Source organism: Lissotriton vulgaris, chromosome 8 (genome assembly GCF_964263255.1).
Source record: "Lissotriton vulgaris chromosome 8, aLisVul1.2, whole genome shotgun sequence".
NCBI classification, from domain to species: Eukaryota; Metazoa; Chordata; class Amphibia; order Caudata; family Salamandridae; genus Lissotriton; species Lissotriton vulgaris.
The window spans coordinates 1251536149-1251608237 of NC_141696.1; the positions used below are offsets into that span (position 1 = coordinate 1251536149).

Here is a 72089-nt window from a genome sequence, read left to right on the forward strand (position 1 = left end):
TCCTTTTATTCTTTCTATCCTTCTCTTCTCTGCTATATTTCGGGTTCACATTGGGCGACAGGCACGCTGCTGAGGGGGGGGCCGTAGCCGGAGGCAGGGGTGCAGGGTGGGGGGTTATATTGTCTTTTCTTTTCTGTTTCTAGGGCCTCTTTTTTCTTCTCTGCTTCTTCTAGCTTTCTCTTTCCTTCTTCTTCGTCTGCCCTTGTTAGGAAACAAGTGATGGGCTACCCTCCGTACGCTCTGGTGATGCGAATTTCAAGGGGGGATGTTTTAAAAAAAAAAAAAAAGTTTGTGCTAAGGCGGGCACCTGCTGTGTTGGGGGGCGGAATGTGTAGCTTATTGTTTATCCTGATACTTGTGCACTGGCGCTTTCGTCCTGCCTGCAGCAGTCCTGCCCGTGAATATCCTGAGTCTTGCTAACCCCTTGCTTTTGTATTATTTGATTGTGCGGCAATGGATCCTGCTTTTCTTTAAAACTATAAAAAAAACCTCATTAATCCTGGTGCCTATTTGGTACGGACATTATCCTGAGTTACACCGGGCCTTTCGGTGGCGGATTGTTGCTATGCTAGCTGCTCAATTGACTTGCTTGACCGTCTTGACTTATTGGCTAACTGTTATGGTATCGTGCCTGTGATTGTAACTGCTTTACTTACAATAAAGGTTTACCAAAAATTTAAAAAAAAAAAAAAATGTGCACAGGGGGGGAGGAGCCAAGATGGCGACTGGTACAGACGTGTAGGCTCCCGGCTCCACCAGCTCCCTTTCCTCCGCGCTAATATCCTGATTTCTACCCTGGCAGTTCGTGGCGGCGGAATGTCCGCTAAGCTGTGCTGACCTGAATCGTCTTTCCCGGGACTCTCAACTCGCCCGGCAGCCGAAGATAGATGGGAAGCGACTCTGAGCACTGACCCCGTGACTGCGCCGCCGTCCGTCCCCGAGTCTGGGAGGCTTAGGGACGGCCGGGATGCCCGCGCGACACCAGGGCTGAGAAGGTGGCATTTTCCTCCCGAGACGGACTCCTGGTAGCACTGCCTGCCGTGGAACGCTGAGACCAGCGCCCTGTGATTTATCGCCCCGTTGAGACGCTCGGCAGCTACGGCGTCTTTGTCTGAGGCGGGTGGCGAGCGAGGAGGAACACACAGCCATGTTTTAAGGATATCGGGTGCCTGCTCCTTTGGCCCGGTGCTACGGCCTGAAGCGCTGAGGTCCTCAGTGTTGAGAGCCTGACCTGCATTGATTTAACGGGCTTTTGGCGCCCTGTATTGCTGGCTGGTCACGCCGAACCCGCCTCGGAGGCTACTCTGTGACCCATTGAACATGGCGGTGTCTGCTGCTTCGGTGAACGGGGGTGAGTGCCCGTCCCTGTCTGTTGATTGTGTCGCCCGGTGGGCGCTGGGGGACAGCTCGCAAATTCCTTCCCGGGAGCATGATGACGCGGGAATACTACTACCGTTTTCTTATGGAACTATCCTGGCCGCCCTGTCTGACTTTCGAGCGGAAATGTGTGCGGATTTTCAAGCTCTGGGTGACCGCCTCGATATCATGGTATCTGTTCTACGGCAGGAGCGCAGTGTCGGAGGCTGGCCAACTTTGAGTCTGTCTCCATCGGAACCTATGGGGGATGCAGTGTTTCCTTTTACTCGTGCAGAAGACGTGATTGCCTCTGCCTCTACTGACGCACACCACCAGCCGTCCAGTGGACTTGCCTGCGATACTTTGTTTCCCCTACCTCCGGGGCTTGCCATATCGTTGCCTGCAACAATGTTTCTGCCTCGAGACCGGGATATGCAGCAGCCGGCCCCTTCGATGGATTTCCTCTTGTGGCCTTCGCCCAATGCGTTGGAGGGCCTATACCTCTCCGATGGCCTATGGGAACTGTTTAGGACGGACAAAGGACTACATGGGGATATTCGATGGCCATTTTGTGTACCTGTTCCACTCTCCTTCTTTAGGCCGCCATATTGTCTCTTTGTCTTGGTGGGGGCGGGCCTTCTTCATGAACCTCATTTGGGGAAGTATCCGAGGTCGGGCCAGGGCTAGGTTCCTCTCTTTAATGTTATCGGTTGCTTGGCTGGTTAGAACGGGATCAGGACTGTCATACATCTGATTTAGTCATGCACGGCGAATTGTCTTTCCCCAACTGTCTCTGCATTGCTATTTATTTTTGAATTGTTGCGAATTGCGTGGGGGTAGTGCTTTTGGCTGGGGGGCTGGGAACACTTGGATTTGCTCCTCCTCCCGCTTCACTTGTATTTTGTGAGAGTTGTAGATTAGGGTGGCCTTTTCTCACTCTCTATATCTAAGAGTTACCTTTTTTATTTTTTCTTATCTTTTCCTTTTCTTCTCTTTCTTCTCTTGTACTGCATTTCGGGTTCTTTAATGGGCGACAGGCACATTGTCGGGGGGGGGGGTAGGCCGTAGCCTCCGCATTGGTGTAGGGTGGGGGGATAGATTTAGTTTTCCTTATTTAGTTTCTATGGGCCTTTTTTCTCAACTTTCTGCGCTTTCTTGTCCTATTTTCTGTTCTGGGTCTGCGACGGGTTGGTAGGGAGTGGGTGGCGCTGGGAGTGGTACGAGAATGATTCCTGTTGTTCCGTCTGTTTTTTACACTGCATTGCCACTCTGACGGGGTGCTCGACGCTACTGCTGCTATTATTTATGCTGCCTACTCATATTGAGGGACTACTGTACGGACTCAGTTCTCCTTGCACCTATTCTTCATTGCTTTATATTTGATCGGAAAAACTTTAAAATTTAACCTTCAATGTTCCTCCTCCTTGGCGACATGATCTCTTCCAGTGTAACTGTTATTAATTGTTGCTATACCACCTGATGCCGCTGGGGGACCGAATTGCTAGCACCTGTGCTCAAAAGTGTCGTGGCCGGCCTGATGGTTGTAGGCCCGTATTTGTTTCCCTGATACATGCACAATAAAGGTTTTCAAAAATTAAAAAAAAAAATGTGCACAGGTTCCATTGCCTTCAATGGCAACGCGTGCACGTTTGACTATTCCCTTGTGGGAGCGAGCAGCTCCTGTAAGGGAATCCCGCAGGCCCCCTTCTGTCTCCCCTCCCCCTGCTGCCGCACGCGCTTGTTTTTCACTGCTCCAAGCTCAGCCCCCTTTGACTGACTCTCGTCTAGGCACGCGACCGCGTGTTGCCGACGTGAGGTGTTTCCAAGATGGCGGACAGAAGTAGAAGACGGAAGCGCGCTTCCCAGGATAGCGAGGAAGAGTCCGGTTCAGACAACACTGGCTTCCGTGCCCGAAAGGGAAGCAGGCAGATCTCGACCGGCTGCTACCAGCATTCCTGCAGTACCGGAGACCATCCCTCGTAGCATCCCACTAGGAGAGGGAGAGTCTGAGTGTGTGAGTAGTAGGGGGATATGATGTTGGGCTAGGGGCAGAGTGATGATGCTGTGGTACTTGACAGTGAATATGGGAAACTAAGGGTGCTTGGGGGGCGTGGTACTTTGCACTAAAGGTTGTCTGAATCACTGATGGTGGCGAGGTGCTTGGGGTTACTAGTTTGTTCAGAACACTATGGTGTATGCAGTGGTAGTTGTGGAGTCATTGCGCTCTGGAGAGTCGTGATGCTGGCAGATGAGTGGTCTAGGTTTTTTAACGAGAGGGTATCCGTGGCCTCTAGGGCACAATCCACGGGGTGGATAAATGAGGCACTTGAGGGTACAAGATCTGCAGTGAAGTGGCCTATGTGATTTGGGACAATTATCTAGAGTGTGGGGTCTCTGGCAAGAGGTGACACTGGAACGTAGTGTTGCTGATGTAAATGTAATGGTTGTATGTCGATACACTGCATTGAACCATCTGGATGGTATGTTGGCTGCTGCTGTGCATTAGTATCGGTTCTTGGTGTGTGGTCACTAGTGTAGTGTTATTTTTTTGAGGTGGCAAGGTTAACTGTGAGTGAATACTGAGGCTATTGATATGATAGTAACCCAGGATGCGCTCATGTGTGCCAGTCACAACAGTGATAACGCACACGTCCGTTATCTCCATGCGTGTACATACTGATGGATGACACACTTCTTCTCTTACCAGCTCCAGGAAAACCACTTCTCTTTTGTTAACATGCCAGGACTTACATTTGTGATGCCCTCCCCCTTCTTAATATTACCCTCAACATGTCAGAGTGTTCAGTGTCTCTAGTTGTCTGTTGCAGGTAATTTAGCTTCTGTAGAGCTTGTCCAGTCTTGGCTCTGTTGACCTGTTGTCTGTTTTAATTTGTGTTAAAATCAATGTGTCCAACTAGTTTGGAATCTCAAATTTGCTTCCTGGGTGGTGGTCTTTGACTAAAACTGTCATCAACTCTTATTTCTAGGTCATTGGCTCCTCTCTTTTTGCTGGCTTTGTCATTGTTCACTCTTCTAGCTGCCCTTGCATTGTATCCACCAGGAAGTATTAGGAATGGTGTCTCGTGAAGCATAGGAAAGTATGATCGCTGCAGTATAACATTAAGTTATGCAGTGAGGTGTATTCTGTATGCATGGAGTGAATGGTTTACTGTGTACTAAATAGTTTAGTTTTGATCCACTCCTGAGATTTGTTTTATTGAGAGTGCTTGTGAACCGTACTACTTCCCCCTTTGGCTTTGGGACATGGTGGAGTTAGAAAGTTTTACGGCTGTCAGAGAAGCTTAAATATGGCAAGAATTTTTTCTGCAGTTTTGGGTTTGACATGTTTAAAGGATGTGGAAGCTGCAATTTTTACCACTGGATATTTTGAGCATGCATTCATAAGGACCAGAAGCAATGTATAGTCTGACAGGATGTATATCCATTTACTCCAGTATTGGAACTTTCATAGATTCACATGCCTGAATCATTCCCCGTCGCCGAGACGGGAGTCTCCGGTATATAAAAAAGCAGTGCTTAGTAGTATAGCAAACTGAAAAGAGGCCTAGGCCCATTTCCCTTTTGCAACCCATAGCCTTTGTTATGTAAAAAAGGCCCAAACTTTTCCCTGAACCAATCAGAGCTCCTCACCCTCTAGAACACTCCTGAGAGAGCCTTCTGCCCCTCAGATTTTTCTACCGCACGTTGTGCTAGGGAGTCTCCTTTGAGCTCTGCTCAAACTCTTTACTTTTACAGTATTTTGACTAGATTTGAGGTTTTTCATCTACCATGTCTGAGAAAGAGACGAAAGGATTATTTAGAGCTTGTTCCACCTGCTCTAAGAAGAGTCTTTATACAGATGACCCTCACAAGGACTGCATCTACTGCCTCTATCCAGACCATAAGGCAGCAGATTGTGAGGTATGTCGTACCTTTTCGAATAAGACCTTGAGAGATCGTGAGGGAAGGCTACTAATCTGGCTTCAGAAGGTTAAGGCCAGGAAGGAGATCCTCTCAAGTGAGAGTGAAGAGGAATCTGTGGCGTCTAAGAGATCTCAGAAGAGAAGTAGATCTCCTCAGACACATTCCTCAGGGGAAAGACCTGACAAGGCCCCAAAAAAGACCACTCCAGGGTCTTCAGGGCGCAGTCCCTCAAAATACCCTTCGGTCTCAGCTAAGGGGAAGAGTGGTTCTGCTGGTGAGGTGAAAATAGTGAAATCCGCCTCAGATCCACCACAATCACCTCAGAAAATCAAGATTACCATCAAACGGTCTTCTTCTACGCCTTCTGAGGAGAAGGGTACTATTTCAGCACCGTCGGCGGGACCGTCGACAAAAAAGGGATCATCAACGATGACAAAAACACCTCCATCGTCAACGAAGAAAGAGAATGTTAAAGCTGGTGAGAAAACAGCGTCGACAGCGATACCGTCGACGGTTTCACCGTCGTAAACGGCGGCGTCGATGACGGCAGCGTCGTCGAGGACTGTGTCGACGACGGCAGTGTCGACGGCAGCGTCGACGAGGACGACGACGTCGACGAAGACGGCGTCGACAGTGACTACAACGTTGACGTTCATGTCGACGAGGGGAAAAACACCAGAAAAAAGGTTGGTGTCTCGGAAGAAACCTATAACACCAGAGGTTACATCTCCAAGCAAGGTCTCCCCATTGTTGCCGTCTCACCTACTGGAAGAGGAAGATTCAGAAGAGGAAGATGACGAGTATGGAATTGCCAGTAGCCCTTCGCAATTGCATGTCAAGTACCAGGAAGAGGATTCTGAGGAGGAATATGGGGGGTTATCAGGAACAACCCCAGGAACAGCACTGATAGCGCCAACAGCAACGCGAACAGATGACAAGTGTGCCATCCTCTTTGTTGAAGGATCTCCAGGGCATGTTGGAGGATTATAGGAAGAGATACCCAGCGACTCCAGTCGCTCAACAGGCCCCAGAGGTTACTCCGCGTCCACGATCAGTACCAGGGACACCGGTTCGTAGGAGAGAGATTTTGCCGGAACCTACTGCTAGGTCTCCACCGCTGACGGCACACCACGATTCCTCGGATGACGATCATGAGGATGGGGAAATTGTGGACACAAGTGCAGAATGGCATGACTATATCACCCCCTCACTGTCTACTCCTCCACAGAAACCAGTAGATTCTCCACCGGAGGACATTGGTAGATTTCATAATTTGATGGAAAGGGCCACTAGGAGATTTGCACTGACCATGACGGAGGAGAAGACGGAATGTTTTTTATACGACTTCAAGGACTCGTATCGGTAATCGGTGCGATCCCTGCCTATAGTGTCCCTTATTTGGAAGGAAGTATTAAAGGTCATGGAGACGCCAGCGACGGTAACGGCGGTTCTGGCCAGACTAGATAAGATGTCTAAGGCGCCTAATGATGCTCCCACAAGCCTTTTGGGTCATCCCAAACCGGATTCTGTTATTACACAGGCGGCACAACAGAAATCCAGGAACCCATCTGCTCCGATTGCAGCACCTCCAGACAAAGAGGCCAGAAGGTTGGATAATGCGGGGAAAAGGTTTTCCATAATGTCGGCTCTGTTAGTGAGAGCTGCTAATGCCCTCGCTATCTTGGGAAGGTATGACAGGCAGATGTGGTGTGACCTGTCTCCATACATTAACCAGGTGCCGGAACCAGAGAAGCAGGAGGCGAAGAAGATTCTCATGGAAGGGGAGAAGACTTCGGCCGAAGTCATGAACTGCGCTATGGATATAGCGACCACAGCGTTTAGATCCTTGGGAGGAGCGGCGGTCATACGCAGGCAGGGATGGCTGCGAGCAACAGCGTTTAGGCCGGAGGTGCAAAACAAAATTTTAGACCTCCCTTTCAATGGGGAAGAGTTATTTGGAAAGCATATTGATGATACTCTGCAGAGTATCAAGAAGGATACGGATACGGCAAAGGCTCTAGGAACACTGCAATACAGGAAAACCCCTTTTCGTGGCTCCAGGGGTAGAGGACAGTCCTCGTATAGAGGAGGATACCAACAGGGGAGATATTCTTCTTATCCGTCCTCATCGCAGCCTTACCGTCAACAGTACAGCCAGCGTCAATCAGGAGGATACACAAAATCAACTCCAAGAGGACGGGGTGGCTGAGGAAAGGACAACACCCGTCGACAATGACAACCTCCATCTTCCGGCTCTGTCAGATGCTCCCCTGGGTGGAAAGATTGTTCACTATCTTCACAATTGGCGGAAAATAACAACGGACCAATGGGTCCTCAAAGTAGTTCAATTCCGTCATACCCTAGAATTTCTTCAAGCGCCCCCTTGTACGCCACCGATGCACCAGAGAGCCAACCATCTGCATCAACTCCGGCAGGAGATTCGGACAATGCTCCGAAAGGGAGCAATAGAACCGGTACCGAAAGCCCAGGAAAACAAGGCGTTTAATCCCGGTTTTTTCTTATCAAGATAAACAAGCCCCAGTGGTGCCCCATTCTGGATCTCAGATCCTTTAACACCTATCTCAAGAAACAATCTTTCAGAATGGTGTCTCTGCAGGACATCCTTCCGTTATTAAACTCAGGAGATCATATGACCACTTTGGACCTACAAGACTCGTATTTCCACGTGCCGATGCATCCTGCACACAGACAGTACCTTCGGTTCTGGGTAGCCGGAAGACACTACCAATTCAAGGTACTGCCATTCGGCTTGAAGTCAGAGCCAAGAGTTTTCACGAAATGCCTGGCTCCAGTGGCGGCTGTGTTGAGAAAGCAAAAACATCAAATATTTCCTTACCTCGACTGGTTAGTCAAGGCACCATCAAAGGTACAGGCCAGAGCGTCAATACAGGCCTGCATAGACTTATTCGCCAATCTAGGATTGACTCTCACCGGCGAACCTCTTATCCTTGGTAGAAAAGCCAGCAATGCCAAGCGGATCGCTCTGAGCTCCAGAAGATTTATGTGTAATTGCTGCTCCTTAGCCTTCCAACAACCGCTGACTTGAAGGTCCTGAAGGAAAGCTCCCCATCCTTCCAACGACGCATCCGTCATTACCACTAGAGGAGCCGCTCTTGCCAGAAAAGAAACGTCAGTCCTTGAGACACATTTGCTTTTTGCGTCCACCACCTTGCTGCCTGTACCATCACTGGTGTCACCCCTATTGTATCGTCAAATCCCTCCGCTTGGCGCCACTGGAGATCGATCTGCTCTTGCCATGGTCTCATCCTTAGTCTGCAGCAAGGTACCAGGGGAATACAAGATGACATCATGCCCAGCAAGGATTTGTACCTGCGGATTGAAAGAGACTTTCTTATACAATGTCTTGGAAGAGGGACACAATCCTTAGTTGCTTTTCCTCGGAGGGAAACGCCTTGTTCCATTTCGTGTCCAATTTTGCCCCCAGAAATGTGATCACTTTTGCTGGGCGGAGGTTAGACTCTCATGCTTTAAAACCATTCCTGATAGAAAACTAATTGGATATGGTTACTGAAAGTAATGGTATGAAATGTTTGGGTAGAACATTGTCGGTAAGTGTAACTTTCCCATATCAGAGAAGAGCAGTGGATGAGCAAAAACCTATTTTTGTATAATGACTGCTAAATCTAAATACATGATAAAGATGTGTTTGTTCATTTTCAATCTCTAATCAGACCTTCTGAGATTCCCTCCGGAAACAGGAGGCTGATTGTGAAAAAGGAGCTAAGGTAAGACTTTCCTCAAAAATCGCATTGATCTTTCTGAAGATAAAATTACTCTCCGTGATCAACAATGGAAGTCCAGATTGTGAGTGTGGGATTAAGACACACATGTCCATGCCAGGTTAATTTTTTGGTTTCAGGCAAGGACTAATATTTTTCCAATCATTTCATGATTGTTTATTAAACACAGATTTCAATGTGATCTTATCTTCCTGTATTAAATGAATTGTGGGATTAATAAAGCGCGCCGCTACTATGAGAAGGCGCTAGGATATCTGCCCTGTAGGGAATGTGAAATCGAATTCTGGAATAGGTACATTTTTATTTGTTAACAGAATAGTTTTTGTCTGCAATACACTTGTTGGGGAGTGGTAACTTGTTTTAGTGTATTGCTGCCAATACTGAGTAGGTAGAGCCACCCCATTTTACTTCTTTGATAACCAGCAGATGTGCTGATTGTGTGCGAAGGGATCTTTGATGGCAATAGTTGACAAATCTCCTTTTGAGACAGAGGGGGGCCTGTTTTGAAGAAAGCAGCGTGTTCTACTGTTAATGCTTAAAAAACACTTCTTTTTTCTAATTGGTAACCAGTTTGCGATACTGAGTCCAGGTGGTATGCTTTGGAAGGTTGAATAACAGTCATATTGCCATACTTTGTATTCTTAACAATCTCTGTGACAAACAACTTGGAATGCCTATGTACAGGACGTCTGAATAGTCCAATCTGGAAAGGATCAGTGGCTGTGCCACAGTCTTCCAAGACTTTGAGAAATATTCTTAGCATTCTCAGGATCCAGCATTGTTTTTTTATTACTGCTGCGATCTGTGGTTTAAAATAAATTTGGCTATCTATCAGTACCCCAAGGTTTTGGCCGTTTCTGTGGGTGGGGCCTCCCAGCTGGAAGGACAGGCCCCTAGCCAGGCAGCCTGGGGGCCCTTACAGAAGAGTAGGTTTTTGTTTTTGTTGAGATTGCATTGCAGCAAGTTGGCAATGAGCCAGACCATGACTGGTGTGAAGCATCCAGAAAATGTAGTTTTGGCATTCTCGTCAGTCTTATTATATGTCAAGGGCAGTTGGGCATCATCTGCATAGAAGACAGTTTGAACATCAAAGGATTCAATCAGATATGCCAAAGGGGTCATATAGCCATTAAATGGAGTGGGGCTAAGGGCAGACCCTTTGGAAACTCCTACTTTGATGATTTTGGCTTCTGATAGGAATGGTGTGACCCACAATGTTTGTTCCCTATTTTCGAGGATGGATTTTAGCCAGGTTGCGCTTGTCCTTTGATACCATCGTGGGCGAGCCTCTGGATTTCATGTGAGATCTATCGAACACGGCTGACAGGTCCAAAAGGATTAGGGAGGCTTTGTGGCCTTTGTCTAAAGCAAATTTTATAATGTTTGTAATTTCCATCACGGCATACTCTGTACCATGAAGTGATCTGAACCCTGACTGAGAGGGGTGCAAAAGGTTGGAAGATTCTAGAAAGGACATCAGTTGTGGGTTGACTGCTTTTTTGATTATTTTTGAGGTACCTGGTAATTGTGATAGCGGTCTGAAATTTGAGAGCGTTTCTGGATCGGCATGTGGATTCTTAAGCAGTGGCAGGATACTCGGCTTTTTCCATTTAGCCCGCACAATACCGGAGTACAGGGAGGAAGTGAAGAGCTTTTGATAGATGGGCGCAATAGCAGGTCCTATTGATCTCAAGATATGAGGTGGCAAGGGATCTTGTGGAGATCCCGATCTAATCTTAGATAAAGCTTTCTCTAGTTCTGGGATGGAAAGAGCTTTAAATAGACTTAGTTTGGTATGTGCCCTGAGGTTGGGAGGGGTAATAGTCTGAGCCAGAGTTGTGTGTTTAGATATTAGAGTGTCCTAAATCTTCTGCATTTTGTTTTCAAAGAAATTACTCAACTGCTTGCATAGAGTTGCGCTAGCCACCAGAGGGGTAGCAGAGTGTTTATGGTCTTTAAAATACGAAACAATACTAAATATCTCCTTTGTGTTATTGTTAGCTTTTTTGATAGAGTTGGTGTAGAAAGTGCGTCTTGCGGCTTTGCGATATTAATATTTTCCTTATACTGATGCATTTATGGCTATCCTTAAAAATTGTAATGGAGTGTAAGTGCACACTGCCCAGCAAGCGGTCAGTACCAGTAGACTTAACTTCAGCCTCACTCATTTTTGCTCCTTTTGAAAATCAGTGAGTTAGTCCTGGTTTCTTGTATTCTAATTTCTCTTTACAATGGCATTTCTTCTTCAGTCCCTTGTTTTATTGTACTGTGATCCATTGGATATTTTGATAGACACTGCCTTTTGAAAAAGTGTCGCTATGACCTGACTTACAAGTGTAATCTCTTGCTTCTCATTGAGTTAATGTGCTCAGATCTGGTCAGCACAGTAACGTCCAGAAGTAAATATTTGGATCTAAAGTGGCTGTAAAGGCCCAGAACATTGTTTTTAGGTCCTTAGAACAGGTGAACATTGTGTCTGTGGTTGTGGGAGGGCTCTTCAAGGTCCATATTACACTAGTTTGAGACTTAGGGTCTGGATGACTCACATATTCTGACCCTGACCTTTGAGAAGATCCTGCAAGTTCCACACAATACTATGTAGTGTTCAGCATCAACCTAAAAAGCTTACAGAAATGACTATGTTGGTAAAGGGGCGGGGTATGGTGGATGGCAAAAGAAGGGTTTCTCTTGTTCAACTTAAATGACCAAGCTGTTTCAGTCTGATGTACAAACTATCAAATCTGATCCAACCCAGTCACTGGAGCTTTTGTTCAGCAGATCCCTTTGAGGAAGATTTAGTGTGCTTAGTATTTGACCTATCTTTGTACACTGGCTTGCTAATACCAGTCAATCTTTGTGCAGTCTCCGACAACAGCCTTTCAAACTCATTTTTTCCATCTTGAGTGGTGCACTATTCCAGTATTATTTCACAATGACAGATATCGGCTATGTCTTGGACATATGACTGTGACTTCCTCTCAACCCATGTGTTAGTGGTGTAAACAACTGCCCTCATTCTGGACAGCAAAACGTTGCAGTTTTATCTTTGACATGTAGTTTGTGGTTAGGGTTTTATAGCTTAAAAATGATGATCATTGTGACTGCTGTTATCGTTACACTATTACGGGAATTATCATTCTTATGAATCCATTGTATGATGGGGAGCAAGAGAAAGTATATGGCACGTGTTTTGCCATCCAAACCATTTAACACCAGCAGCAGAAAAAGCATCTCCATTCCACTATGAGTAACGGAAGAAGAGAGGAATAGGATGGAAACGATTAACATAATGCTTCTAAACTAGATAGAGGGTTTGCATGTTGATCAATCATAGCAGATGACCCACCACTCCTCATAGCTGCCAAGTTTTCAGATTGCTATTTGTTACATTTTTATAATTTCAGTGTAATTATGAGTGACATTTCAACAACTATGAGTAACAGTTTTTCACAAGCAAAATCAAGCAATGAAGATGAGGGAAACATTTGAATATTAGACATTACACTTATTTGAGCAATGAGAAACTCTAATAAGATCTTAAAACTGCTCTAAAGTACCATAAATAGAAGGGCACTAACCGGAGACAGACTGCGTGATTGCAGTTCTCAGTAGCAGATGGCAGGAACTGCAGATGCTCAGAAGATTATCTCATTGTTCTGATCATTCATGACTGTGCTTGCCTAAAAAGCAAGTTTCATAGCATAACTTAGTAAGTTCAACTAGGAGGTTATACTGTCACTCAGCAGGCTGGGTCACGTCAATGTCCTTCAAAGGCTGCTCCACCCACCTGAGATGGACACAATGCACTGCAGCTCAGCACCTGCTCTGGCAACACACATGGAGGGCAAGAGAAGGGTTCAGTGCTTGCAGCCCCCATTCTGGGTGGTGGTGAAATGGTCTGGGAGGGGAGACTACTGAGGCTAGGTTTGCCACTTGGCTAGTCTTCTACCAGCACCAACAATATTTTTATGTTTTGGAAAACTAATGTAACATGTTCCCACTTGTTTTCTGGGAGTGCAGAACAATGAGAAGAGGCAAGGGTACAGATCAAATCTTTTCAATTCATATCTTACCTAAGGGCACTGGCACTAGTTATTCGATGTTGCAACATTTTGCTTGAGGTAGAGGAAGCGGCGTGGGCAGGACATAGACATTTTGATAGAGACGTTGTATCAAGTCAGTGGGAGTTTCAAAGCACCTAAATTAACTTAATGCCTCCTTACTTGCTTATATTATGGTAAAATAATGAAAATAGTTTGAAAAAAACATTTATATGTGATGGTCATAGTTGCATAATTATTTGATTCTCATGCTTTAAAAACCATTCCTGATGAAAAACTAATTGGATATGGTTACTGAAAGTAATGGTATGAAATGTTTGGGTAGAACATTGTCTGTAAGTGTAACTTTCCCATATTAGAGAGCAGCAGTGGATGAGCAAAAACCTATTTTTGTATGTTGACTGCTAAATCTAAATACATGATAAAGCTGTGTTTGTTCATTTTCAATCTCTAATCAGACCTTCTGTGATTCCCTCCGGAAACAGGATGCGGATTGTGAAAGAGGAGCTAAGATGAGACTTTCCTCAAAAATCGCATTGATCTTTCTGAAGATAAAATTACTCTCCGTGATCAACAATGGAAGTCCAGATTGTGAGTGTGGGATTAAGACACACATGTCCATGCCTGGTTAATTATTTGGTTTCAGGCAAGGGACAATATTTTTCCAATCATTTCATGATTGTTTATTAAACACAGATTTCAATGTGATCTTATCTTCCTGTATTAAATGAAGTGTGGGATTAATAAAGCGCGCCGCTACCTTGGGAGGGCGCTAGGATATCTGCTCTGTAGGGAATGTGAAATCGAATCCTGGAATAGGTACATTTTTATTTGTTTACAGAATAGTTTTTGTCTGCAATACACTTGATGGGGAGTGGTAACTTGTTTTAGTGTCTTGCTGCCAATACTGAGTAGGTAGAGCCACCCCATTTTTCTTCTTTTGATAACCAGCAGATGTGCTGATTGTGTGAGAAGGGATCTTTGAGGGCAATAGTTGACAAGTCTCCTTTTGAGACAGAGGGGGGCCTGTTTTGAAGAAAGCAGCGTGTTCTACTGTTAATGCTTAACAAACACTTTTTTTTCTAATTGGTAGTTTGCGATACTGAGTCCAGGTGGTATGCTTTGGAAGGTTGAATAACAGTCATATTGCCATATTTTGTATTCTTAACAATCTGTGACAAACAACTTGGAATGCCTATGTACAGGACGTCTGAATAGTCCAATCTGGAAAGGATCAGTGGCTGTGCCACCGTCTTCCAAGACTTTGAGAAATATTCTTAGCATTCTCAGGATCCAGCATTGTTTTTTTATTACTGCTGCGATCTGTGGTTTAAAATAAATTTGGCTATCTATCAGTACCCCAAGGTTTTGGCCGTTTCTGTGGGTGGGGCCTCCCAGCTGGAAGGACAGGCCCCTAGCCAGGCAGCCTGGGGGCCCTTAGAGTAGAAGAGTAGGTTTTTGTTTCTGTTGAGATTGCATTGCAGCAAGTTGGCAACGAGCCAGACCATGACTGGTGTGAAGCATCCAGAAAATGTAGTTTTGGCATTCTTGTCAGTCTTATTATATGTCAAGGGCAGTTGGGCATCATCTGCATAAAAGACAGTTTGAACATCAAAGGATTCAATCAGATATGCCAAAGGGGTCATATAGCCATTAAATAGAGTGGGGCTAAGGGCAGACCCTTTGGAAACTCCTACTTTCATGATTTTGGCTTCTGATAGGAATGGTGTGACCCACAATGTTTGTTCCCTATTTTCGAGGATGGATTTTAGCCAGGTTGCGCTTGTCCTTTGATACCATCGTGGGCGAGCCTCTGGATTTCATGTGAGATCTATCGAACACGGCTGACAGGTCCAAAAGGATTAGGGAGGCTTTAATTTTATAATGTTTGTAATTTTCATCACGGCATACTCTGTACCATGAAGTGATCTGAACCCCGACTGAGAGGGGTGCAAAAGGTTGGAAGATTCTAGAAAGGACATCAGTTGTGGGTTGAATGCTTTTTTGATTATTTTTGAGGTACCTGGTAATTGTGATAGCGGTCTGAAATTTGAGAGCGTTTCTGGATCGGCATGTGGATTCTTAAGCAGTGGCAGGATACTCGGCTTTTTCCATTTAGCCCGCACAATACCAGAGTACAGGGAGGAAGTGAAGAGCTTTTGATAGATGGGCGCAATAGCAGCTCCTATTGATCTCAAGATTTGAGGTGGCAAGGGATCTTGTGGAGATCCCGATCTAATCTTAGATAAAGCCTTCTCTAGTTCTGGGATGGAAAGAGCTTTAAATAGACTTAGTTTGGTATGTGCCCTGAGGTTGGGAGGGGTAATAGTCTGAGTCAGAGTTGTGTGTTTAGATATTAGAGTGTCCTAAATCTTCTGCATTTGGTTTTCAAAGAATTTACTCAACTGCTTGCATAGAGTTGCGCTAGTCACCAGAGGGGTAGCAGAGTGTTTATGGTCTGTAAAATACGAAACAATACTAAATATCTCCTTTGTGTTATTGTTAGCTTTTTTAATAGAGTTGGTGTAGAAAGTGCATCTTGCGGCTTTGCGATATTAATATTTTCCTTATACTGATGCATTTATGGCTATCCTAAAAAATTGTAATGGAGTGTAAGTGCACACTGCCCAGCAAGCGGTCAGTACCAGTAGACTTAACTTCAGCCTCACTCATTTTTACTCCTTTTGAAAATCAGTGAGTTAGTCCTGGTTTCTTGTATTCTAATTTCTCTTTACAATGGCATTTCTTCTTTAGTCCCTTGTTTTATTGTACTGTGATCCATTGGATATTTTGATAGACACTGCCTTTTGAAAAAGTGTCGCTATGACCTGACTTACAAGTGTAATCTCTTGCTTCTCGTTGAGTTAACGTGCTCATATCTGGTCAGCACAGTAACGTCCAGAAGTAAATATTTGGATCTAAAGTGGCTGTAAAGGCCCAGAACATTGTTTGTAGGTCCTTAGAACAGGTGAACATTTTGTCTGTGGTTGTGGGAGGGCTCTTCAAGGACCATATTACACTAGTTTGAGACATAGGGTCTGGATGACTCACATATTCTGACCCTCACCTTTGAGAAGATCCTGCAAGTTCCACACAATACTATGCGGTGTTCAGCATCAACCTAAAAAGCTTACAGAAATGTTTATGTTGGTAAAGGGGCGGGGTATGGTGGATGACAAAAGAAGGGTTTCCCTTGTTCAACTTAAATGACTGTCAGGGGTCCCCTGCTCGGCCCCGGCAGGGCTAACCGATTGTCCTTCTCCTCAACAGGCGGATTACTACGGGCCCTTTAAGGATAGCCTTTGTGTTCGTGACGAAGGCCTCGCATCTGGACCATCTGACTTTTTGGGCCTATCAGGAGAGGCCTCTCACCATATGAGGGGAGACCCGGAAGACGCCGTGTCTCCGTCGTGGGAGGAAGAAGTGAGACGCCAGGAGAACAACGCGACCGGGGAAGCGGAGAGCACTGTGGAAACGGAGTCCTCGGAGGAAGTCGACACCAGTAGCAGAGAAGGTGCCGGGCTGGATACGGAGGAGAAGCTGTAAAGCCAGGAGGCCAACGACACCGTGTATCGCCCAGCCACGCGAAGGAGGACGCGTGGCTTTCCCAGGTGCGTGCTCGTTTGGGTTCGTTGTTGAGTTTCAAGAAGGGAGGGACCGGGTAGGAGACCGTGCAGGCACCGGGCACCTCTTTTAGCCAAATAGCTTGCAAGTCACTGAATGTGGTGGTGGTTCTTACTTTTCTCTCATTCCCTCCCTATTTCAAGAGTTTCTAGGAAGTGTACAGAACACTAAAATCCGCGTTCTTTTCTTTTCCTTCCATGTGCTGGAGTAACCCGGACCCCGACCCAAGAAGTGCCCCGAGGACCACAAACCTGATCCCGGACATTTGTTAAACGTGTCTGACCTAAGACTTTATTTTGTGTTTAACAGTCTTTATCCAGTATTGGGGTATCTTTCATAGATTCACATGCCTGAATCATTCCCCGTCGTCGAGGCGGGAGTCCCACGGTAAATAAAAAAGCAGTGCCAAAAGCACTTTGTAGTAGTAGGCCCTAGAAAAAGGCCTGAGGCCTATATTATAGTAGCCTATCTACATCATTATGCTAAAAGGACCAAAGTCCTTGCTCCAACCAATCAGCTCACAGCACCCTCTAGAACCTTCCCTGCAGAGCCAGCTCTCCTCAGATTTTCACCGCACGTCGTGTGGAAGGGAGTCTCCCTGAGTCTTGACTCAGTTTTTCTTCAGAGCTTCAAGATGTCTGACAAGAAGGCCTTGTTTAGACCATGCAGAACATGCGAGAAGAAGAGGGTCCATGTGGATGACCAGCACAAGGACTGCATTTATTGCCTGTATCCCAAACATGAGGCAAAAAGCTGTAAGATCTGCCTTACCTTCCCTTCCAAGACCTTAAGGGATAGGGAGGCCAGAGTCCTTTTGTGGCTTAAATCCTCTTCCACGGATGATGACGACAGAGCCTCTACCTCTAGCAAGAGGGCGAGGTCTCAAGAGGATAAGACAAGTGAGGGGAGAAAGCATGCGAAGACCTCCTACTCTACTTCAGGCTCTTCACAGAGATCCAAACATTCTGTCTCTGGAGCCTCAGCCACCAACGACCCGGCAAAGAAAACTGTGAGTAAGACTTCTACTGTCTCTTCTCCAGTGACCACTGTCTCTACTTCAACCTCTTCTTCTTCTATGGATATGATATCCACTACATCTGTTACTACTCCGATTGTGTCTACAAAAATTTGTATTTTGACAAAAAGAACTCTCGTGGACGACTCGTCGACGAAGACGCCATCGTCATCGAAGAATTCGTCATCCAAGAAGAGCCCGTCGACGCCGCCGTCGACGACTGCCTCGTCGACGAAGAAAGCATCGACGTCTATCCCGTCGACGACGAGCCCGTCTTCGGTTACCCCGTCGACGACCGTCCCATCGACGGTGGCTCCATCGACGTCGAGTCCATCGACGACTGTCCCGTCGACGTCGAGCCCATCGACGACGGTTCCGTCGACGGCAAGACTATCGTCGACGATGCCCTCGTCGTCGATCTCGTCGACGATAAACCCGTCAGGATGTATATCCATTTACTCCAGTATTGGAACTTTCATAGATTCACATGCCTGAATCATTCCCCGTCGTCGAGACGGGAGTCTCCGGTATATAGAAAAGCAGTGCTTAGTAGTATAGCAAACTGAAAAGAGGCCTAGGCCCATTTCCCTTTTGCAACCCATAGCCTTTGTTATGTAAAAAAGGCCCAAACTTTTTCCTGAACCAATCAGAGCTCCTCACCCTCTAGAACACTCCTGAGAGAGCCTTCTGCCCCTCAGATTTTTCTACCGCACGTTGTGCTAGGGAGTCTCCTTTGAGCTCTGCTCAAACTCTTTACTTTTACAGTATTTTGACTAGATTTGAGGTTTTTCATCTACCATGTCTGAGAAAGAGACGAAAGGATTATTTAGAGCTTGTTCCACCTGCTCTAAGAAGAGTCTTTATACAGATGACCCTCACAAGGACTGCATCTACTGCCTCTATCCAGACCATAAGGCAGCAGATTGTGAGGTATGTTGTACCTTTTCGAATAAGACCTTGAGAGATCGTGAGGGAAAGCTACTAATCTGGCTTCAGAAGGTTAAGGCCAGGAAGGAGATCCTCTCAAGTGAGAGTGAAGAGGAATCTGTGGCGTCTAAGAGATCTCAGAAGAGAAGTAGATCTCCTCAGACACATTCCTCAGGGGAAAGACCTGAGAAGGCCCCAAAAAAGACCACACCAGGGTCTTCAGGGCGCAGTCCCTCAAAATCCCCTTCGGTCTCAGCTAAGGGGAAGAGGGGTTCTGCTGGTGAGGTGAAAATAGTGAAATCCGCCTCAGATCCACCACAATCACCTCAGAAAATCAAGATTACCATCAAACGGTCTTCTTCTACGCCTTCTGAGGAGAAGGGTACTATTTCAGCACCGTCGGCGGGACCGTCGACAAAAAAGGGATCATCAGCGATGACAAAAACACCTCCATCGTCAACGAAGAAAGAGAATGTTAAAGCTGGTGAGAAAACAGCGTCGACAGCGATACCGTCGACGGTTTCACCGTCGTAAACGGCGGCGTCGATGACGGCAGCGTCGTCGAGGACTGTGTCGACGACGGCAGTGTCGACGGCAGCGTCGACGAGGACGACGACGTCGACGAAGACAGCGTCGACAGTGACTACAACGTTGACGTTCATGTCGACGAGGGGAAAAACACCAGAAAAAAGGTTGGTGTCTCGGAAGAAACCTATAACACCAGAGGTTACATCTCCAAGCAAGGTCTCCCCATTGTTGCCGTCTCACCTACTGGAAGAGGAAGATTCAGAAGAGGAAGATGACGAGTATGGAATTGCCAGTAGCCCTTCGCAATTGCATGTCAAGTACCGGGAAGAGGATTCTGAGGAGGAATATGGGGGGTTATCAGGAACAACCCCAGGAACAGCACTGATAGCGCCAACAGCAACGCGAACAGATGACAAGTGTGCCATCCTCTTTGTTGAAGGATCTCCAGGGCATGTTGGAGGATTATAGGAAGAGATACCCAGCGACTCCAGTCGCTCAACAGGCCCCAGAGGTTACTCCGCGTCCACGATCAGTACCAGGGACACCGGTTTGTAGGAGAGAGATTTTGCCGGAACCTACTGCTAGGTCTCCACTGCTGACGGCACACCACGATTCCTCGGATGACGATCATGAGGATGGGGAAATTGTGGACACAAGTGCAGAATGGCATGACTATATCACCCCCTCACTGTCTACTCCTCCACAGAAACCAGTAGATTCTCCACCGGAGGACATTGGTAGATTTCATAATTTGATGGAAAGGGCCACTAGGAGATTTGCACTGACCATGACGGAGGAGAAGACGGAATGTTTTTTATACGACTTCAAGGACTCGTATCGGTAATCGGTGCGATCCCTGCCTATAGTGTCCCTTAGTTGGAAGGAAGTATTAAAGGTAATGGAGACGCCAGCGACGGTAACGGCGGTTCTGGCCAGACTAGATAAGATGTCTAAGGCGCCTAATGATGCTCCCACTAGCCTTTTGGGTCATCCCAAACCGGATTCTGTTATTACACAGGCGGCACAACAGAAATCCAGGAACCCATCTGCTCCGATTGCAGCACCTCCAGACAAAGAGGCCAGAAGGTTGGATAATGCGGGGAAAAGGTTTTCCATAATGTCGGCTCTGTTAGTGAGAGCTGCTAATGCCCTCGCTATCTTGGGAAGGTATGACAGGCAGATGTGGTGTGACCTGTCTCCATACATTAACCAGGTGCCGGAACCAGAGAAGCAGGAGGCGAAGAAGATTCTCATGGAAGGGGAGAAGACTTCGGCCAAAGTCATGGACTGCGCTATGGATATAGCAACCACAGCGTTTAGATCCTTGGGAGGAGCGGCGGTCCTACGCAGGCAGGGATGGCTGCGAGCAACAGCGTTTAGGCCGGAGGTGCAAAACAAAATTTTAGACCTCCCTTTCAATGGAGAAGAGTTATTTGGAAAGCATATTGATGATACTCTGCAGAGTATCAAGAAGGATACGGATACGGCAAAGGCTCTAGGAACACTGCAATACAGGAAAACCCCTTTTCGTGGCTCCAGGGGTAGAGGACAGTCCTCGTATAGAGGAGGATACCAACTGGGGAGATATTCTTCTTATCCGTCCTCATCGCAGCCTTACCGTCAACAGTACAGCCAGCGTCAATCAGGAGGATACACACAATCAACTCCAAGAGGACGGGGTGGCCGAGGAAAGGACAACACCCGTCGACAATGACAACCTCCATCTTCCGGCTCTGTCAGATGCTCCCCTGGGTGGAAAGATTGTTCACTATCTTCACAATTGGCGGAAAATAACAACGGACCAATGGGTCCTCAAAATAGTTCAATTCGGTCATACCCTAGAATTTCTTCAAGCGCCCCCTTGTACGCCACCGATGCACCAGAGAGCCAACCATCTGCATCAACTCCGGCAGGAGATTCGGACAATGCTCCGAAAGGGAGCAATAGAACCGGTACCGAAAGCCCAGGAAAACAAGGCGTTTACTCCCGGTTTTTTCTTATCAAGATAAACAAGCCCCAGTGGTGCCCCATTCTGGATCTCAGATCCTTAAACACCTATCTCAAGAAACAATCTTTCAGAATAGTGTCTCTGCAGGACATCCTTCCGTTATTAAACTCAGGAGATCATTAGACCACTTTGGACCTACAAGACGCGTATTTCCACGTGCTGATGCATCCTGCACACAGACAGTACCTTCGGTTCTGGGTAGCCGGAAGACATTACCAATTCAAGGTACTGCCATTCGGCTTGAAGTCAGAGCCAAGAGTTTTCACGAAATGCCTGGCTCCAGTGGCGGCTGTGTTGAGAAAGCAAAAACATCAAATATTTCCTTACCTCGACTGGTTAGTCAAGGCACCATCAAAGGTACAGGCCAGAGCGTCAATACAGGCCTGCATAGACTTATTCGCCAATCTAGGATTGACTCTCACCGGCGAACCTCTTATCCTTGGTAGAAAAGCCAGCAATGCCAAGCGGATCGCTCTGAGCTCCAGAAGATTTATGTGTAATTGCTGCTCCTTAGCCTTCCAACAACCGCTGACTTGAAGGTCCTGAAGGAAAGCTCCCCATCCTTCCAACGACGCATCCGTCATTACCACTAGAGGAGCCGCTCTTGCCAGAAAAGAAACGTCAGTCCTTGAGACACATTTGCTTTTTGCGTCCACCACCTTGCTGCCTGTACCATCACTGGTGTCACCCCTATTGTATCGTCAAATCCCTCCGCTTGGCGCCACTGGAGATCGATCTGCTCTTGCCATGGTCTCATCCTTAGTCTGCAGCAAGGTGACATCGTGCCCAGCAAGGATTTGTACCTGCGGATTGAAAGAGACTTTCTTATACAATGTCTTGGAAGAGGGACACAATCCTTAGTTGCTTTTCCTCTGAGGGAAACGCCTTGTTCCATTTCGTGTCCAATTTTGCCCACAGAAATGTGATCACTTTTGCTGGGCGGAGGTTCGACTCTCATGCTTTAAAACCATTCCTGATAGAAAACTAATTGGATATGGTTACTGAAAGTAATGGTATGAAATGTTTGGGTAGAACATTGTCGGTAAGTGTAACTTTCCCATATCAGAGAGCAGCAGTGGATGAGCAAAAACCTATTTTTGTATGTTGACTGCTAAATCTAAATACATGATAAAGATGTGTTTGTTCATTTTCAATTTCTAATCAGACCTTCTGAGATTCCCTCCGGAAACAGGAGGCTGATTGTGAAAAAGGAGCTAAGGTAAGACTTTCCTCAAAAATCGCATTGATCTTTCTGAAGATAAAATTACTCTCCGTGATCAACAATGGAAGTCCAGATTGTGAGTGTGGGATTAAGACACACATGTCCATGCCTGGTTAATTATTTGGTTTCAGGCAAGGGACAATATTTTTCCAATCATTTCATGATTGTTTATTAAACACAGATTTCAATGTGATCTTATCTTCCTGTATTAAATGAATTGTGGGATTAATAAAGCGCGCCGCTACTATGAGAAGGCGCTAGGAAATCTGCCCTGTAGGGAATGTGAAATCGAATTCTGGAATAGGTACATTTTTATTTGTTTACAGAATAGTTTTTGTCTGCAATACACTTGTTGGGGAGTGGTAACTTGTTTTAGTGTATTGCTGCCAATACTGAGTAGGTAGAGCCACCCCATTTTACTTCTTTGATAACCAGCAGATGTGCTGATTGTGTGCGAAGGGATCTTTGAGGGCAATAGTTGACAAATCTCCTTTTGAGACAGAGGGGGGCCTGTTTTGAAGAAAGCAGCGTGTTCTACTGTTAATGCTTAAAAAACACTTCTTTTTTCTAATTGGTAACCAGTTTGCGATACTGAGTCCAGGTGGTATGCTTTGGAAGGTTGAATAACAGTCATATTGCCATACTTTGTATTCTTAACAATCTCTGTGACAAACAACTTGGAATGCCTATGTACAGGACGTCTGAATAGTCCAATCTGGAAAGGATCAGTGGCTGTGCCACAGTCTTCCAAGACTTTGAGAAATATTCTTAGCATTCTCAGGATCCAGCATTGTTTTTTTATTACTGCTGCGATCTGTGGTTTAAAATAAATTTGGCTATCTATCAGTACCCCAAGGTTTTGGCCGTTTCTGTGGGTGGGGCCTCCCAGCTGGAAGGACAGGCCCCTAGCCAGGCAGCCTGGGGGCCCTTACAGAAGAGTAGGTTTTTGTTTTTGTTGAGATTGCATTGCAGCAAGTTGGCAATGAGCCAGACCATGACTGGTGTGAAGCATCCAGAAAATGTAGTTTTGGCATTCTCGTCAGTCTTATTATATGTCAAGGGCAGTTGGGCATCATCTGCATAGAAGACAGTTTGAACATCAAAGGATTCAATCAGATATGCCAAAGGGGACATATAGCCATTAAATAGAGTGGGGCTAAGGGCAGACCCTTTGGAAACTCCTACTTTGATGATTTTGGTTTCTGATAGGAATGGTGTGACCCACAATGTTTGTTCCCTATTTTCGAGGATGGATTTTAGCCAGGTTGCGCTTGTCCTTTGATACCATCGTGGGCGAGCCTCTGGATTTCATGTGAGATCTATCGAACACGGCTGACAGGTCCAAAAGGATTAGGGAGGCTTTGTGGCCTTTGTCTAAAGCAAATTTTATAATGTTTGTAATTTCCATCACGGCATACTCTGTACCATGAAGTGATCTGAACCCCGACTGAGAGGGGTGCAAAAGGTTGGAAGATTCTAGAAAGGACATCAGTTGTGGGTTGACTGCTTTTTTGATTATTTTTGAGGTACCTGGTAATTGTGATAGCGGTCTGAAATTTGAGAGCGTTTCTGGATCGGCATGTGGATTCTTAAGCAGTGGCAGGATACTCAGCTTTTTCCATTTAGCCCGCACAATACCGGAGTACAGGGAGGAAGTGAAGAGCTTTTGATAGATGGGCGCAATAGCAGCTCCTATTGATCTCAAGATATGAGGTGGCAAGGGATCTTGTGGAGATCCCGATCTAATCTTAGATAAAGCTTTCTCTAGTTCTGGGATGGAAAGAGCTTTAAATAGACTTAGTTTGGTATGTGCCCTGAGGTTGGGAGGGGTAATAGTCTGAGCCAGAGTTGTGTGTTTAGATATTAGAGTGTCCTAAATCTTCTGCATTTTGTTTTCAAAGAATTACTCAACTGCTTGCATAGAGTTGCGCTAGCCACCAGAGGGATAGCAGAGTGTTTATGGTCTTTAAAATACGAAACAATACTAAATATCTCCTTTGTGTTATTGTTAGCTTTTTTGATAGAGTTGGTGTAGAAAGTGCGTCTTGCGGCTTTGCGATATTAATATTTTCCTTATACTGATGCATTTATGGCTATCCTTAAAAATTGTCATGGAGTGTAAGTGCACACTGCCCAGCAAGCGGTCAGTACCAGTAGACTTAACTTCAGCCTCACTCATTTTTGCTCCTTTTGAAAATCAGTGAGTTAGTCCTGGTTTCTTGTATTCTAATTTCTCTTTACAATGGCATTTCTTCTTCAGTCCCTTGTTTTATTGTACTGTGATCCATTGGATATTTTGATAGACACTGCCTTTTGAAAAAGTGTCGCTATGACCTGACTTACAAGTGTAATCTCTTGCTTCTCATTGAGTTAATGTGCTCAGATCTGGTCAGCACAGTAACGTCCAGAAGTAAATATTTGGATCTAAAGTGGCTGTAAAGGCCCAGAACATTGTTTTTAGGTCCTTAGAACAGGTGAACATTGTGTCTGTGGTTGTCGGAGGGCTCTTCAAGGTCCATATTACACTAGTTTGAGACTTAGGGTCTGGATGACTCACATATTCTGACCCTGACCTTTGAGAAGATCCTGCAAGTTCCACACAATACTATGTAGTGTTCAGCATCAACCTAAAAAGCTTACAGAAATGACTATGTTGGTAAAGGGGCGGGGTATGGTGGATGACAAAAGAAGGGTTTCTCTTGTTCAACTTAAATGACCAAGCTGTTTCAGTCTGATGTACAAACTATCAAATCTGATCCAACCCAGTCACTGGAGCTTTTGTTCAGCAGATCCCTTTGAGGAAGATTTAGTGTGCTTAGTATTTGACCTATCTTTGTACACTGGCTTGCTAATACCAGTCAATCTTTGTGCAGTCTCCGACAACAGCCTTTCAAACTCATTTTTTCCATCTTGAGTGGTGCACTATTCCAGTATTATTTCACAATGACAGATATCGGCTATGTCTTGGACATATGACTGTGACTTCCTCTCAACCCATGTGTTAGTGGTGTAAACAACTGCCCTCATTCTGGACAGCAAAACGTTGCAGTTTTATCTTTGACATGTAGTTTGTGGTTAGGGTTTTATAGCTTAAAAATGATGATCATTGTGACTGCTGTTATCGTTACACTATTACGGGAATTATCATTCTTATGAATCCATTGTATGATGGGGAGCAAGAGAAAGTATATGGCACGTGTTTTGCCATCCAAACCATTTAACACCAGCAGCAGAAAAAGCATCTCCATTCCACTATGAGTAACGGAAGAAGAGAGGAATAGGATGGAAACGATTAACATAATGCTTCTAAACTAGATAGAGGGTTTACATGTTGATCAATCATAGCAGATGACCCACCACTCCTCATAGCTGCCAAGTTTTCAGATTGCTATTTGTTACATTTTTATAATTTCAGTGTAATTATGAGTGACATTTCAACAACTATGAGTAACAGTTTTTCACAAGCAAAATCAAGCAATGAAGATGAGGGAAACATTTGAATATTAGACATTACACTTATTTGAGCAATGAGAAACTCTAATAAGATATTAAAACTGCTCTAAAGTACCATAAATGGAAGGGCACTAACCGGAGACAGACTGCGTGATTGCAGTTCTCAGTAGCAGATGGCAGGAACTGCAGATGCTCAGAAGATTATCTCATTGTTCTGATCATTCATGACTGTGCTTGCCTAAAAAGCAAGTTTTATAGCATAACTTAGTAAGTTCAACTAGGAGGTTATACCGTCACTCAGCAGGCTGGGTCACGTCAATGTCCTTCAAAGGCTGCTCCACCCACCTGAGATGGACACAATGCACTGCAGCTCAGCACCTGCTCTTGCAACACACATGGAGGGCAAGAGAAGGGTTCAGTGCTTGCAGCCCCCATTCTGGGTGGTGGTGAAATGGTCTGGGAGGGGAGACTACTGAGGCTAGGTTTGCCACTTGGCTAGTCTTCTACCAGCACCAACAATATTTTTATGTCTAGGAAAACTAATGTAACATGTTCCCACTTGTTTTCTGGGAGTGCAGAACAATGAGAAGAGGCAAGGGTACAGATCAAATCTTTTCAATTCATATCTTACCTAAGGGCACTGGCACTAGTTATTCGATGTTGCAACATTTTGCTTGAGGTAGAGGAAGCGGCGTGGGCAGGACATGGACATTTTGATAGAGACGTTGTATCAAGTCAGTGGGAGTTTCAAAGCACCTAAATTAACTTAATGCCTCCTTACTTGCTTATATTATGGTAAAATAATGAAAATAGTTTGAAAAAAACATTTATATGTGATGGTCATAGTTGCATAATTATTTGATTCTCATGCTTTAAAAACCATTCCTGATGAAAAACTAATTGGATATGGTTACTGAAAGTAATGGTATGAAATGTTTGGGTAGAACATTGTCTGTAAGTGTAACTTTCCCATATTAGAGAGCAGCAGTGGATGAGCAAAAACCTATTTTTGTATGTTGACTGCTAAATCTAAATACATGATAAAGCTGTGTTTGTTCATTTTCAATCTCTAATCAGACCTTCTGTGATTCCCTCCGGAAACAGGATGCGGATTGTGAAAGAGGAGCTAAGATAAGACTTTCCTCAAAAATCGCATTGATCTTTCTGAAGATTAAATTACTCTCCGTGATCAACAATGGAAGTCCAGATTGTGAGTGTGGGATTAAGACACACATGCCCATGCCTGGTTAATTATTTGGTTTCAGGCAAGGGCCAATATTTTTCCAATCATTTCATGATTGTTTATTAAACACAGATTTCAATGTGATCTTATCTTCCTGTATTAAATGAAGTGTGGGATTAATAAAGCGCGCCGCTACCTTGGGAGGGCGCTAGGATATCTGCTCTGTAGGGAATGTGAAATCGAATCCTGGAATAGGTACATTTTTATTTGTTTACAGAATAGTTTTTGTCTGCAATACACTTGATGGGGAGTGGTAACTTGTTTTAGTGTCTTGCTGCCAATACTGAGTAGGTAGAGCCACCCCATTTTTCTTCTTTTGATAACCAGCAGATGTGCTGATTGTGTGCGAAGGGATCTTTGAGGGCAATAGTTGACAAGTCTCCTTTTGAGACAGAGGGGGGCCTGTTTTGAAGAAAGCAGCGTGTTCTACTGTTAATGCTTAAAAAACACTTTTTTTTCTAATTGGTAGTTTGCGATACTGAGTCCAGGTGGTATGCTTTGGAAGATTGAATAACAGTCATATTGCCATATTTTGTATTCTTAACAATCTGTGACAAACAACTTGGATTGCCTATGTACAGGACGTCTGAATAGTCCAATCTGGAAAGGATCAGTGGCTGTGCCACCGTCTTCCAAGACTTTGAGAAATATTCTTAGCATTCTCAGGATCCAGCATTGTTTTTTTATTACTGCTGCGATCTGTGGTTTAAAATAAATTTGGCTATCTATCAGTACCCCAAGGTTTTGGCCGTTTCTGTGGGTGGGGCCTCCCAGCTGGAAGGACAGGCCCCTAGCCAGGCAGCCTGGGGGCCCTTAGAGTAGAAGAGTAGGTTTTTGTTTCTGTTGAGATTGCATTGCAGCAAGTTGGCAATGAGCCAGACCATGACTGGTGTGAAGCATCCAGAAAATGTAGTTTTGGCATTCTTGTCAGTCTTATTATATGTCAAGGGCAGTTGGGCATCATCTGCATAAAAGACAGTTTGAACATCAAAGGATTCAATCAGATATGCCAAAGGGGTCATATAGCCATTAAATAGAGTGGGGCTAAGGGCAGACCCTTTGGAAACTCCTACTTTGATGATTTTGATAGGAATGGTGTGAACCACAATGTTTGTTCCCTATTTTCGAGGATGGATTTTAGCCAGGTTGCGCTTGTCCTTTGATACCATCGTGGGCGAGCCTCTGGATTTCATGTGAGATCTATCGAACACGGCTGACAGGTCCAAAAGGATTAGGGAGGCTTTAATTTTATAATGTTTGTAATTTCCATAACGGCATACTCTGTACCATGAAGTGATCTGAACCCCGACTGAGAGGGGTGCAAAAGGTTGGAAGATTCTAGAAAGGACATCAGTTGTGGGTTGAATGCTTTTTTGATTATTTTTGAGGTACCTGGTAATTGTGATAGCGGTCTGAAATTTGAGAGCGTTTCTGGATCGGCATGTGGATTCTTAAGCAGTGGCAGGATACTCGGCTTTTTCCATTTAGCCCGCACAATACCAGAGTACAGGGAGGAAGTGAAGAGCTTTTGATAGATGGGCGCAATAGCAGCTCCTATTGATCTCAAGATTTGAGGTGGCAAGGGATCTTGTGGAGATCCCGATCTAATCTTAGATAAAGCCTTCTCTAGTTCTGGGATGGAAAGAGCTTTAAATAGACTTAGTTTGGTATGTGCCCTGAGGTTGGGAGGGGTAATAGTCTGAGTCAGAGTTGTGTGTTTAGATATTAGAGTGTCCTAAATCTTCTGCATTTTGTTTTCAAAGAATTTACTCAACTGCTTGCATAGAGTTGCGCTAGTCACCAGAGGGGTAGCAGAGTGTTTATGGTCTGTAAAATACGAAACAATACTAAATATCTCCTTTGTGTTATTGTTAGCTTTTTTAATAGAGTTGGTGTAGAAAGTGCATCTTGCGGCTTTGCGATATTAATATTTTCCTTATACTGATGCATTTATGGCTATCCTTAAAAATTGTAATGGAGTGTAAGTGCACACTGCCCAGCAAGCGGTCAGTACCAGTAGACTTAACTTCAGCCTCACTCATTTTTACTCCTTTTGAAAATCAGTGAGTTAGTCCTGGTTTCTTGTATTCTAATTTCTCTTTACAATGGCATTTCTTCTTTAGTCCCTTGTTTTATTGTACTGTGATCCATTGGATATTTTGATAGACACTGCCTTTTGAAAAAGTGTCGCTATGACCTGACTTACAAGTGTAATCTCTTGCTTCTCATTGAGTTAACGTGCTCATATCTGGTCAGCACAGTAACGTCCAGAAGTAAATATTTGGATCTAAAGTGGCTGTAAAGGCCCAGAACATTGTTTGTAGGTCCTTAGAACAGGTGAACATTTTGTCTGTGGTTGTGGGAGGGGTCTTCAAGGTCCATATTACACTAGTTTGAGACATAGGGTCTGGATGACTCACATATTCTGACCCTCACCTTTGAGAAGATCCTGCAAGTTCCACACAATACTATGCGGTGTTCAGCATCAACCTAAAAAGCTTACAGAAATGTTTATGTTGGTAAAGGGGCGGGGTATGGTGGATGACAAAAGAAGGGTTTCCCTTGTTCAACTTAAATGACTGTCAGGGGGTCCCCTGCTCGGCCCCGGCAGGGCTAACCGATTGTCCGTCTCCTCAACAGGCGGATTACTACGGGCCCTTTAAGGATAGCCTTTGTGTTCGTGACGAAGGCCTCGCATCTGGACCACCTGACTTTTTGGGCCTATCAGGAGAGGCCTCTCACCATATGAGGGGAGACCCGGAAGACGCCGTGTCTCCGTCGTGGGAGGAAGAAGTGAGACGCCAGGAGAACAACACGACCGGGGAAGCGGAGAGCACTGTGGAAACGGAGTCCTCGGAGGAAGTCGACACCAGTAGCAGAGAAGGTGCCGGGCTGGATACGGAGGAGAAGCTGTAAAGCCAGGAGGCCAACGACACCGTGTATCGCCCAGCCACGCGAAGGAGGACGCGGGGCTTTCCCAGGTGCGTGCTCGTTTGGGTTCGTTGTTGAGTTTCAAGAAGGGAGGGACCGGGAAGGAGACCGTGCAGGCACCGGGCACCTCGTTTAGCCAAATAGCTTGCAAGTCACTGAATGTGGTGGTGGTTCTTACTTTTCTCTCACTCCCTCCCTATTTCAAGAGTTTCTAGGAAGTGTACAGAACACTAAAATCCGCGTTCTTTTCTTTTCCTTCCATGTGCTGGAGTAACCCGGACCCCGACCCAAGAAGTGCCCCGAGGACCACAAACCTGATCCCGGACATTTGTTAAACGTGTCTGACCTAAGACTTTATTTTGTGTTTAACAGTCTTTATCCAGTATTGGGGTATCTTTCATAGATTCACATGCCTGAATCATTCCCCGTCGTCGAGGCGGGAGTCCCACGGTAAATAAAAAAGCAGTGCCAAAAGCACTTTGTAGTAGTAGGCCCTAGAAAAAGGCCTGAGGCCTATATTATAGTAGCCTATCTACATCATTATGCTAAAAGGACCAAAGTCCTTGCTCCAACCAATCAGCACACAGCACCCTCTAGAACCTTCCCTGCAGAGCCAGCTCTCCTCAGATTTTCACCGCACGTCGTGTGGAAGGGAGTCTCCCTGAGTCTTGACTCAGTTTTTCTTCAGAGCTTCAAGATGTCTGACAAGAAGGCCTTGTTTAGACCATGCAGAACATGCGAGAAGAAGAGGGTCCATGTGGATGACCAGCACAAGGACTGCATTTACTGCCTGTATCCCAAACATGAGGCAAAAAGCTGTAAGATCTGCCTTACCTTCCCTTCCAAGACCTTAAGGGATAGGGAGGCCAGAGTCCTTTTGTGGCTTAAATCCTCTTCCATGGATGATGACGACAGAGCCTCTACCTCTAGCAAGAGGGCGAGGCCTCAAGAGGATAAGACAAGTGAGGGGAGAAAGCATGCGAAGACCTTCCACTCTACTTCAGGCTCTTCACAGAGATCCAAACATTCTGTCTCTGGAGCCTCAGCCACCAACGATCCGGCAAAGAAAACTGTGAGTAAGACTTCTACTGTCTCTTCTCCAGTGACCACTGTCTCTACTTCAACCTCTTCTTCTTCTATGGATATGATATCCACTACATCTGTTACTACTCCGATTGTGTCTACAAAAATTTGTATTTTGACAAAAAGAACTCTCGTGGACGACTCGTCGGCGAAGACGCCATCTTCATCGAAGAATTCGTCATCCAAGAAGAGCCCGTCGACAAAGTCGTCGACGCCGCCGTCGACGACTGCCTCGTCGATGAAGAAAGCATCGACGTCTATCCCGTCGACGACGAGCCGGTCTTCGGTTACCCCGTCGACGACCGTCCCATCGACGGTGGCTCCATCGACGACTGTCCCGTCGACGTCGAGCCCATCGACGACGATAAACCCGTCGACGATGGCATCTTTTCAGCAGGTGGATGCACCTTGGTCACCGGGGCCATCAAGATCGATGGGATCAGCTTTATTAAGACCTACCACTGGGAATCAGGCCTTTTGTACGCCAATAGCGACAAAAAACTTTCAACTCGTGTCTTATAAGAGACAACAGGGTTCATATATATCACCACTTATGCCTTCTCATCTTCTAGAAACTTATGCTGATGATGAAGAAGATGACTTTGAAGATGATGATGATGAGGGTGCTTTTGATGTGGCACGTCACCCATCCGAGCTTGTCATCAAGTGCCAAGATGATGATGAAGACGATTCTTATGCTGAACACTACTACCAGGAGGATATCATAGTGCCTCATTCATTGGAACATCAGAGACGGCCTAGAGTCCTGGAAGTCACTCAGTTGCCGCCTAATTTGATACAGGACTTACAGGCTATGCTGGCGGATTACAAGCAGCGTTTTCCACCGCAAGTACCTCAATCTGATACTGCAGTTCCTCCTTAGCAGCATCCACGGGTTTCTCCAGTCGTGGAAACTCCGCAACCGGTCTTGCCTCCACAAACTCCGGATACGTCATCAGAAGAGGAGGTAGAAGATGGAGAGTTGCCTAACATACCTTCATCAGACCCATGGGATGAATATGTTATACCCATGCCGTCCCCTCCAACTCTACAACCTGCAGATTCACCGCCTGAAGATGTAGGTGGTTTTCATAACCTGATGCAGAGGGCATCGACCAGGTTTAAGCTCCCGGTTACAGTGGAGCAAACGGAGTGTTTTCTCCATGACTTTAAAGAGGAAACAAGGAAGATATCTAGAGCCATTCCCATGATTGAGTATATTTGGAAGGAAGGCATAAAAATAATGAAAAACCCTGCATCTGTGCCTGCTGTGTTACCCAGAATAGAAAAGAAATATCGTGCTCCGCTCTCTAGTCCGGCGTGCCTTATTGGTCATCCACGCCCGGATTCGGTAATCTCTCAAGCAGCGCAACAAAGGTCAAAGAACCCAGCTACCCCTATTTCTACTCCACCAGATAAAGAGGGGCGACGATTAGACCTTATTGGGAAGAAGTTTTCCACTATGGCTGCAGCATCCATCAGGATAGCAAATTCAATGGCGATTATTGGGCGCTACGATCGCCAAATGTGGTCAGAGATGGCTAGCTTCATAGAGCTATTGCCAGAGGACAAAAGACAAGAAGCCAGGAAAGTTTTAATGGAAGGAGAGCGGGCAGCGGAAGAATCCATCGACTGCGCTCTAGATATGGCTAATACAAATTTCAGACAGTTGGCTGGGGCAGCTGTCCTGAGACGTCAAGGGTGGTTAAAAGCCACTACATTTCGTCCGGAAGTTCAATTGAAAATACTGGACATGGCATATGACGGAGAGTCCCTCTTTGGGAAACATGTCGATGAGGCTCTCCAAACGATTAAAACTGACACAGATACTGCAAAGTCACTAGGATCATTGCAATATAAAAGAGGATTGTTCAGAGGAGCTAGAGGAAGAGGTTATTCGTCCAGAGGAAGTTATTACCAAGACTGGCAATATCAACAGCAATACCGTCAAAACTATCAGTCCTCTTATAGACAATCTGGATCGGCTGGTTTCTCTCGCCAAGGAGGAAGAAGGCGCGCAAACAACCAAGGAAGAGACAGTCACAAGAAACAGTGAGAGCAATTGGGCGCCACCTCCAATCCCTTACCTTCCCGTGGGCGCAAAGATAACTGCTTTCCAACAGCAATGGCAGAATATAACAACGGATCGGTGGGTGTTAGACTTGATCCAACATGGTCACACCCTAGAGTTCATCACCAAACCTCCACCAACTCCGCCCAGGGGTCCCCCTCCCCCTCGTCTTCACTTATTGTTCAAGGAAGTGCAAGCTATGCTTCTCAAAAACGCAATAGAGAAAGTTCCACATCATCAGAGAGGGGCAGGTTTCTATTCCCGTTTTTTCCTCATAAAAAAGAAAACAGGGGAATGGCGACCGATCCTAGACCTACGCAATCTGAACAAATATCTCAAGAAGCAAGGATTTCGAATGGTCACCCTCTCGGACATTCTCAGTTGCCTCAACGAGGGAGATTACATGGCTTCCTTGGACATGGAAGACGCATACTTCCACATCCCAATCCACCCGAACCATCGGAAGTACCTCCGTTTCAAGGTGGCCGGCGCCCATTATCAATTCAAAGTTCTCCCATTTGGCCTCAAGTCGGCCCCAAGGATTTTCACGAAGTGCCTGGCCCCTGTGGCAGCTGCTCTTCGGGCAGCAAAAGTGCAGGTCTTCCCATATTTGGACGACTGGCTAGTCAAAGGTCCATCAGAAGCCAAAGTAAGATCCGACATTACAATATGCCGCAATCTCTTCGCATCGCTAGGCCTCACAATCAACAGAACCAAATCTCAAATGGATCCAAAACAAAACCTGTTGTTCCTAGGAGCTTGCTTGGACACAGTGGAATGCAAGGCATCCTTATCTCGAGAGAGACAGCTCCGACTGCAGGCGTTGGCCAGAAAACTGGCAAGAAGAAGGTCACTTTCAGTTCGCCTATTTGCATCACTTCTGGGGATGTGCTCTTCAGCCATCAACCTCATTCCATTGGCGCGTCTAAAGATGCGGCCACTGCAAGAGTAGCTAAACTGTCAATGGCATCAAGCGACAGGTTCCTTCCAGGACACCATCACAATCACCAACAGGATGGTGCATGCACTCCAATGGTGGTCTCAGATCAACAATCTGGAACAGGGGCTTTCATTCTTACAGAATCCTCCGGATTTTATTCTGACGACGGATGCGTCCATGGAGGGCTGGGGTGGTCATCTCCAGGACATGCAAGTGCAAGGAAAATGGTCTCAGCAACACAATAAATGCCACATCAACAGTCTAGAGTTGAAAGCCATTTGTCTGTCTCTTCAAGCGTTCCTCCCCAGGATAGTAGGGTCCTCGGTTCTAGTCAGAACGGACAACACTACAAGCATGTTTTATATCAACAAGCAGGGAGGAACGAGATCAGCAACGTTATCCAAACAAGCCCAAGAGTTATGGAAATGGTTAACAGTTCACAACATAACTCTCAAAGTGGAGCACGTCAGAGGCCTCTACAACACCTTGGCAGACAAACTGAGCAGAACATTGTCAGATTGCCACGAGTGGGAACTGGACAATGACCAGTTGAACTATGTGTTTCAGAGATGGGGCAAACCCAGGTTGGACCTATTTGCGACCCATCAGAACAAGAAATGCCGGTACTACACCAGCAGATATCCTCAACAGGGGTCAAGGGGGAATGCCCTTTCGATGCGATGGTCAGGGACCTATGCATACGCTTTTCCTCCGATCCCTCTGATTCCACGAGTGGTGCGCAAAATGAAAATGGAGAGTTGTCGCCTTCTCCTCATTGCTCCCAAGTGGCCTCGCCAGTATTGGTTTCAGGAACTCATGCTACTTTCACAGGAACCACCAATCAAACTGCGTGTAACTCCAAAGTTACTGTCACGCAACGAGGGTCAGGTACTTCACCCAGATCCTCAATCGCTGAAATTGCACGCATGGCTCCTAACTTCCTAGAATTCGAACATCTTCAAATTCCTCAAGACTGCTGAGACATTTTAGAGAAGGCAAGAGCCCAGAGTACATTAAAAACTTATCGTCTCAAGTGGAAGCGTTTTTGCGCATGGTGCATCTCTAGTGCTTTACACCCTATAGAGGCGCCGGCAGAAAAGATATTACCCTATTTGTTGCATTTAGCGCAATCTGGTCTTTCATTTTCATCGATAAAGGTCCACTTAGCGGCCTTATCCAGGTACAGAAAGATGACTAACACTCAATCACTCTGCTCTTCATCGCTAATCAAGCAATTTATGAGGGGTCTGTTCCGGGCTTATCCCCCAGTGAAGCCCTCACCACCGGAATGGGAGCTCAACACGGTTCTATCACAGCTAATGAAGCATCCGTTCGAGCCTATCCATAGAGCCGACCTAAAGTTCTTGACATGGAAGATTGCTTTATTACTGGCACTAACTTCCGCAAGAAGAGTGGGAGAAATTCAAGCTTTCACCATAAAGGAGCCCTTTTTACATTTCTCCCAGGACTATGTCACTTTGCGAACGAATCCAACGTTCATACCGAAAGTGCCTTCCCAGTTTCATCTAAATGAACCTGTCAAGCTGAAAGTTTTCTTTCCAAACCCGTCAACCCCGGCTGAAAAAACACTGCATTCTTTGGACATCAAACAATGCTTAAAATTCTATCTTCAGAGAACCAAGACTTTGAGAAAGTCAGATCAACTGTTTGTAGCTTATGGCCAGACTACATTGGGGAAAGCGGTTACTAAAGCCACGATTTCCAGATGGATCGCATCCGCTATTCAATTCTGCCACGTCAAGGCTAATCGACCATTGACAAGATCTGTTCGATCTCACTCCACAAGAGCTGTGGCAGCGCCTGCGCCTTTGTTTGCAGGAGTGACGCTTGAGAACATTTGCCGTGCTGCGACATGGAAGAATGTCCACACGTTTACAAGACATTACTGCCTGCAATCAGCAAATCAGGATGATGCGGCAGTGGGCCAAGCTGTTTTACGTCACCTGTTTCCATAAGGAGTATGTTCAGGTACTGATGTTCACTTACTTCATATAAAGTACATGTAATTCAATAGATTGTTTTAAATATGCAGACATATGCTAACATGTTGTGTATTTTGGTATAATACTTAAGATTTCTTTCCAGAAAGAAAGTGTATAATTTCAATGTTTAACTTGAACATGATTTATTAATAGTTCAATCTCTAGGCGTTTGTTGGTTGTTGACGATACATTCATGGGGGTGCACTGCAATAAGTCTCCCACCAGCCGCAACCGACTTTGCCTGGCTTACTGCTTGCTATTCTGATTCAGGCATGTGAATCTATGAAAGATACCCCAATACTGGATAAGAAAACAAGTTACTTACCTGTAACTTCAGTTATCCAGTATTGGTATCTTTCATAGATTCACATGCACCCACCCTCCTCCCCGGCGAGTCAGTTCTCTAAGTTGGGGATACTTGTTCCCACTTGTGCTACGAAAATCTGAGGAGAGCTGGCTCTGCAGGGAAGGTTCTAGAGGGTGCTGTGAGCTGATTGGTTGGAGCAAGGACTTTGGTCCTTTTAGCATAATGATGTAGATAGGCTACTATAATATAGGCCTCAGGCCTTTTTCTAGGGCCTACTACTACAAAGTGCTTTTGGCACTGCTTTTTTTATTTACCGTGGGACTCCCGCCTCGACGACGGGGCATGATTCAGGCATGTGAATCTATGATAGATACCAATACTGGATAACTGAAGTTACAGGTAAGTAACTTGTTTTCGTATCCCGCAATAAAAGAGATAATCAGTCGCCCTCTAGTCTTGGCTCCTTCCCTTCTTGTAACCGAAAGGTGACAAGTGGCGAGTGTAGGAGAGTAGGGTCTGCAATCCTATGATCACCCGGACTTTTTGCTTTTGTTTCACTGGTTTACGACTTTCTCGGGCTGTGGGCCTGCCAATCAGACCCACAGCCTAGCTGTTCTCTCATTAAATTGATCTGTGTACCTTAGGTGCATTACCCAATTGGAACTGGGCCAACCTGTCAGACCCTGTAACTCAGGGCATCGGTGTACCCAGGGCCTACCAGGAGCTGAAGCATGTATTATGCCACCCCTGGATGGCCATCTAAATCTGACACAACTGGCTGCACGACAGCTGGGGCAACGTGGCGTACTCGCCCGTTGCTGTAGGTATAGTATCCCTATGCCTAACCTTAAAATGGACACCCGAGTTCCTATCAGTCACTCCTATGGCAGGCCTTGACAATCCTGAAGGCAGAGTGCATGGAACTGTGTGAATTGGACTCCGGCACGAGTCGAGCCCGGTTGCAGCTTGCGGAACCAAGACCCAATGGCTGTTCCATGATAACGCGTCCCATATCGGTAACTTCGGTATCGCGTTATCAAGACATGTCGAGTAAGGTGTAATACGAATCGGGGTGCTGCCCTCTCACCATTCCTGGCGACGAGGTTAGCATTCCGCCCTTCTAGAGGGACACAACATGTACGTAACTGTGAACCCCGGTTAAAGTTAACTGAAGCCTCAGCTCCACAAAATGGACGCTGCCACCACAGACACAAGTCTGACCTCCTGCTGCTGGGAGTCCTTCCAGCGAGGAGAGCTTGGACAAAGGGTTTCCTGTCAAGGGCGGTGTTCGCACCGTCCCAGACAGGGTTTGTGTATTCTGGGTAGGTAGGGCTTTGCAAGAAGGTGACTGCGGAGTGGCACCCCGGTGCTCACTACGCATCTGCCGGCTAGAACGAGTTCCAGGGGCGCGCAGCCCCTGACCTGGGGAAAGTCCAGCAGGGGGAGAGGGGTGTAACTACCCCCCTTCCTGGTCCCACCCTTAGGGCAGGACCTAGTCATGTACCCGCCCCTTTCTTTAGGATAAAGGCCTGAGCGGGGACCCTTCCAAATTAGATCATCTTTGAATCAAGAATACTTTCTACGAAAAGACTTCGAGACTCTTCTCAAGATTTCTCCCTTGTGGCTAAGGAGTAGTCACCCTGCATCCGCAGGCACCATCTAAGAACTCTGCGGTTTGCTGCAAGTCCTTCCTTAAGGATCCGACGGCCCAGCTCGACGAGAACCGGCTTCCCTGGCACCTCTGACCTCTACCCACGTCGTCAGCTCAGCTGAGATCTGTGGGTGCGACGAGACCTCGAGGGACCGGCCATCATCAAAACCTGCACGCTTTCTTAACCAGCACGACCATCGAAGCAATTCTCTGGTGAGTGCTCTGGGGTCCGAGAAGCCCCGACCCTGAGCAGCTCCAGCACCGAAGTGCAGTCTCCCAGCATCTCCACGATCTGCGTGGGGCCCTTCTGCTCGCTGCTCAGCACGTTGTCTGGTCACTAGCCGCTGGCTTGTGTCCTTCTTTGACGACATCCGACAACCAACGCTGCTGGTCTGGTTGCTCCAGACCGGCCCTTGCTCCCTTTTTCGAGAGGAGCACTCCGGACCCTCCTGGTCCACTCAAGACGCCATCTTAGGCCCACCACGTGGCCCTGAGATCTGCCAAGGCTTGTTGCCCCAATCCTGGGCCCAGCGACGCCGACAGCATCAACCTTCGTGGGACAGCTCGCACCTCCATCCTGGTGGCCGACAACGCCTCCTGGTCCGTGAGACTGCAGAGCCTAGCGTCACCCACTCACCTAGTCGAGGTGACGGCCATCCGGTGCCTTCCTGGTACCCTCTGACTACTGGCTAGTAGTACGAACTTGGTCCCCTCTGCTTTCAGGTGTCAACAATCACTGATCCAGGCTTGGATCTCTACAAACTATTCATCACTGGTCGCCGGCCAGCAACTCCTTTTCTTCCAGCTCCTGGCTCGTCAGCGAAGACCCCCGACGCCTGTAAGACTTGTGCAGCCGCAGCCCTCGTGGCTAGGTAACTTCGGCATTTCGGTGCCTGCATAGCCTCCTTACTCTAGGGTCCCGAGTCCCTCGCTTCCGACTTGCCTTATCGGGTCTGCCCGAGACCACTAAACTTTCCGTGCCCTCGGGCACTTGTTTTTAATTGTGCACTTGAAGTATTTTCTAAGAGCTTTTTGTTCTGTGCTTAGTACCCTGTCCTCATAAAGAGTACAGGGCTGTTGTGATTCTAATAAATATACTGTTTATTTTCATAACACTTGTGTGGTGTCCTTTCACTTGGTGTTCAAGGGGTATGTGATGGTATTACAGCTGGCTTAACACGCCCTCTAGAGTTTAGCCCGAAGACTGCTCGTATCCACGCTACTAGGATAGCTGGTCTAAGGTTGACTTACAACCAATCACCATAAGGGTCGTTGGAACGATACATAGTGGTCACTAGAATAGCGAACGCTGCATATCGGGCCACCTTCTCACAGCGAGCCAGCCAGGAGACAATCCATCTGAGATTCACGAGATGGAGACCTTGATAACCCAATTGAGTGAAGGTCAGTCCAAGCTAGAGTGGGCAATTAACCGGTCTAATGAACAAGCGGACAGTGATAGAGCTACGTTCACTGCATCTATACAGACACAGGCTGATCATCTTACTAAACTCTCAGAGGGACAAACTCAGCTGTTGGCTGTTCTGGGACAAAGTCGAGCCGCACACCCACCTGTGGCAGTCGTGCCGCTCCAATAATATGTTTCCGGAGACGACCCTGTTTCTTTCTTCCTAAATTTTGAAAGGGCAGCCCGAGCTAGCGCCTGGCCGGGGGAGAGGTGGCCCTTTTATCTAGCTCCTCTCCTTACAGGAGAAGCACAGGCAGCTTATCAGCTGGCCAATAAGGATGGTACTGCAGCCTATGGACATGTAAAACAAAAAATTCTTGATAGACTGGGAGTCGATGATGAGACTCACCGATTACAGTTTCGGCAGGAGAGAGGAACCCCAACCGATGCTCCCAAGACTCTTTTCTATAAGCTGAAAGATGCAGCAGACAGGTGGTTGAAACCACAAGAGGGGAATATCGATAATGTGATGAACAAGATTTACTTGGAACAATTTCTTGAAGCATTGCCCTACGGCACCCAACGGTGGCTTAGACAGCACGCAGGGTTGACCTTAGAGCACGCCATTGAAATGGCCAATTCCTATGCTAGAGCCCAAACCAGGCCTGTATTCCGAGACACCGAAAAACCCGTTGTTAACAAACCCCCCGTTAAATCTGACAAAAAGCCGTACAAACAGCAAAGCGAACCTCCTCCTATGAAACCTAGACCTTTGAAGCCAGAACCGCCAGTCTTTACAAGTCCTCAATGTTATGAATGCGGCGAGTGGGGACATATTGCAAAGTACTGTCGTAAAAAGAAAGAAAAAGAGGAAGAACCCATGGAGGTTGGGTATGCTCCACGTGCCCTCTTGTATGCACAAGAGACAGGACCAGCATTTTATGTAAGTGTCCTGGTAGACGGTAAGAAAACCCGTGCCCTGTTGGACTCTGGGTGTCGCCATTCTGTGATACAGAAAAACGCCCTGAACAGTTCTTCCTTGCTCTTGGACCGTACTGTACGGATAAAATGTGTACACGGGGACGTGCGTACTTATTCCCTAGCCAGAGTCATGATAACAACAGAAAAGGGTACCCAAGTACAGTGTGAAGTAGGAGTCCTTCCTAATCTACCCGAGTCCCTTATTATAGGTACAGACAATAAGTGGTTCTCTACACTGATGGCAGAAGTTTTAGAAAAACAGGGTAGGAGTGGGGTCAGGGAGGCCCTGTTAGCTGAAGAACCTTGGTCCACTGATACCAACTTTAGGGCTGCTCAGTTAAACGATGCTTCCTTGGCACCTGCTTGGCAAAACGCACAGGACAATAAAGACCAGAACCCACCTACTTATCCTTGTTTAATTGAGCGAAACTGACTTCTATACAGAGTAGGACAGAGTCAGGCCACTCCTCAGCTAATAGTACCCACCCTGTTTCGCGAGCAAGTGATGTTTTATGCTCATGCACATCTTTTAGCAGGTCATTCTGGTGCAGAAAAGACCACTAATTCCATCATTGAGCATTTCTATTGGCCTGGGGTGTATGCGCAAGTGAAGAAATATTGTCAGGAGTGCCAGATTTGTCAGAAGAGAAACCCGTACATTCCACCTAAGGTCCCTCTTGTACCTCTTCCAATCATAGGGAAACCGTTTGAAAGAATAGGGGTTGACATCATAGGTCCTTTACCAAAGTCACACAGGGGGTACCAATACGTCATGGTAGTAGTTGACTATGCGACACGTTATCCCGAGGCGTTTCCATTACGAGCAGCTACCACTAGCGCCATTTCCCAAAAACTGGTTGAATTGTTTGCACGAATGGGATTCCCCAAAGATCTTATAACCGACCAGGGGACACCGTTCGTGTCGCGTCTTATGAAACAAGTGTGTACTATCCTGAATGTGAAACACCTACGTACCTCGGTGTATCACCCACAAACCGATGGCCTGGTCGAACGTTTCAATGGGTTAATAAAAACCACTCTAAAGAAACTATTGACAGGAGACGGTAAACAGTGGGACCAACTGCTGCCGTTGGCTCTTTATGTGTTAAGAAGCCAGTTCCAAAGCAGTCTAGGAACTTCCCCTTTCGAGTTACTGTTTGGAAGGAAATCCCGTACGCTGTTAGAAATAACCAGAGATAGCTGGGAAAAGACAGGATCAAGAGACGCCGAAGAATTGTTAGATTACTCCCAGCAGCTGAAATCCCGGTTATACAAGCTACGGACCTTGTCCTATGAAACCCTCGAGAAAGCACAAGGCAAACAAAAGACCTTTTACGATAAAGGCAAGAAGTGGAGAGAGTTAAACATAGGTGACTGGGCTCTGGTCCTTCTTCCTACCTCTACTCACAAACTTCGGAAGGAGTGGCAAGGACCTTTCCAGGTCGTAAGGAAAATAGGTAGGACTACATATGCATTGAAACTATCCCCTTCCCGAACCCAGATTTACCACATTAACATATTGAAGAAGTGGTTGGGTTCCCCTCCTAAACCTCATGTCTCAGTGTCTTTAGCTACGCCACCTGCTCATACCATCGAGCACGCTGTTGTAAACGCCGACCTTCCAGAGCTTAGGAAAAATTAATTGAAGGAGTTGATGTTGAAACATCAGTCCATCTTTTCGGATCAGCCAGGTCGACCCACCTTGGCTGAACACCACATCCCGACAGCTCCGGGGGTGACCGTAAAACAGAAACCCTATCGGGTCCCAGAAGCACGAAGGACAGTGATAAAAGAGGAGGTACAGAAAATGTTAGAAGCCGGGATCATAGTGCCCTCTAAAAGCAATTGGTCTTCTCCAGTGGTACTAGTGCCAAAACCTGACGGAAGTAAGAGATTTTGCTTCGACTTCAGAGCGGTGAACAAGGTATCAAAACAAGATGGATATCCTTTACCAAGAGTCGATGGGCTGATAGAACGCCTTGGTGAGGCTCAATACATAACAACCATTGCCTCACCAAAGGTTATTGGCAGGTGCCTCTTTCCCTAAAAGATCAGGAAAAGAATGCGTTCACCACACCAGACGGTCTCTTTAATTTCACTGTCTTGCCCTTTGGACTTCATGGGGCTCCTGCTACCTTCCAACGTCTTATGGATACAGTGTTAGCCCCATATCGACACTTTTAGGCAGCTTAAATAGATGATATTGTCATCCATAGTCCAGATTGGCAGACCCATTTACAACACTTGGGTCAAATCCTGGAGGCTTTGGAAAAAGCAGGCCTACACATAAATGCAAAGAAGTCACGCTTTGCCTTTTCCCAAGTGAAGTACCTCGGGTACATGTTGGGTAACGGCCAGTTGTTTCCTCAACAAGAAAAAGTGAAGGCTATTCAACGACAGGAGTTTCCTAAAAATAGGCGAGATCTCCGAGCCTTTCTTGGTTTGGTTGGTTACTACTGACGGTTTATACCACACCCTGCCACGCTCTCAGCCCCTTTGACGGATATGTTAAAGAAAACAGCCACTTCTGTCCCGTTCAAACAACCCTCTCCCCAAGCTCAAACTGCTTTTCAAGCTCTAAAAGATGCTTGGAACGGCAAAGCGATTTTCGGTACGAAACCCGAATTCGTTTTGGAATCAGATGCCAGCATGCATGGTTGGGGAGCTTGCCTTCTCAACCAGAATACCGGTAGAACATGGTCCCTAGAGGAGTCTTCCCAACACATAAATTATTTAGAACTTACAGCTGGTCTTTACGCTTTGATGAGTTTCAAACACTCACTGCAAGGAAGATCAGTCATTTTAAAGATGGACAACATGTCCGCAGTAGCTTATATAAACCGCCTAGGTGGCACCAAATCTGCGGACCTTTCGAACCTGGCAAAAAACTTTGGATGTTCTGCTTAGAACACAAAATTGCTCTGAAAGCAGAATACCTTCCAGGGAAAGCAAACATCTCTGCAGACTGGAACTCGAGATTCCTCAAAGATCACAGTGATTGGAAACTCGACATTTCCATCTTCAACTGTCTGAATATGGTTTGGGGTCCCTTGGAAATAGACCTTTTCGCAAGCAGACTAACGTTTCAACTGGAAAAATACATTAGTTGGATGCCCGATCCCAGCGCTCTAGCAGTGAACGTCTTCCTTCAACCATGGAAGAATCTGAAGGCTTATGCCTTTCCCCCCTTTGCCATGATTCAGAGAGTCTTGCAGAAAGTGAGAATCGATCAATGCTCCCTTGTTCTAGTAACTCCCTTCTGGCCCTCTCAGGCTTGGTTCCCAACAGCTCTGGAACTAGCTTACGACACTCCTTTTCTAATCCCTTGCCTAGATCATCTCCTAACAAACGTAGATGGCGAAATTCATCCTCTAATACAAACAGGGAGTTTGAACCTTCTTGTTTGGAGAGTGTCAGGAGATAAAATGAGGTCTCGGGACTTTCGTCTACAGCTTCAACTCTCCTCTCAGAATCATGGTCACCAGGCACCCACTACAGATATAACAACATCTGGAGAACTTGGGTTCGTTGGTGCTTGGAAAGGAACCTGGATTCCCTTGAAGCACCGATTGTTGACATAGTTAATTTTCTCTGTGAACAATTTAATAGGGGTCTTAGCTATAGAACCATCAATTGCTATAGATCCGCTATTTCCGCTGGTCATATCCTCGTGAATGGTAAAACGGTAGGTAAAAATGTTATCATTTGTAGAATTATGAAGAGCATCCGTCTAAGAAGACCCCCAAAGCCTAAGTATGATTCTCTTTGGGATGTTAATTTGATTTTAGACCTCTTTACCAACTGGCCTGATAACACTTTCCTTAACAGGAAACTCCTCTCTATCAAACTTGCCACTCTTCTTTGCCTTATTTCATGTAGAAGAGTCTCTGATGTTAAAGCTTTAGACATTTCCTTTAGGTCCTACAACATGTTTGGTGTGAAATTTGAAATTCATAGAAGAACTAAGACTATGTCTGATTCTATTTTCTATCCACGTTTTGACTCCTGTCCTAAACTTTGTGTTGTTGATTGTTTAAAGGAGTATGACCGGAGAATGTCTCTTCTTCGACCATCTGATGTCAATCAATTACTTATTTCCTTCGTTAGACCTCATAAAGCTATTTCCTCTACTTCCATTGCTAGATGGGTTAAAACAGCTATGAGCCTAGCAGGTGTTGATTTACGTAAGTTTCAGGCTCACTCCCTTAGGGGTGCTATGGCCAGCAAATCCCTCTGGTCTGGGTGTAAGCTTGATGATATTCTTAAAGCTGCTGATTGGTCAAATGCTAGCACATTTGCTCGACATTACTGTAAACCAATAGAACATATGTCTGATGTTGTTTTACAAAGCTACCAACATGCATAATGTAGCCTCCGTTCTTGTAATGAAATTGAGATTCTCCTATTACCATGACTAGAGAATCTGGATTTCATTAAAGACACGGAGGCTCACATTATCCCACCCATCCCTCCCTGGGATGTGATGTAATATTTCTAAGTTTACAGCTATATTTATTACGGTTTACAGCTATGTATTATTGTTGCATTTGTATTTATTGTAATGTTTTGAGTTTGGATTCCTCCAAATTTACCCACTTTTTTCTCCTTTTCAGATAATCCTTCTTAATTTGAGATGTTTAGATCCTTCCGCCTTTTTGGCTTCTATGGATTTCTTCAAGATGAATTCTTCTGAAGTTTCTCGAATATTTTGGAGTTTATTGTTCTTTTATGGACTTCTCTGTATTTCCACATTTAAAAGAGGCAGTCTCTTGTTGGCTCATGCCCTTTATTTGTTATGAATGTTCTTTATGGAACCTTTTAATTGTGATGTATGCGGCTGCTTGGAGACGCATTAAAAGTTGTATGCATAATGTGAGCCTCCGTGTCTTTAATGAAATCCAGATTCTCTAGTCATGGTAATAGGAGAATCGCAATTGGCAGACCCATTTACAACACTTGGGTCAAATCCTGGAGGCTTTGGAAAAAGCAGGCCTACACATAAATGCAAAGAAGTCACGCTTTGCCTTTTCCCAAATGAAGTACCTCGGGTACATGTTGGGTAACCGCCAGTTGTTTCCTCAACAAGAAAAAGTGAAGGCTATTCAACGACAGGAGTTTCCTAAAAATAGGCGAGATCTCCGAGCCTTTCTTGGTTTGGTTGGTTACTACCGACGGTTTATACCACACTTTGCCACGCTCTCAGCCCCTTTGACGGATATGTTAAAGAAAACAGCCACTTCTGTCCCGTTCAAACAACCCTCTCCCCAAGCTCAAACTGCTTTTCAAGCTCTAAAAGATGTTCTCTCCTCGTCCCCAGTCCTGATAACTCCTGACTTTGACAAACCTTTCTATCTCCAGACGGATGCTTCAGGGGTGGGACTGGGTGCTGTTCTGTCTCAGTTAGATCAGGATGGGAGGGAACGACCTATACTGTATTTGAGCAGGAAACTATTTCCCAGGGAGACGGCTTATCCCACGATAGAAAAGGAGTGCCTTGCCGTGAAATGGAGCATTGAGAAGCTTCATTATTATCTGGATGGTCGACGTTTTACGCTGTTCTCTGACCATGCCCCTTTGCAGTGGCTCCAACGGAATAAAGGACGCAATGAACGCATCCTCCGTTGGTTTTTGTCCTTACAGCCCTATGATTTTGAGGTGTGTCACCGTCAGGGTACTGCCCAAACGAATGCTGACTACTTGTCCCGTTATCCACTTTCCCCCGAACGGGAAAAGTCTAGGGGAGGGATTTGTCAGGGGGTCCCCTGCTTGGCCCCGGCAGGGCTAACCGATTGTCAGTCTCCTCAACAGGCGGATTACTACGGGCCCTTTAAGGATAGCCTTTGTGTTCGTGACGAAGGCCTCGCATCTGGACCACCTGACTTTTTGGGCCTATCAGGAGAGGCCTCTCACCATGTATGGGGAGACCCGGAAGACGCCGTGTCTCCGTCGTGGGAGGAAGAAGTGAGACGCCAGGAGAACAACGCGACCGGGGAAGCGGAGAGCACTGTGGAAACGGAGTCCTCGGAGGAAGTCAACACCAGTAGCAGAGAAGGTGCTGGGCTGGATACGGAGGAGAAGCGGACGGGGGCAGCTGTAAAGCCAGGAGGCCAACGACACCGCGTTTCGCCCAGCCACGCGAAGGAGGACACGTGGCTTTCCCAGGTGCGTGCTCGTTTGGGTTCGTTGTTGAGTTTCAAGAAGGGAGGGACCGGGTAGGAGACCGTGCAGGCACCGGGCAACTCGTTTAGCCAAATAGCTTGCAAGTCACTGAATGTGGTGGTGGTTCTTACTTTTCCCTCACTACCTCCCTATTTCAAGAGTTTCTAGGAAGTGTACAGTACACTAAAATCCGCGTTCTTTTCTTTTCCTTCCATGTGCTGGAGTAACCCGGACCCCGACCCAAGAAGTGCCCCAAGGACCACAAACCGGATCCCGGACATTTGTTAAACGTGTCTGACCTAAGACTTTATTTTGTGTTTAACAGTCTGTATCCCGCAATAAAAGAGATAATCAGTCGCCCTCTAGTCTTGGCTCCTTCCCTTCTTGTAACCGAAAGGTGACAATGACCTAGCTGTTTTAGTCTGATGTACAAACTATCAAATCTTATCCAACCCAGTCACTGGAGCTTTTGTTCAGCAGATCCCTTTGAGGAAGATTTAGTGTGCTTAGTATTTGACCTATCTTTGTGCACTGGCTTGCTAATACCAGTCAATCTTTGTGCAGTCTCCGACAACAGCCTTTCAAACTAATTTTTTCCATCTTGAGTGGTGCACTATTCCAGTATTATTTCACAATGACAGGTATCGGCTATGTCTTGGACATATGACTGTGACTTCCTCTTAACCAACCCACGTGTTAGTGGTGTAAACAACTGCCCTCATTCTGGACAGCAAAACGTTGCAGTTTTATCTTTGACATGTAGTTTGTGGTTAGGGTTTTATAGCTTAAAAATGATGATCATTGTGACTGCTGTTATCGTTACACTATTATGGGATATATCTATCTTATAAATCCACTGTATGATGGAGACCAAATATTGGGTCATTTTGGAAACCAGTGATATGAATATTGAAGTGAAGTGTAACTTTACCATGCCACAGTGCAGTATTTGTCAAGGAAGGTTTGTGATTAGTACATTTATGGATGAACAAGAAATGTGTCTTCACATTAACACTGCTTCAGGTAGGTATGGGGGAGAGATGGAGGAGATCAATCAGAAATGCAGTTTCACCCTCGCACTTGTGGTGTTTCAGCTCCCCACCCTTTAAAGGCTGTGCTGATGATATGATATGTGAGTAACGTAGGGGTAGGAGGAACAGCTCTATCGTGGTTGCACAGTTTCCTTTCTGATCGAACCCAAGGTGTCAGATTGGGCTCCCATTCATCACCATCAAGAGAGCTAACTAAGGGTGTGCCACAGGGCTCGTGTCTCAGCCCCACGCTGTTTAACATTTACGTGGCCCCCTTAGCTAATTTGGTAAGATCTTTTGGATTTACTCCTGTATCATACGCTGACGACACCCAGCTGCTTTTCCCCTTCCAAACTCTCACGCCAGCAACTCAATCATCATTTGCTGGCGGGATGAGGGCGGTAGCACATTGGATGGCTCAACATTTTTTACAATGTAATGTATCCAAAACGGAGGTCATGCTGTTTGGAGGGGCCACTCTTCTCTGGTCCCCAGATTGGTGGCCTCTGGAACTTGGCCCCATTCCCAAGCCCAAACAAACAGCAAAAAATCTAGGTGTTAAATTAGACCAAGCGCTCCTGCTTAAAGAGCACACCACGCAAGTGGCAGGTGCCTGCTTCCATGTGGTGGGGCTTTTGAGACGAGCCTTCCCGTTTCTACCCCCTAACCATAGGAAGACTCTCATCCAGACCCTTATCATAAGCAGAATGGATTACTGCAATGGTTTATACATCTCAGCTAATGAAGCACAGCTGAATAAACTCCAGGTCGTACAGAATACGGCGGCCAGACTGGCCCTCAACGCCCCTCCCAGAACGCCGTCCAGTCCCTTACTTCACCAACTCCATTGGCTACCCGTAAAGCAGCGCATCAAATTTAAAATCTGTAACGTCATACACAGATGCCTGTTTAGCACTAGCCCCAGCTACCTAAAAGAAAAATTTCTGCCCTACATCCCTGCCCGCACACTTCGGTCCAGCAACCACTTCTTGCTTCAGGTCCCAAAGATCAGAAGGGCCAGACAGGGAGGCCGAGCACTGTCCTACAGAGGGCCAATTCTTTGGAATTCCCTGCCCACTGAACTAAAACAGATTAGGAGCCTGGAACTATTCAGGAAGAAACTGAAAACCTACCTGTTTACCATGCTTTAAATTTTTCAGGTTCTCTTCCTCAGCTCTAATCCTTGCAGCAACCCTCTAATATCCGAGCACCAGCGCAGAGATATCCCTTCGGGAATTTATTCATGCGCTTAACAAGCAAATAAATAAAATAAATAAATGTTGGCAATAATGAATATCAATAATTTTATCACAATTTTGCGACTCCCTCTAAAGTACCTCACATTTTGCCTATTATGGTTACAATATTTTATCAATTCTAATTTGGGATTCATGGAAAGGAAAAAGAAAGATGGAACATTGATTTTGGTCAATTGTTTTAATATACCCCTGTACTCTGTGACCATAGTTGAAATATTTTGGTTGCTTCCTGAGTTTTATTTGTTGTAAATCTTGTGTTAAATTTTTTTTTTTAAATACCCCAAATCGGTTTGTCTGTATGTGTCAGATGTTCTTAAAATAGTGTTGAATAATTATGATGAATCAAACCTCATCAAATAGTGCAACTAATAATTTTACTCAATAGGATACAGTGTTAAAGAGTTTGAAGACCAGCGCTTTATGAGCTTTGGCTTTGTATTGAGATCATAAATTGAAGCTTAAGAAAATATGTGTAACATGAGTCGTATAGTTTTCACGTGTGTTCTGGGAGAGCAGAAAAATTAGAAGAGGGAAGGGTCCAGAACAAACTTTTTCAAGTTATATCTTGCCTAAGGGCACTAGCTATTCAAATGGTGCAACATTTTGCGCCAGGTAGAGGAAGGGGTGTGGGCAGGGCATAGACATTTTGATATTGGTGCTGCATCAAGTCAGTGGTAGTTTCAAAGCCCTTTAAATTAACTTAATGCCTACTTATTTGCTTACCTTATGGTAAAATAATGCAACCAATTAAAATGGGTTGAAATCCATTCCTGATGGGGAATGAATTTCACTTGGGTACAGACAGCAATGGTATGAATTTCTTGGGTACAATATTGTCATCAAGTGTAACTTCCCTTGTCAAGGAGCAGCAGTGCATGAGCATGAACATGTTTTCGTATGTTGGGTGCTAAATCAAAATTCTTTATAAAGTTGTGTTTCTTCTTTTTGAATCTCTAAACAGACATTTTGAGCTTCCATCCTGTAAGCCGGTTGTAAACAATGAGCCAAGGTAAGCCTTTCCTCAAGGATGGCCATAATTTTCTGAAGATAAATTACTCTCCATAATCAACAGCAATTCCAGATTGTGAGAAAGTATATGGCACGTTCTCTTCCAGGGGTTACTCATCAATAGTCATAAGCACTGAATAGTCACGCCCACGTGCGGGACCCCGGAGCAATAGCCAATAATATGCATATATCTACATATATATATATAAATACACATAAAAAAACCATATATATAGATAATATGCATATACACATACATATGCAGCCTGAAATACACCATACTAGGCTAAAAAAACTGCTATTATTGCATGTAACACTTTTACATTTGCTAAATAAAGACATTTATATTACATTATATGATAATGTCAAGAAGAAACACTGCCCTGGGTTTCTTTGAAACACACAACCTTTATTTTCAAAGGTAAAAACAGGCAGGATCATAGAGGCAGATTTAGCCTAGATAGGCTGCATAGTAACAACTGAAAAAACTTGGCGCCGTGCCTTTAAGACCTCCATGAGCCTCCAGGCTCCCATCATGCACCACAGGTGACAGTTAGGTCAGTTCTTTTTTCCGGCTCCTTCTGTGAGGATTCTGGAGTATTGAGCTCGCCAGTTTGTGATATTTTATCACTTTCTTCTGGTATTTCTCTAATTTTTTCGTCTTTACTCGACATCTTTAGTCATTGTAATTCAACAATTTTTTCCTGTTTTTTGACTATTTTTCCAGTCATAATGCCGGCCTTGTTTGTTAAGTGTCCGGCCTGTGGTAAAAAAATGGCCAAGTCAGACCCTCATTCGGTCTGTGTAGCTTGCTTACCATCTTCTCACAAGCCAGAACTCTGCTACCACTGCAGCAAGTTCTCTAACCGAACTCTCAGGGAGAGGGAGAAGAGCAGGCTACAGTCCCTGTATGACAGAGGAGAAACTGTGAGTGGAAGAGAAGATGTTCATTCCAAGAAGGCTTCTTCTCTGCACAAAGAGCGCAAGGACAAAGGGGAGAAGAGAAAACATTGGTCCTCTACTGCGTCGAGGGACAGATCTTCTCCTAAGGTACCTCTGTGTTCAAAATCGGCATTGAAATCATCGACGCGGTGACCGTCGAAGCATCCTTCGCCGTCGAAGAAGATCACGCCGTCGAAACAAGGTGAGAAGAGACATGCGCGTAGGCGGTCCAGGTCTGGCTCGCCTACGACTGCAAGAGGGCGGGACTCGACGTAGTCTCATCGATGTCGCCGCCGAGAGGCTCGGAACATAAGTCAAGGTCGCCGTCGAGAGGTTCCATGACTTCGATGTCGAACCGGCCAGCAGAGGTTTCGACGTCAGAGTCCAAACCAGGTGGCGTCAAGGCACACGACGTCGAGACGGTCAACGCCGTCGAGGCTCATGACGTCGACGCCTAAGAGACCATCGCTGTCGAGGAAATCGCCGTCGACGAAATCGCCACCGAGGAAATCGCCGCCGAGGAAGTCGACGCCGAGAAAGTCGACGCCGACGAGGAGATCACCGTTGAGGAGATGGTCGTCGAGGAGGTCGTCGTCGGCGTCTCCTGCAGCTAAGAAGCCAACAACGGTGTCTAAAGACCGGTCTAAGGTTCCTACTGTGTATTCTGGGAGTTCCTCTTCCTCCCCTGGACTACAGATTGTGCAAATCTCTCCAGAGCCCTCGAGAGCACCTTCACCTATTCAGCCGGCAACTAATATCTCGCCACGCTGGCTGGGGGAGATTAGAGAGTGGAAAATAAGAAAAATTAATCTTCCAAGACCTGCTTCAAGATCAAGATCCCCCCAAGACAGTTGGTGCTCTCTCCGAGAAGACGTGTGCGTACTCCTCCGAGAAAGTCTCCATCAGTGAGGAGGCCGACGTCACCTTCTTCTAGATCATCACGTCGCCACTCTTCGAGTAGGCGCGATACTAGATCCTCTACAAGGTCTACAAATTCGAAGAGGGGCTATTCGCCGACTCTGTCATCAACTCCTCCGAGTAGGATTTCACCGATTGATGATGTGATTACCTTTAATGAGGTTCTCTGTCGTGGAGCAGCTAAACTTCATTTCGAAATGCCGGTCTCTACCACCAAGACAACAGTCATTTTCGAGACGTTGCACCAAAAGCTAACGTCAAGGCCCTTACTTCCTCTGGTGGCAGGTCTATTGGAGCCAGCGGAGCACAAGTTCTTAACTCCAGCAGCGTTGGGAGCGGTCCCTTCTCGGATCGCTAAGAAATATAAAGCACCGGAAATTGATCCGTCCTTTTTGAGGTCTGAGCCAAAACTGGATTCTGTGATTGTCTCAGCAGCACGTAAGAATCAAACAGGAGCGGCGTCATCTTCTGTGCTGCCGGATAAAGACAGTAAGGCTATGGACTCAGTAGGGAAGAGAATGTGTGTCGCCTCTGCTTCCTACATGAAAGTCGCCAGCGCTTCAGCTTTGCTGGGTCGCTTTGACCGCGCCATATGGGACTCAATGTCTCGTTTCGCAGAAAAGCTTCCTAAAGAAGACAAACACGATTTTCTTGAGATCTTACGTGAAGGTGGGCTAGTGGCTAACCAGGTGATTAGTGTAGCCGCAGATGCTTCTGATTTATCTACGCATGGTTACGCACATGAAATCTGCGCCAGGCGCTCAGCTTGGTTGAGGCTCACGGGTCTTAAGCCTGAAGCACAACACTGGATTCTTAATCTGCCCTTTAACGGAAAATCACTCTTCGGATCTCATGCTGACGATGAGATGTCGCGGATGAAAACAGAACTTGAAACAGTGAGGGCTGTTGGTCTTGAGAAAAGGAAGGATTTAAAGAAAAAATACAGTCTGTACGACAGGAGACCGAACCAGCAGAGGGTTCAAACCCCTCAATGGTCGTCTCAGCAGAATCAGGGAAGATCTCAGTTCTCCCAGTGTCGTCCTGGTAGAGGAAGAGGTGGCATTTCCAGGCAGTCTGCACCTGCAAACAAGCAACAGCAACAAAAACAGTGAGCTTTTGCTTCCCCTGGGCCCGTTACCCACTCCGGTGGGGGGGAAGTGTTTGTTTTTGCCTGAAAGAGTGGACAAACATCACAATAGACAAATGGGTTCTGAATATTGTATAGAATGGATATACCATCAGATTCAAGTCCCCTCCGCCTTCCATGCCTCCTCAAAAGTCTGTGACCCATCGGATTCATCTTTTGAGACAAGAAGTGTCTACCTTAATCTTAAAGAATGCCATCGAGGAGGTCCCAAAGACAGAGCGTCGGCAAGGCGTTTACTCCCGATATTTTCTAGTTCCAAAGAAAGGTCCAAACAATGAGTTCAGGCCCATACTAGATCTCAGGCGCCTCAACCAATTCATTCGGTGAGAAAAGTTCAGAATGTTGGCGTTACATCAAATAATTCCACTTCTGCATCAAGGGGACTGGATGTGCTCCATAGATCTTCAAGATGCTTATTTTCACATCCCCATCACCCCAAAGCATCGGAAGTTTCTAAGGTTTTGCATCCAAGCAAGCCATTTCCAATTCACAGTTTTGCCCTTCGGGCTAAAGTTAGCTCCTCGCACTTTTCAAAGTGCATGGCGGTCGTAGCGGCTTTCCTGAGGAAGAAGCACATTTTCGTCTATCCCTACCTAGACGATTGCCTTCTAAAGAGTGCGTCTCCAATTCTGCTTCAAAAACATCTCACGTTCTGCATACATCAGCTGAGGAGACTTGGCCTGCACGTAAACTTCAAGAAGTCTATCCTCAATCCAACGCAGAGGATACACTATCTGGGCGCACTTCTGGATTCAAAGGGCGCAAAAGCGTATCCTTCGGAGGAGAGACTAACCTCTATTCTCCTCAAGTGTCAAACGCTACTGAAGACTCCTCGACCCACGGCCAGGCAGATCTCGTCCCTTCTAGGGTCCATGGTGTGAGAAGTTGGCCTGATATATGATGCTCACTAGTTCTAGTGATCACCTTCTATCAGTCCAAACAACCCTTATGGTGATTGGTTGTAAGTCCTAATGGTAGCATGGACAAAGCAGACTTAGGCTAAACTCTTTTGTCATGTGAAGCCAGCTGTTTTACCATATATAACCCCTTCAACACCAGATGAAAGGACACCACACAGTTTGTTATGAAAATAAACAATACATTTATTAACTCTGAACTCTTTATGAGGTCAGAGGGCTAAGCACATGACAAGACTCTTAAGAAAAATACGTTAAGTTGCACAAGTTACAATTTTGCCCTAGGGGCATGTCAAACCATATACTAAACAAGTGGTATAAGGAAATCGATGAAAGGAAAGGAGGTGTCCAGAGGCTGTAGGATCGCTGGGACTACACTACCCTAACCTTAGGTAAGTGGCAGGAGGCCTACGGAACGCTTGTGCAGAGTGTGAACTCACACGCGAGATGCATAACAAAGTCAATGGACAGTACAATTTACGAAAAAGGTGAGTACGGACAGTTCTGACCAAAACGACTGGAAATCTGGACACCAGGAGAGTTAATCTACCCTTGAGCACCGAAATGCTCTTGTTACCTCACCCACGGGCTGTGGGTGCATAGGTGTGAAAGTGTGTCAGGTTTCCGCGTTGAAGTCTATGGAGCCTTGAAGAAAAATGCTGCATGGCGACCAGGAGGAAGCTGTCTAGAGCAATCCAAAGGTGGATCAAGGAAGATGAAGACATGAAAGCAGAGGGGACAATGTTCACAGTCACTAGCCAGTGACCGGAGTGGAACCAGGAAGGAACCAGATGCTGTTGTCGCAATCAGGTGAAGAGTGGACGCTTGACTCTGCAGCCACGTGGACCAGGTGGTGTCTTCGACGACCAGGATGGAGGCACGAGCTATACCACGCAGTCTCTGGCTGTCGGCAGTGTTGGTTCTGGATTCGACGTCAACAGGCCTTGGCAAAGGCAAACCACGCGGTGAGTGGAAAAGGCATCTGGTGCGGACCAGGGGGGTCCAGGGTGCTTCTCCTTTGCAGGGAAGCTAGGGCCAGTCTGGAGCAACCAGACCAGCAGTGTAGATGTCGTGGATCGTGGTCTAGGAGGCCACTAGCCAGCCGGCAAGTGACCAGACAACGCGTCGAGCAGCAGTCAAGCAAAAGGGCCCCACGCAGATCTCGTGCATGCTGGAGGGCTGATCTTCTGTGCGGGAGCTGCTCGGGGCTGGGGCTTCTCAATCCCCAATGCACTTTCTCGAGGATGCCTCTGAAGTCGTGCTGGAAGCGAAGTGCAGTTTCTTCAAGATGGCCGGTCCCACGTGTCTCGTCGCACCCACGGATCTCAGCTGTGCTGCAGATGTAGGTAGAGGTCGGAGAGGTCTGGAAGTCCGGGTCTCGTCGGGCTCTGAAGTCTGGTTCCACTGAGAAGGACGACAAAGTGAACCGCTAGGACGCTTGATGGTGCCTGCTTGTGCAGGGTGGTCACTCCTTGGCCACAAGGGAGATTTCTTCAGTCTTCTGTGGAGCAGAACGTGGAAGTCCAGAGTTTCTTCTTTGTAGTTTCAAATCAGGATTAATCTAATTTGGAATGGGACCAGCTCCTACCTTTATTCTCCTATAGGGGGCTATACTGTGACTAGGTCCCTCCTATGGGTGGGACCAGGAAGGGGGGTGGTTACTTATTTATTTATTTTATTTATAGCATTTGTAGAGCGCTTCTGCAACCCTACGGGCATCCTGGCGCTGTGTACATATTGCTGAAAATACTGTGCATCAGAGGAGGGGGATAGTATAAAGTTCTGGTGAGATTAAACTTTGGGGAAGAGCCATGTTTTCACCTTTTTACGGAAAGCCATCAGTTCGTCTGTTTTCCTGATGTCGATAGGCAATTTGTTCCACAGATGGGCTGCGGCTATGCTGAAAGCTCTGCCACCATAAGTGGCTTTCCTGATCCTGGGTATGCTTATCAGGTTGGAAGATGAGGAACGGAGGGACCGTGTGGGTATATACCATTTGAATTTCTTTTGAAGTGGTCGGGGGCCCATTCCGTGTACTGCCCTAAAGACAATGCAGAGGGATTTAAAGCAGATCCTTTGATGTACAGGTAGCCAGTGAAGATCGGCTAGAGCGATCACCCCCTAGATGGCTGCGGCTATGCTGAAAGTTCTGCCACCATAAGTGGCTTTCCTGATCCTGGGTATGCTTATCAGGTTGGAAGATGAGGAACGGAGGGACCGTGTGGGTATATACCATTTGAATTTCTTTTGAAGTGGTCGGGGGCCCATTCCGTGTACTGCCCTAAAGACAATGCAGAGGGATTTAAAGCAGATCCTTTGATGTACAGGTAGCCAGTGAAGATCGGCTAGAGCGATCACCCCCTATCCTTTGTCCGGTTTTGCGCCAGAGCTGGGGCTGGAGTGCCCCAGCAGCTGGTTTGAACCGGGGTATGCACAGGGACATCTTGTGTGCCCCAGGCATGTCTCATGTCTCATTCCTTTTAGAAAGCACGCCCGTCTGTGCACGTCCGGGCCAGGCCGGGCACAGGGCCACCCACTATGCCCGTTTTGTACGAGCATCGTATTAGACATACAAGGGACTACCTCCTACAATTTTGCGCGGCAAATTCACTCCCAACCCCGATCCCTTTAATTACCTTCCACAACGATGCTCCTGAGATACCCTCCAACCAGACAACCAACAGCTTCAGTCTGGCATTATTGAACTGTAGATCGGCTGTCAAGCATGCGTTAGAGATAAAAACGCTTATTCAGGACTTACAATTAGATACTCTTTTCCTCACGGAAACCTGGCTAACGCCTCATTCAGATGCTGATATTGTTTGTGAGTATGTTACCCAAGGATTATCTCATACACCATCAAAACAGAATAAAAGGCATAGGAGGCGGACTAGCGATTATTTACAGGAATTCCATTACTGAGATCCTTGGGTCATGCACTTACTGTGGTTCCCCGATACAGGCTGTGTCGGGTTGGCGGCCGTTCCTTCCGGGTCAGAGCAGCCGAGCTCTGGAACTCCCTTCCTGTAGAGTTGCGACGGTTAGATGATCTGCTAGTCTTTCGTAAAGCCTTGAAAACCGTTTTGTTTTAATAAATTCACTTTTCTCCCTTCTGTTCTGTTTCCTGTGGTGTTGCATTTTTACCTGCCATGCGCCTGGACGCCCCTTAGCTGGGGCAGCAGTGCGCATTACAAATGTATGTAACATAACATAACATAACTTGTAGGCTACAAGAAGGAGGGATTGAGGACTGTGAAAGTGCTCACTTTTCACTTCAACTAACTCCCAATAAATCCCTGTCAGGTCTTTTGATTTACCGCCCGCCGGGGGCCACAGGTAACTTTGTCAGATCATTACTGGATACCACCACTTCTTCTTGTACCTTGACCCCTAATTTTATCCTGCTTGGCGATTTAAACCTACATTTTAAGGACAGTACTAATAAAATTGCTGGGGATCTTATCTCAGAATTAAAAGTACTTGGCCTTCATCTGATCAACTCAGAGGCAACCCACACTAAGGGTCACCTCCTGGATCCTCTATTTGCCAATCTCACAAAAATTGAAGCTCGCCCTTCACTCCCTCTCCCTTGGTCTGATCACTTTCTCATCCTTTTTATGTGGCAAACTAGCAAAATCACTGGCCACTTGCAAACTCCTAGAGAACGGGACAGACTATGGTCCAGAATACCTCTTGAAGACTCGACACAGGAGTTGACACGATCTACCCCTTCTGCAGATCCTGATCCTGTACTAGCCAACGATAACTTCACTAATTGGATCACCTCCACCTTGGATATAGTCGCCCCGAAGATAGACTTAAAGAAAAGAAGTACCACTTTTAAATCACCATGGTTCTCACAGGAACTCAGGAACCTCAAGAAAATCTGTAAAATCCATGAGCGTAAATGGAGGAAAACATGGGACCCCACCACCAAGGAAGAATACAAAGCAGCGATGAGGACTTATAAAGCGGCGCGAAAAGCAGCCCAAGCCTCCTTCTTTGATAAAAAAATCAAAGCTGCCTCTAATTCTTCTTGTGAGACCTATAAAATAGTTAAAGAGCTCCTCACTATACCCAACACCCTCCCAAACCAACAACCCACAACTGACAGATGCAACCAAGTAGCTTGTTTTTTTCAAAATAAAATCATCAAGATTCTACAGTCACTTCCTCCTTTAAACGATGATAATTCCCCGACCGCTTCATCAGCCTCTGTCAGTGGCCCAACTTTAGACAGTTTCAGCCAACTTTCTGAGGCCGATTTTTTAAAAACCCTTTCAGACTTGAAAAGTGGCTCCCCTAACGATCCAGCACCTATCCACATTCTCAAACAAGTTGGACCCACCATCTCGCATCTGGCCACCAACCTTATTAATGCCTCGTTTAACCAAGGAGTGGTCCCTCCTAGTTGGAAACATGCCATTGTTAAAGCTCTGCAGAAAAAACCGGGTATGGACCCTGCAGATCTGACCAACCTCCGCCCAATTTCACTCCTTCCTGGACTAAGTAAGATTGCAGAGAAGGTGGTCAACAAGCAATTGTCTGCCTTCCTTGAAACCAACAATCTCCTTCGTCCCACACAGACAGGCTTCCGTCCAGGTCAAGGGACGGAAACAGCCCTTTTGAAGGTAGTTGAAGAGGCAAGATGCATCTTGGATTGGGGAGTATCAGTGTTACTGATCCTCCTGGATCTAAGCGCTGCATTCGATACGGTGGACCACAAAACCCTCATTAAGCGCCTCTTCAGTTTGGGAGTAAGGGGCACAGCCCTTTGCTGGCTCTCTTCGTTTCTAAAAGACAGAACATTTCAGGTCTGCGAAGGGAATGTGCGATCCGACACTCTCCCTCTCCAGTGTGGGGTCCCCCAGGGCTCTTCACTGAGCCCTACACTTTTTAACACATACATGGCCCCCCTGGATGACGTGGTCTCCCCTTTTGGGATAAAAGCCGTCACATATGCTGACAACACCCAAATGATCGTATCATTTTCCCTGGAAGAGGACAAGGTAAAAAACCTTCATGATTGTCTAGAGGGAATTCATGCCTGGATGTCCGCCTCAAGGCTCAAGCTTAATGGCTCGAAAACTGAGCTCATGCTGTTGGGAAATAAAATATCCTCTCTTCCATCTGCCATGTGGCCAGCATGCTTAGGCCCCCTCCCTCAACCCAAGACTGAATTAAAAAGTCTGGGTTTCTGGCTTGAACAGGACCTATCCCTCAAAACGCAAGCGAAAAAAACAGCTGGCACTTGTGTGGGGCTACTGCGTTCCACCAGAAAGATCCTCCCTTTACTTCCAGGACCTTCCCAGAAATTGCTCGTTCAAGGTCTAGTCTTATCAAGACTAGATTACTGCAATGCTCTCTTTCTTGCTGCCCCAGAATCCACGATCAACATTCTACAAAGAACACAGAATGCTGCAGCTAGGATTCTTACTGGGACCTCTCGCAGAGTCTCAGCCAAACCCGCCCTTAAGGCACTACATTGGCTGCCGATCCGCGAAAGGGTCAAATTTAAGGCCCTTTGCACGGCCCATAAAGCTTTGCAAAATCAAGGGCCTCCAATGCTAAAAGACATGATCTTTCCATACAGACCCAATAGGCCCCTACGCTCAACTCAAGGTCATCTGGCCACAGTCCACAAAATCAGAAAAGCCCGAACTGGAGGACGCCGTTTCTCGGTTACAGCGGCCACCTCCTGGAATGCTTTGCCATTTCATCTTCGTTCTGAGACCAATCTTCTGAAATTTCGCAAGCTTCTAAAAACTCACCTCTTCCCGCAATAACTTCCTCCCTCTCCCCGACTTCACCCTCAGAAGTTCTGCAATTTCAGCGCTGGGACGCTCACGGGCAGCCATGCGCTATATAAGACCTAAATTTCATTTCATTTCATTTCATTTCATTTAGCCTGTCCTACCTCAATACACAAAATCCTGTCTGGGGTGGTGCTAGCACCTCCCAAGGCAGGAAACCCTTTGTCCAGGCCTCCCTCGCTGGAAGGACTCCCAGCAGCAGGAGGTCAGACTCCTGTCTGTGGTGGCAGCATCCATTTTGTGATGCTGAGGCTCGAGTTAACTTTAACCGGGTTTCTCAGTTACATACATGTTGTGTCCCTCTAAAAGGGTGGAATGCTACCCCCATTGCCAGAACTGGCGAGGGGGTAGTATTCCAATTCGTATGACACCTTACTCGACATGTTTTGATAATGCTATGCCAAAGTTAGCAATAACTGCGAGGATTATAATGTACTTAAGAGTATATGGTATAGCGTTATCATGGAGACAGCTAAAGGACTTGGTTACGAAAGCTGCAGACAGGCTGAGCTCATGCTAGAGCACCATCTCACATAATTCCAAGCACTCTGCCTCCAGGATTGTTAAGGCCTGCCTAGGAGTGACTTATAGGAGTATATGTGTCCATTTTAGGGTAAGATATAGGTATACTATATCTAAAGCAAAGGGTGATTACACCACCTTGCCCCAGCTGTGTTACCAGCCAGTTGTGTCTGTTTTAGATGGCCAGCCAGGGGTGGCACAATACATGCTACAGCCCTTGGTAGGCCTTGGGTGCACTTATGTCCTGGGTACCTATGGTACACTGTACAAAGACTTACAAGAGTGACCCAACACCAATTTGTAAATGCGCCTAAAGTACATGGATGTCAATTTAGAGAGAGAACAGCTAGGCTGTGGGTCTGATTAGCAGGCCCACAGCCAGGGAAAGTTATAAACCGGTGAAGCAAAAATCTGGGGTGACCATAGGATTGCAGACCCTACTCTCCTACACTTATCTAGACTCAGGGTGCTCAGATCTGGCCCGTGCCGTAAAGACTGGAAATAAATATTTGGATCCAAAGTAGCTCTATAGATCATTGTTTTAAGAGGCTAACATAACATTTTCTCTGTGGTTGTGGAAGGGTTCTTCAAGAGCCGTAATGCACTAGTTTGATAGATAGGGCCTGGATGCGTCACATACTGCCTTTGATTAGATCATGCAAGTTCCACAAGATACTATCTAGTGTTCAGCATTAACCTCCAAAGCATCCTCACCAACCTCACCGACGAGTCACTTTACAGAAATTTTGCGTGGTTTAAGCATCGGGGATGATGAAGGCAAGCGAAGGATTTCTTTTGTTCAACTCAAATGACCAACCTGTTTTATTCTGTTGTAACTGTTGAATGTAAACCAACCCAGCCACCAGTCTCAGTGATTCCAAAGAGGGGCAAACCAACAAAAACAAAACAGTGGAAAAGGAATATACAAAATATTAACCCCATCGCCCTGGTAAACCGATGCAACTCCGCCCTGATCCCCACGACAGGCATGGTGGACGTCCATGACCTAATAGTCTTTTACAATTCCACTGTGTTTGAAATTCTTGACTCTACAGTGCCCCTCCAAGTAAAAACGTTTCCTCCAAAATCGCCAAACCATGGTTCAATGAGAAACTGAACTCTGATCGGCGCAAGCTAACATCAGCTGAGCGACTATGGAAATCAGCACACTCCATTGATCACCTATATCACCGTAGAGCGCTGAGGAATACATACAACAGAAAGATCCTAAAGGCTAAGGCAGACTTTTACAAAACCCAGCTGAACCAAGCCATTAACCGTCCCAAAAAACTATTCAAAATCGTCAAACAGCAAGCACACAACACGACTAAATCTATGAAACAATTCGGCTACACCTAACTGCGATGAGCTTGCCAATTTCTTCCTAGAAAAGACAAAATCCATTGAACTCGACATCCAATCTAAGAGGGCCCTTCCACAAACTATTGCTCATGATAATAAATATTTACTCACAGATCTTGGACCATTTTAGTATTCCGAGTGAAATCCCCAAAAACAATGCCTCTTGGCACATCTTCTCGCCCACCCTTGAAGAAAAATTCTCCAGTATTAGGGGTGTCTTTCATAGATTCACATGCTTGAATATTCCCCGTCGTCAAAGTGGGAGTCCCACGGTACATAAAATAGCAGTGATATATGCATATATAAATAAAATTACCATAATTATATAAATATATATACATACATAAAATACAGTAAAGTATCCAGAAAATTCAAAAGTACCATAGAACAGAATAGGCACATAGAAAGCCTAAGGGAGGAAACTCAACTTAGTAACATATCAGTGTCATTATGTTTTGGTCCAAATTCCAGCCAATCAGGCTGTAGCTCCCTCTAGAACCTTCTCATCAGAAGCCCAAGTCCTCAGATTTTCTACTGCACATCGTGTGAAGGGAGTCTCCCTGCTCAGTTTTTTCTACAACTTAGCTATTTCTTCAATCTACAGATGTCTTCTTCTAAGAAATCATTATTTAGAGCTTGTTCTAATTGTGGTAAACTGCGTCTTGTCCAAGAGGATCCACACAGTAAATGCATTTACTGTCTTTATCCTGACCATGAGGCAAAGAACTGTAAGTACTGTCGTACTTTTTCACCTAAAACCCTGAGGGATAGAGAGGCCCGTCTCCTTCTGTGGTTACAAAAGATAAAAACATCTGATAATGTGCTTTCTGAGGTAGAAAGTGTCTTTTCTTGCCTCTCTAAATCCTCTCAGAAGCGTGGGTTTGAGACAGAAGTTCCATCTCCATTTTTGAAGAAGCGTAGACTTGTGGAAGTCACCAAGGCTGTCTCCCCACTAACATTGCCTCAGGCCACACCTACGGGACCTGATTCTCTGGTGTCTGGGCCCAAAGCCATGCCTTCCACCTTAAAATCGGGCAATGGCTAGTCGACGGGCTCGTCGACGCGTCCGTCGACGACTTCAGCGGCGACGAAGTCAGTAACTGCAGTCTCTACGTCGACATGTACTTTATCTTCTAGTACTGCGTCGACGACGACGGCATCTCATGAGGTGAGACCCATCTCTTCAGTTTTTAAAATCTCGTCGACAAAGCTTAGATCTTCTTCGAAAGACTCATCGTCGACGGCGAAGACCAAACCATCGTCGACGGAACTCTCATCGTCGACGGTTGCCATCCCATCGACGGCTACATCCTCGTCGACGACACCTTCCTCGTCAACGAGTAAGGCACCGAAATCTTTGTCGACGAAGAAGAAAAAACAATCAGCCTCCACGTCTTTTTCATCGGTGGCTGTTGCGAAGACCCCTCGGATTGATTATGAAGCTGTTGTAACCACGTTGATGGACTCGTTGACATCAACTCAACCTCTGGCCAAAGCTGCTACTTTTACTGTGGTTACTGCGTCCTCTTTGAAGAAAGTACCACTTATACAACTGAGTCCTGTGAGAAGCGGCACACGTCTTCCAGACCAATTATTTCAATCAGCAGATGAAGAATCTGGAAATTATTCAGAAGGGGAACGCCTTTTTTAGACCGGCTTCTAGTCCATCTGAGTTGCACATTAAGTGCCAGGACTTTGATGATGAGGATGGTGAGGAGGAAAACGTCGAAGGGGAAGATTTATTTCCAGTTGACAACACAGAACCAGCTAGTATGGAGCAGATTACGCAAATACCTTTGTCCTTAGTTATGAATCTGCAACACATGCTGGATGATTACAACCGCAGGTTCCCTCCGTCTTCACCTGCGTCTCCAACACCACAACTTCCTCCACAACCTCAACCACAACTTCCTCCGGTTCCACCCGCAACTACGGTGGATACCCAACCAGATACAGACAATGTGAATCAAGATCCTCATGATACTGATGATACTGATGATGACAACGGTCTTCATGAGTGGGACAACTACAGGGCTAACACACCCTGTACTCCACCGGCTTCACCTTTAGCTTTGCCTCCAGTGGACATTGCAGGCTTCCACAACTTAATGCTCCGTGCTACTAAGCATTTTCACCTTACTATGGAGGAACAACAAACTGATTGCTTCTTGTATGATTTCAAGGACCCACAACAAAAGCAAACCCATACATTTCCAATCATTGAGCACATTTGGCAGGAGGGCCTGAAACTAATGGAGCGACCAAACTCGATCCCAGCTCTTTTGCCACGATTAGACAAGAAATATAAGGCGCCGGCAACCTCCCCAGCCTGTTTGGTGTCGCAACCGAAGGCGGATTCGGTTATTACTCAGGCGGCACAGAAGAGACCCCACAATCCGGCCACACCCCTCACATCTCCTGATCAGGAAGGCCGCAAGTTGGATTCCATTGGCAAGACATTTACTACAATGGCAGCTACTACTGTGAGGCTGCTAATTCTTTGGCTATTCTGAGCCGCTACGACCGCCAGATGTGGTCCGAGATTGCCACGCTGATCCCACAAATGCCTGATGCCATCCGTGCTGAAGCGCAGGCCATCATTCAGGAGGGGGAAAGAATTTCCTCTGAAATTATTGACTGCGCGCTTGATATATCCTCCACGGGATTTAGGCAATTGGCTGGGGCTGCAGTCTTGAGGCGTCAAGGCTAGTTAAAAGCTACAACCTTCCGTCCAGAGGTACAGGCAAAGGTGCTAGACTTGCCATATGACAGGGATTTGCTCTTTGGCGAATATGTCGATGATGCCCTTGAGATGATAAAAAAGGACACGATACTGCCAAGTCTCTGGCAACCCTACAGTACAGGAAACGGCAATTTCGAGGGGCACGAGCTAGAGGCGGAAGTTCCTCCACTTTTCGTGGATCAAGTCGGTATCGTTCCTACAACTCATACAATGACAACAGGCAAAGGGGTTCCTATCACACCCAGAATCGTCAGTCCACCACTAGTCCTTTGTCAGTCTCTGTAGCCCTTGTGGCTCCCATCATGCTCCTCTGCTCCCTCCTCTTCCTCTTTCTTCGCTGCTCAGCAGCAAGTTAAGTGCTTTTTTTCTCTCTCTCCTGGGTTTGGGGTCTGTTTAGGAGTGTTTCTTGCCTTTCCTGGCTAGCGCTAGCGTTTTGTGCCCTTACAGAGTCCCCTAAAGTCGCGGGACGCTTAGCGCGATCCTAACGCGATTTTGTGCCCAGTGACAGGTGCGGTGCTGTTATCCGCCGCTAGGGGGCGCAGGTTCAGCTCTGTGGTCAGCGTGAGGGAAAGTCGCGTTTATTAGCGTTTTGGCTCGTTTTTACCACAGGAGGTTGCTGTTTTTGCCCCTACCACCCGGATTAACACCCCTGGGGGGTCGCAAACGTCATTGTACTTCTGATTGACGCCCGGTGTGGGTTGTATTGTGTGAAGTGAACACCCTGCGGGGTCGTAATTTAGGCACCGACCCCAATATAGGTGGTGCTTGGGACACCTCGGTCCGGGTGGTGCCCTATATATTTGAAAGGGTGTTTGGCGTCCCCTGGGTTTAGCTCCCCCCTTGAATTGGTGCTCCGTTGGGGTCCCCATATCTTTCTGGGCTTCCCCCAGTTTAAAATTGGTGCCGGTGACGGCCCTGTTCTAATCCAGCGCCTTTTTTCTTTTGGGTTCCAGCAGAGCCTAACTTAACTCGATATGCAGGGAGACCAAGGCGGATACCCTGAGGAAGACCCTCTGAACTATGGTCCTTGGGATGACGATTTTTATCAGGCTGTTGATGATAGTATCTACAGGGCAGTTGACCAAGCAATAGTTCCCCTAGAGCAGCGAATCAGTGCGCGCATGGATGAGGCTTACGCAAAGCTTGCAGCCCTGATTCCCGCGCCGACCCCGGTCACGTCACCGGCCCCGGGTTCGTCCCCCCTCCCCCACCCCCTAAGAAACAGTGTACTGAGGGGGTAGATTCTGAAGCTTTTGCGAGGGTTAAGTGGGCCTTTCCAGAGCTTGAGGCACCCTCACCAGCTTCTGGACCCCCGGCTGAACTCCCCCCTCCTTCTCCGGCGATGTTCCCGGACCCACAGGAGGATGGGGATTCGCCTGACACGGACGAAGAGGCTTGTTCCTCTAGGTCATGGCTTCCGTCGCAGGCGCCTACCTCTTCTGCCCCTTCAGACATGTTAGACCCGGATGATATTGTCCATCCTCGCTCTGTGAAGTGGGTTCCCGGGGAGAAGGTGGCTCTTTATGTGGCTAACCGTTTGCGTAAGCCGGTAGATAAGGACACCCGCAGTCGCCTTAGAGCGGAGTGCCCCTGCCCCACCTTAGAAGGTAAGGTGGCGTTGACTCCGGATATAGATCCTAAGATGGCAACATTTTTAGCCAAGTTTGTTAAGGACCCTCGTAAGGGTATAGACAGGTCGTGGCGTACTTGCCAAGACAAGTTGTTGGACGCCATTGGTCCCATGACTAAGATTCTTGACATGGCTGAGGACGCCAAGGTGTCCGCAGACCTCATATCTCCTGAGGTCCTGTCGAATTAGGCACAGCGAGCCATAGTTTTCCTGGGGAATGCAAACTGCGCGCTCTCTACCGAGAGACGAAGGTCGCTATTAATTAAGATAGACCCCAAGTTGGGCGACCTCGCTTCATCTGAGGCTGGCGTGGTGGCGCAGGGCGGGCTCTTCGGAGACCCATTCATCAAGGAGCTGGGCAAATTTGTGGCCACCTTTACCTCCTTAGACAGAGCTCAGTCGAATATAAAAAAGGTCTTTGCCCCTTGGGTTTTTGACCGGGCCGGACGTGGCAGGGGCCATTCGTTCGGCCGTGGCAACAGCTCCGATCCGGGGCAAGGCTCCGGCCGCGGTCAGTTTCAGTCCAACGACCGCTTCAACAACTTCTACCCCACGAGGGGCCAGCGGTTCCGCGGCCGGGGAGGCCAGAGAGGTCAGCAACAAAGTGTTGGAAGAGGTGAGTGTGCTGCCCTCGGCGAGTTTGAGGGTAGGGGGGCGCTTGGCGCAGTTCTTCCCAGCCTGGGTTTCCCTGACAAGCGACGCTTGGGTGCTGCAGACGGTCCAGGGCTTTCAGATGGAGTTCCTTATTCGTCCTCATCAGCTACAGCATCCTCGCCCTATTACTTTCTCGCAGCGCGATGCAGACTTGGTGCGCGCAGAGGTTTTCGCCCTCCTCCACAAAGGGGCGATCTGCTGCGCGCAAGAGCATCCAGGAGGGTTCATCAGCAACCTCTTTTTGGTCAACAAGGTCGACGGCGGCCGTCGTCCGGTCATCAACCTGAATGACTTCAACGAATGGTTGGTGTACCGCCATTTCAAAATGGAGGGGATTCACCTCTTGCGGGATGTTTTACGACCTGCCGACTGGATGGTCAGACTCGACTTAAAAGATGCCTATTTGGCAGTCCCGGTCTTCCCTCCCCACCGCCGTTTCCTACAGTTCAAGTGGGACGGTCAGGTCTATGAGTTCACCACGCTTCCTTTCGGGCTCTCCTCGGCGCCGTGGTGCTTCACAAAGGTGTTGCGCCCGGCAATAGAGACCTTGAGAGCTCGGAGTGTTAGAATGATTGTGTACCTGGACGACATGTTGTTCATGGATCAATCTCCACGACGGCTGGTGTCCCAGCTGCAGATGGCAGTCAACCTGCTTCAGAGTCTGGGTTTTGTGATCAACGAGAAGAAGTCTCTTCTGGTTCCCGTCCAGTGTGCCACCTTTTTGGGGTTCAACATAGACTCGGTGTCTTCCACATTGAGCCTTCCTGCCAGGAAGATGTCGAAGATCAGACACTCGCTGCGACACTCTCTGGCGAGGCCGCTCATATCTCTGCGGCACTTGGCCCGCTTAGTGGGCCTCCTGTCGTCTTCTATCCAGGCCATTTTTCCGGGCCCCCTCCATTATCGGGCGATGCAGCGTCTGAAGACGTATCACCTTCGGAGAGTCCTGACGTACTCTCAGCTCATTCCCCTTTCGGAGGAGGTGAGAGGCAAAATGCAGTGGTGGCTGTCGCACATGGAGGCCAGGAACTGCCGTGCGATCTTTGGGTCAGCCCCGGACATAGTCATAGAGTCCGACGCCAGTCGATTAGGCTGGGGGGCCAGGTGCGGCGATTTTTCCACGGGTGGCGCCTGGTCGGCCCAAGAGCAATCTTTGCATATCAATTGTTTAGAGTTGCTCGTGGGCTCCTTTGCAGTCCAATGTTGGACGAGAGACAGAGTGCAATCGTGTGTCCTGTTGCGTATGGACAACGTGTCTGCGGTTCGCTATATATCCATCTGGGTGGGACCAGATCCAAGATGCTGACGGACCTCGCACGGGAATTATGGCACTTCTGCCTGGACCATCAAGTGTTGGTCACGGCGGAATACTTGCCGAGCCGGCAGAACGAGGTAGCGGATTGGCACTCCCGGCACCTGCTAGATGCCAGCGTCTGGAAGTTGGATCCCCAGGTCTTTGCACGGTTGGCGGACAGGTGGGGCCCCTTCACGGTGGACCTGTTTGTGTCACGTCTAGGCCACCAACTTCCGAGGTACTTCAGTTGGCGCCCGGACCCGCGGGCGGAAGCAACGGATGCGTTTCTTCAAGATTGGTCGAACGAGAAGGGTTTCGCGTTCCCTCCGTTTTCAATGATAACGCGAGTGTCGGCGCTGCTGCGTCGTCAGTTGGCAGAGGTAGTGTTGATCACGCCTTGGTGGAGGTCGCAAGTTTGGTTTCCGGTTCTACTGGAACTTTCTTGGACGCTCCCTGGCCTTTCAGGAAAGGCAGAGTTCTTGCTCTCCAAGGCTTGGGCGGATAGCACAACCAAGCGATACCGATCAGCTTGGCATAGGTGGCGTCGCTGGTGTATGCGACGGAGTCTCGATCCTGTGGGGGCAGATGTAGTACAGGTCCTTAACTTCTTTGCTGATTTAGCGGAAGAAGGTTTGGCCTATCGATCCATCCATACTTTCCGTTCCGCGATCTCGGCTGGTCACGATTTGGTGCAGGGTTCCCCGATTGGGGAGCACCCTTTGGTGTGCAGATTGTTGCGAGGGATCCGTCTCTCGTTGCCACCGGAGCCGCGTTACTCCATCCTGTGGGACGTGAACAGGGTTCTGAATTTGTTTCTGTCATGGCAACCGAATAGGTTTCTCTCCCGTAAAGAGCTTACGGCTAAGCTGGCGATGCTGTTGTGCCTGGTGTCCTGCAGGTGAGTCTCGGATGTTCGAGCTCTTGACATTACGGCTAGAGTTTTTCCCCAGATGGGGTGTCCTTTACGGTAACAAGACGAACCAAGACCCTTACACGGGTTATTTCATACCCATCTTTTCCAGGCTCCCCTAAACTGTGTGTAGTACAGTGCCTCCGTGCCTATGAGGAAATGACTGATGATACTCGCCCTCCGGGCGAACCTCAACTTCTCATTGCCATACGTAAACCGTATAAGGCTGTTTCTTCCCCTACGATCGCCAGATGGGTGCGTTGGGTGATGCAGGAGGCGGGGATTGATACCAAACAATTCGGCGCTCATTCAGCGCGAGGGGCTATGGCCTCGAAAGCATTTGCCCTTGGGGCTCGGTTGGAAGATCTGATGAGAGCAGCTGATTGGTCCTCAGATTCGACTTTCAAGAGGTTCTATTTTAAGCCAGTGTTGGAAGTGGCTCGACTGGTTGTCGACAAGCTTTGAACTGGCATAATCCGAAGCCTCCGGTCCTGCAATAGAATGAGAATTTGCCTAGCCTTAGTGCTGGTAAGTTCCAATTCTATTACGGACTTGGAGGCGAGGATTATCCCTCCCAATGACTTCCAAGAAGTGGACCCTTCCCGTATGCAATGTAAGTAAATCATTCATGGGAATTTTCTGCTGTTAACATTAAGACTGCTTCACTGTGTTCAGTATTTTTACCTGACTTCTTCTGGAGAGATGTTCGGAATCTGATGATGTGATCTTTTTCAGGAAATAAGGGGTCCAAACAGGATGTGTGAGAATGCCGGAACATGGGCTTCGCGCGAAGAAAGAGGAAGAGGAGGCAGCAGAGGAGCATGATGGGAGCCACAAGGGCTACAGAGACTGACAAAGGACTTATGCTTTGATTTTCTGTTTCCCAAGTGTTTGTGGGAAAAGTAGTTTTATATGTTTTTTCTTGCTGCTGTGAAGAATAAAGTGAAGAAAGTATGGCATAATCCTCGCCTCCGAGTCCTTAATAGAATTGGAACTTACCAGCACTAAGGCTAGGCAAATTCTCATTCCCCCCACTCATCCACCCCCGGGGCCGCCTGCTCCCCATTTCAAGGATTTGTTAGCACAAGTAAAATTGATGATCAAAAAAGGAGCCATCGAAGTGGTACCGCAAAGCCAGCAAGGCAAAGGATTTTACTCCCGCTTTTTTTTAGTCAAGAAAAAGACAGGAGAATGGCGCCCTATTTTGGATTTACGGGCCCTCAACAAATTTATCACTTCAAAAACCTTTCAGATGCTAACCCTGCTTCAAATTTTGAACTATCTCAATCCCGGGGAGTATTTTTTCACGATTGACCTCCAGGACGCATACTTCCATGTGCCAATTCACCCCAGACACAGGAAATATCTCCGCTTTAGAGTTGGACACCTACATTTTAGATTCAAGGTCCTACCGTTCCGCATGCGTTCAGCACCAAGGGTCTTTACCAAGATCTTGGCCCCGGTAGCTGCCTTCCTTCGCCTGCAGGGCGTCCAATTTTATCCGTACCTGGACGACTGCCTTATAAAGGCCAAGACTTTTCAGTTGACGAAGCAACACACCCAAGTCTGTGTCTCGCTTTTCAACACCCTGGGCTTTTCCATCAATGCTGAGAAGTCACACTTTCACCCGTCACAACGGCGAGATTTTCTCGGAGCCTCGCTAGATTCTCAGCCGGGGAAGGTGTTCATCTCTCAAGAGAGACAGGACCGCATGTTAAAGATGGTGCACTTCCTGCAGTCAAAACTGTACGTTTCTGTCCGAACGTTCAAATCATTCCTTGGCATGGCTTCCTCGTGCATTCAACTGATCCCAATTGCAGATTGCACATGAGGGCTCTACAAGAAGAACTGGACAAGCAGTGGAAACAGGTGTCAGGGTCGTTCGACGACAAAATCTTTTTGACGCCTCCCATTCAGAAGGCCCTGGAGTGGTGGGCTCACCCTCCGAAATCTCGACAGGCCGTTCTTTCCAAGACGAACTTCTGACTCTGACGCTCACAACAGACGCGTCTCTGGAAGGCTGGGGAGCGCATCTTGACGAGATGTCGATAAAAGGAAAGTGGACTACAACCCAGCGTACTTGGCATATAAACCGCCTGGAACTCTTGGCGATTTTCCTGGCCCTGAAATCCTTCCAGAGGTTAGTGCAGGGACACACTCTGCTGGTGAGGACAGACAACACCACCAGCATGCACTACCTCAACAAACAGGGTGGCACGAGGTCTCTCCTACTTTCCCAACAGGCACAAGAGATATGGGACTGGGCGATTCAACAAGTCCAACTCACAGCCATGCATGTGCCAGGGATGGCCAATGTTCTCGCGGACTCGCTCAGCAGATCTTTATCGGACGATCACGAGTGGGAACTCAATCAGCCAACTCTCGATTTCATTTTCCGACAGTGGGGCCAACCGCAGATGGATCTTTTTGCGACCGCCTCCAACAGGAAATGCCAACGCTTTGCAAGTCGTCATCCCCACAGAGAGTCGAGCGGAAATGCATTTTCGATCAATTGGTCGAACAACTTCTACGCTTTTCCGCCGCTCCCTCTGATTGCCTATTACACAGAATGAGGTTTCAACCTTGTCATGTCATCCTGATCGCACCCAAGTGGCCGAGACTTCCTTGATTTTCGGATCTGCTACTGTTCTCACAGACCGACCCGATACCGCTTCATCCGCTACCTCACGAGGGAGCAGGGCCAGATCTGCCATCCGGATCCGGCATATCTCCAACTACATGCTTGGAACCTGAGCACTATGAATTTGTACGTTTAAACATCGACGATGATTGCAGAGAGGTGCTAGCGTGCGCCCGTGCTCCATTCACCATTAAAACTTACCAACTTAAGTGGAAGCGTTTCTCTATTTGGTGCCACACTAAAGCTTTGGACCCCATGATGGCCAAACCAGAGCAGATCCCGCCTTTCTTTTTATCTCTTGCAAAATCAGGACTTTCACACTCCACTCTTAAAGTGTTTCTGGCAGCAATTTCCCGCTTCCGCCATGATGGGTCTACATCTCTGTTTTCTTCAAGAATCATTAAACAATTTTTCAAAGGCCTCTTTCGAATGTTTCCACCCATCCGTCGTCTTTCGCCTGCCTGGCGCTTAAATTTAGTTTTGTCTCAGTTGCTCTTGCCTCCATTTGAACCCATTCACTCTGCAAGTTTAAAGTTTCTTACATGGAAAGTTGCACTTTTGCTCACTTTAACATCTTCCAAGCGTGTCAGTGACATCCAAGCATTTACAATTCAGCCCCCT

At 46.8% G+C, this 72089-nt stretch overlaps 1 long non-coding RNA gene across 1 annotated transcript; it reads left to right on the forward strand.

The window, feature by feature from the left end:
- Nucleotides 1-24736: 24736 nt before the first annotated feature.
- LOC147698560 (uncharacterized) lies at nt 24737-45387 on the forward strand. Its single transcript, XR_015299212.1, has 3 exons — nt 24737-27110; nt 29784-30124; nt 45132-45387. It is a non-coding gene; the product is annotated as an uncharacterized LOC147698560 (long non-coding RNA).
- The last annotated feature ends 26702 nt before the right edge of the window (nt 45388-72089 follow it).